Raw genomic sequence first — 71246 nt, 5'->3', positions numbered from 1 at the left:
ACAACCACCACCACACCACCACCACTAACCACCACCACCCACCTTCCAGAATCTTCTCCTGCCTCTACTGCCCCCGCAAGTTCCTCACTTCCCAGGCCCTCGGCGGCCACCAAAACGCCCACAAGCGTGAAAGATCCGCCGCTCGCCGTGCTTACGTCATCAACCATTCTGATAACACCTACGTTGGCTCCCCACCACCCTCCACCTCCGCCGGTTACACCTGGTTCGACCACCAGTTCCAACCCGACGCCGCCACCGCTAATGCTAACGCCGCCGCAATTGTGCTTCATGTTGCGTCTCCGCCGGAAAACCACAGTGAGCTTGACCTTACGCTCCGGTTGTGATCGTGTAATCTCTGTTGTGGTTTTTTTATTAACAAAAGTAATATCTAGTGTTCATGTTTTAGTGTTTTTAATGTTGGGTTATTGTTTAGATTAATGTAGAAGTTTTATTGCATTACTTTGAGTTATGGAGTTATATATTATTATTGTTATTATTATTATTATTATTGTGTTAACATGCATATGGATTGATTTACAACTTTACATGTTGGTTTTTAAGTGATGGTTTGATTGATTTGTGGGTGTTGTTGTTGACGGTGGTTCAATGGTGGTGGGGCGGTGAGGGTGGTTCAGGTGGCCGGAGATGGTAGCAGCGGTGTCAGGTGTTTGATTTGGGATGATAACTTCAAACAATATTGTTAGAGAAAAAGGAATATTCTAAAAAGTCTATTTTTTAACCAATCATTTGTCCACGTCATCGATTTTATACACGTTGGATGTGGGATAAACAAAAGATACCTTTCTATTTGTAGGCAAGTAATAGTTTAGAAATTGATTTCACGAATACAATAATATTATAAATGAAAAATATTAAAATGAAAACAAAAAAAAAGGCTACTGAAGTGATTTTGAACCAATTATTCGTCCATGTCATCGATTTTTACACGTTGGATGTGAGCTAAACAAAAGATGTATACCTTTTATAGTTATGGGCAACTAATAATAGTTTAGAAATTGATTTTACGAATACGTACAATCTTTATGTTTTTTGGGGGCAAATTGCATGAAAAGCGTTAGTGCAATTGTAACAACTTTTGTAAATCGTCATGAACAAATGTGAAGTTGGGTTAAATAGAGTGTAACTGTACCACGTTATTAGACGTGACGGATTTTGGGTGTATTAGTAATTATAACATTGTTAAAAGTTAAAGTTTTGTAAATTTTGAAAAATATTGCTCTAATGGCTAATGCGTTAAAATTTGTAAGGAATGGAAATAAAATAAGGTTAAGAAAAAGGGGAGATAAATATGTAAAATTAAATTACAAAAATTAACAATAAAATTAGGCTCAAACTATTCAGACACCCTATCTGCCTATTTAAACACCTTGTGCCTCGTATATGTCTCGTATAGGCCTATACGAGGCGTATAGGGTTACATCAAAATCAGTGTCTGACTCATGTCAGTTCTGGTTTGACTGCTTCAATATGCCTCGTATAAGCCTATACTGGGCGTATAAGGCCCCTCGTATAGGTCTCATATATGACTCTTTGCCCCTTATATGCCTCGTATAGGGCTATACTGGGTGTATATAAGGGGGTTTTTTTTTAACAAACATTTTATACAATATTAATCGTTTTAGCAAACTTTTATACAAAAACAAGTTTTTTATTTTAAATAATTAATATTAGGACCTCTTGTTGGTGTTTTTTTGAGTTGAAAAATGGATGTTTTGGTAGGGTAATTTGATTGTTTTTTGAGGGTGATGTTTTTTTGAGTAAAAAAATGGGTGTTTTGGTGGGGTAATTTGAGTTGTTTTTAAGAAAAGTTTTATTTTTTTATAAAAATATTTTACCGTTTTCAAGATCGGCCTTTAAAAATATTTGATCGTAGAAATATTACATTGTTTTTAACATATAGTGTAGTATAGGTCTCGTATAGGTCCCTTATAGGTCTTGTATAGGCCTATCGACGTATACGGGCGTTGTATCATATGCTATAGTATCGTATCGTATTGTATTGTATCGTATAGTGTAATATAAGTCTCGTATAGGTCTCGTATAGACCTATATGGGACCTATACGAGACTTACACTATATACTATACGATACAATACGATGCCATACTATACTATACGATACAATACAATACGATACTATCGTATCATATAGTGTAGTATAAATCTCGTATAGGTCTCGTATAGGCATTATATGGGCCTATGGATGTAGTATCGTATCCTATAGTATCGTGTTGTATCGCATCGTATCGTATAGTATAGTGTAGTATAAGTCTCGTATAGGTCTTGTATAAACCTATCGTGTTGTATCGTATCGTATAGTGTAGTATAAGTCTCGTATAGGCATCGTATAACTAATATTAGTGTTATTATAATTAATATGAGTTTTTTATAATTAATATTAGTGTTATTGATATTAATATGAGTTTTTTATAGTTAATATTAGTGTTATTGATATTTAAAAAGAGAAAACAAAAAAATTAATAATAGACGCCCAGTATAGCGCTATACTGGGCGTCTATGTGGACCAAAAGACCATTATACCCCCTGAATTAGGCCTATACTAGGGGCAAAACAGGGTTATAATGGTCTTTTGGACCCCTCGTATAGGTCCAGTATAGGGCTATACTGGGCGTATACTGGTGTCCAAAAGACCATTATAGCCCTGTTTTGCCCCCAGTATAGGCCTAACTTAGGGGTAAAATGGTAATTTGAATTATATACATACGCCTCATATAGGCCTATACTAGGCATATATGAGAGGCAAAAAAGACCAATTTACCTCCAGTATAGGCCTAAATCAGGGGTTAAATGGTCTTTTTACGCCTAGACACCCAGTATAGGCCTATACGAGGCAAATAAGACAAAATATGACATAATCAGAGATTCTCTTGGAAATTGAAAAAGGTAATACGCTTCGTATAGGTCTATACGAGGCGTCTTGAAGGGTGTGGAAATAGGGAGTTGGGTGTGTGAATATGTAGACCCTAAAATTAAGACAAAGTAGTTATATTTTGTTGATGCATTTAAGTTTGGTGTATTTTATTTAATTTACACACTGATTTTTTAAGTGATTTGTTCGATTAATTTACACACTGATTTTTTAAGTGATTTGTTCGATTAATTTGTGGTGATAGTGATTGTGTGCCTATGGTGTTACGTAAATTTGGTTTAACGTTAACAATAATATTGGAATAAAAAAAAACATAAAAAGTGTTTTTAACCAATTTTTCATCCATGTCATTGATTTTATACACGTTGGATATAATATATTGGTACTAGAAATAAAATCTATATCTATACTATAAAATAAAAGAAACATGTTTTAGGACACTTGTCATTCTCTCATTTAATTGAATAAAATTATTAATAATACTAATAATAATAATATTTAATCTAAATTAATACAATTTTTTTATTATTAATTTATTTTATCAAAATTTTAAATATAATAGATTAGTTACCTAATTATATAAATAATAGTTTCGATTACACTCAAAAACCCAATCGACTTCACAATAAAATTTAGTTGTCCACTTTCTGAAGCTCAAATAATGTTTTATTATTTGGTATATAAAATTCATTTATTCAACCTGTGTAATACACGGGGTTATAACCTAGTATATTATAAACAGTACAGTTAAGCGATTTTTAAACCAATCATTCATTCATGTCATCAATTTTATACACGCGTTGGATGTGAGCTAAATAAAACATATCTTTCTATTTATATGCAAGTATTAGATCATGCGTAGTAGTCCCAAGTTTGGGCGTTTTTTTATTAAACCACGCCCCACAATGCAGATTCCACCGCCCCCGGGGCGTTTTTGAACAAAATTTTTGAAACGCGTTGTTTTCAAAACGCTCGAGCCTTGCACGAATTTCAAAACTTTACCGTCGAACAACGGTATAATTCATTAAAAATTATTTTTTTTTTTAATTTCAACTTTTACCCTATTTAAATCACTTTTCACCTTTATAAACTTTTCACCCCCATTCTCTATTTTTTTAAAAAATTCTCCACTTTTCACTCACAATCATGAATCCCTTCCGACCCTCATTCGGTGTGTCATCGAGACCCGGTAACCCCAATACATATCGGCCAAACACCACGCGTTGATCCTAGCCCAAATGCGTCGACAACAAATCCGTCAAAATTACGGACTGTAGTTTTTAGTTATTTTTTTTGCACCTAGGAATGATATAAGGTAATACCTGTCTAAAATCACCCAACCTCATTTACCTGAATCGATCGAAATCGTTCGAAATCGTATAGTATATTATATAATCTTGAAAAATATAATGAATAATATGTTGAGTTTTTGTTACATATACAATTACCAGAAGTATCGTTGGCTTTTTTTTCAAGTAGGTTTTTTATATCAATTTAAGATTGAGTTTTACATAATAAGTATCTCAACAGCTGAAATTTAACCAAATAAGACCATAAATGTTATACCCAACGATTTATTGAGTAACAAGTACTTGACAAACATGAGCTAGATTCGAGACACACTTTATTATATAACAGTTTGTTAAAACTTTGTGAACTCTGATAAATAATGTTTTTAACTAGTGGGATCTTCCGCGCGTTACGACGGAAATTCAATCGGTATCGGTTTATTTCGTTACGTTATTGATAGAATATCGTCAGGGGCGGACATAAGGCTTACCGGGGGGCAACCTCCGCTACGGCTTGGCGCGGAAAAATTTGGAAAAATTAGTGTAAATTTTGAAAAAATTTGACGTTTTTTCGATTTCGTTACGGCTTATTTATACAACGTTACGGCTTAGTTTCGTTTCTAAATCCGCCACTGAATATCGTTACTTGATATAGCAACCAATAAAGATATGCCTAAGAGGATATCCATATTTGTTTTATATCGATAAAAAAACAATAAAACAGATACCGGTACCAGTGTTATTCAAAAGAATTGGTTTCGATTGTCATGGCAAAGAATAAAAAAAAATCAATTATATCTGACTCGTTCTATTTTAAATAAAATTTTGATAAAAACATGGTTAAAACTAAGCACGTTGCAACGATATATTCAAAATTTTATAAAACATCATATTATGTTATTAAAATAACTAAAATTGTATACGACGTTACTTTATATAATAAGCACTGACGACTCGGTTTTAAGTAAAACTTATATTAAGACGTAGATAAAAATTAGCAGTTCGTAGTGACTTACTTGAAATTTTATAAAACATCGTATTTTTATACTATAATAAATTAATAATTTATGTTTAAAATAATAAAATATATAAACATAATACGTAAAATTGAGTGCACTATTCATGCTCCATGGAAACTAGTTTAATCACTACTAAAAAAAACCTTCAATGACATGCGTTGCGCGTCATTAAAGAGTAGATATGACACACAAAAAAGTGTCAAGGAAACTCCTATCATCAATTGAATATGACATGTATTTGTGTGTCATCTATTTATGACATGCTTTAATGACACACATTTATGACACGCTTTAATGACACACCTTAATGACACGTTTTAATGACACACTTTTATGACACGCTTTAATGGAGTTTTTTCCTAAACTAGTGTTGGCGGGAAAAGTATTTACCAAAATGGTGTTCCTTAAAAAGTATTTACCAAATTGGTATTTTTTACTTATTTTGCATTTATCTTTTATTCTCTAAGACTGCCTCCAACGCTTCTTGTTGGAGGGTTGCATTTACACATGTAGCATGTGCATTTGTAAGGGAAGCATTGGGGTGGGGTGCACTTAATGGGTCTTGCATGTAGTGAAGTGCACTTAAGTGCAGAGAGAGAAAGTGGATCCAAATAGAGGAGAGAGAGGATGTATGTGGAAAAGATGGGTTGGAGTTAAATAGAGGAGAGAGAGTGCATGTGGGGAAGATGAGTAAAAAGCTGATGTGGCAGTGATGACTAGGATGCATGTAGTAAATGCAGGCCGTTGCATTGGAGACAGTCTAACCAACATATTAGATTCTTTTATATTTTTTTGTTATTCTTTCATCTAATTTTTATTTTTTATTTTAGTTTTTGTGTTTTTATTCAAATCAATATATTTTTCTTCCAAAATAGCTTTTTACCGACTCATATAATTCTTTTCCTTTTGTTTTCTTCAATCAAACCATCTCAAACATGAACTATAAGGATCATCCCAAAGAACTATAAACAATGAAATAAGAGGAGTTTAACCTTCGTTTGGTAATGACAAAGGAATCTGTTTAAAATTCAAAATGATACAAAAACAACTTCATATACATACTTTCGTTTAAAGACTTTTACATGAAAAAAAGAAAAAAAAAACTCCACAAAAGAATTCAATTTTACAACGACAAAGCAATTCAAGATGAAACATCCGTGTTTAAACTTATATGTGGAAAAAAGATGTTTAAAGATGTGAAATCACAAAGCAAACTTCGTAAATAATTTTGATAGAAATTATTTCACAGACAAAATAATTCAAAATGCAAGCATAAAGAAAACTTCATTTTTTTTGTTGGAAGTCTTCTGTATAAAAAACCAAAAGCATAATTATGTTGTGCCCAAAGACAAGACGATGCCCATAAAACAATCTAAAATTGAAGATTCTTTTAATCCAAATATGACGATCGATGATTTCTGAGTTTCAATGGCCGTATCAAATTTGAGAGACAGAGAGGGTTAACGGATTAACTGAACGATAGGGAGAGATGTTAATCTAAAAGCCTTTTCTTATATAAAATAAAAGACAAATACAAAAAAATAACCAACATCATTTTATCAATACTATTTTAGAACAAACCTCCTAGAAAAAAAAACTGAATTGAATAAAAACACAAAAATGAAATGAATAAAAACACAAAACGTATAATAAAAAGGGAAAAACAAGTAATAGAATAACCGAATAAAACATATAAAACGATCTAATACGTTTGTTAGAGAATAAAAGATAAATGCAAAATAAATAAAAAAACACCAATTTGGTAAATACTTTTTAGGGAACACCATTTTGATAAATACTTTTCCCAATAACACTAGTTTGAGAAAAAAAACTTCGCTTTAATGACACACCTTAATGACACACGTTGATGACACATTTTAATGACACACGTTTATGACACTTTAATGACAACATTTATGACACGCATTGCATGTGACACCTGTGCCACTTCAACCATCAAACAAATACCAAATATTGTATTTCATACTTGGGAATTGTAAAAAAAAAATATGTGTATCGTTTGTACATATCAATTCTTGTTCGATTTCGGGCTTTGAATCGCTTTCTGGAAGGTTATACGCAAATATAACCAGTTTAACGCAACAAACACTCCGGAACAGTGACATAGGCTTAACATACCTTAAATAACCCTTACATAACTTAGAAATAAGTTTTGGATGGTTTGGTATGCCGAAATCAAGTTTATTCGCTTACAGGGACTAAATTCGACAAACTGCGAAAGTATGTCGATTTGTACTGTAACGAATATTCCAGAACTTGATCATAAGTTAAATATGCCCGAAATATCCTTTACATAGCTTAGAAATAGGCTTTGAGGTGTTTGGTGCGCAAAAATAAACTTTATGCTCATTTAGGGACTAAAAGCGTAAAAAAGTGCATAAGTTTGCATTTTCGCGCATATTTTACGTTCTGAATACTTCTGGACATCCAAAAATTTATGTAATCATTAAAATATTATGTTTTAATGATTGGATTACCAAAAATCCATTCGTCGCGCAACTTGGACCGTTTTTGCGTCCGTTACGACTTCCGTCGTAATTAACCGAACAACGCAATCATACGGCCAAACGAATCGACATCCGGCATATTTTTGAGCATATTTCAAGTTCCCTACACTTTAACTTCATTTTAGAGCCTTAAAATGGGGTTATGGGGCTTAAACGTGCCAAAATGCATCAAAAACCAAGTTTAGGAACTCAGGGGCCTGTTCTGCCAATTGCTGAAACTTACTGCCAGCACATAAGGTCCTTACGGACCGTATGGAGTTGCTTACGGTCCGTAAGCCCCTCCCAGATCAGCAGAAAGTGTGTAACAGCTTGATACAGTTGTTTCCAAGTGTTGCAAATGGTTTTGGGCAATTCTAGGGGCTATTTTGGGTGCCAATGGTTTTGTAAATCAGTGGGTACGAGGTGTAAGGCTCAGATCGAAGCTCGGTTTTCAAGAAACGATCCTAACGGTTCTACGAAAACTATAAATACCCCTCACCCATTTCATTCATTCCTCACATTTGAATCTGATTCAAGCTCTCTAAGTGGAAGTGTATGCTTCCTACCTGAGAGAGAATCGGATCAAATCTTGCGGGGACCTTTTGTAAGTATTCTTTCGTGTTTTTCGTTCGTTTTAGCGTTAAAGTCAAAATGCGTTTGACTTTCTGCTTTGACCAGTTTATGGTCAACACGAAGTTCGTTTGAACTTCATAACGTGAGCGTAATCACGATAGTTATAGTACCTAATGACTATACCTACTGATTACCACGTTATCTAGGCTCAGTGACGAGTCGTAGTTTCGGCCAAAATGCGTTTTCTCACATATTTTGTAACCAAACTACTCTAGGATATCAAAACCGTTTGTTTTGACACCAAACCTGTTTTCTAACTTAACTAAACATGTTCTAGCATGTTTAGCTCGTCATTTTTAGAATTGTGCTTGTCTAGGGTCGTAAAGGTAAGCGATCTAAACCATCGCTTATACTTTCGAACCCGACCCGTTTGGTCGATCTTTAGGATCCGACCAAAGACATTAGATGACCATAGTTGTATAGGGAATAACCTTCCGAGGTTATACCTTATGGTCACGTCGTTTAAATAGTTGTATGATAAGTAATTCTTATACCTTAGGAAAATTACCAAAATACCTTTTTACGCATAAATTCATTTTAAGCATATGTAATTTAATTTCTGACATCTAAACTGATTTAGAAACAATATTAGACATGTTAAGGCATATAATACTTGTCATAGGACTAGTTAAGCGGTTCGAACGCGTTTTACGCCAACGACGCGTTAAAGTAGCATAAGCCACCTAAACGGGTCGTAATGGGTCGTAAGCACTTAGGTTAGGTTTCATTTTAGTATTTGGGCTTTGTTAAACCATATCATATGAGTTCCAATACTCATTTGGTTTACGAAACCTCATACTATCCAATCCCCCGATTTAGGTCCGGTTATTTATGTAGTTATCTATATAGGGTGCCGTTTGATTCCGTGATCCCTCTAGCTTTGCTTGGTTGTTCTTCAAGATTTCTAAGCACCCTCAAGTGAGTACATAGACCCCTCTTTTATTGTTTTCCAAACATTTTGGGGTGCAACACATGTGCCTACTTGTTACTTTAATGCTTTTCATGTTTTCATATCATATACTTGCTATGTTCACTAGTACACTATTAGTACATGATTTCATTATGTTTTTGCTATGTATGCCCATTGTGTGCATACTTAGTACATCGTTTTACATGACATTTTATGCCATGTATGTTCATTTAGCGCATACTTAGTATATTGTTTTACATTACCTTTTCATGCTATGTATGTTCATCATACTTAGTACATTTTACATCACATGCTATGTATGTCCATTTGTCGCATACTTAGTACATTGTTTGTGCATTTTTACCTATGGTTTAGTTGATACATATTTCACTTGCCATACATGACATTATGTTTACACATTACTTGATTGACATTTGACATAGACATTTTGATATTGATATACACATTTCATGCGCTACATTTTGACATAAACATTTTGACATAAAGACATTTGACAAATGGTTTAGACGTGGGCAATTTACATTGGTGGTTTGTTTGGGTAAGTGATTTAAGTAACGAGACGTGTGTAATGTGATACAAGCATGGTGGATACGCCGTTGGTACTTCCTATATATAAGTGCTTGTATTATATTACATGTCGTAGCGTTATTAAAATCATTCAATTTGGATTTATACATTTTTACACAAATAACATATTTTTCACAAGACATTGTTTTACAAAACAGTTTATTTTATACAAATTCATTTTACTTGGTTATTCATTTAACCTTACATCATTTTCTTTTTTTACTATACATATTTATCATCCCTTTTCAAACGATTTATAAAACAAAACATTTTACAAGGATCATGACTGACTTTTGTTAAACAACTTTTTCTCAACTTATAAGTCATGAATCCTAATTCAATAAAACCTATGTACTCGCCGACATTTTTATGCTGACATATTTTCACATGTGTTTCAGGTACAGTAGTTGGTGTTATATGATGATGATATTGGTGTATGCTCACATAGGAATGGACGAGGCCTTAGTGACATTAAAAGATGCAAGACTAGTTAATTATGTTATGTTTCTTTGTTGTTAAAACATTGTAACTCATTTAATTCAATAAAACGAAACTGTTTAAATCCATGGTTGTGAAACAATGATTCTGTTACAACACTCCCCGACGTTTCTGCCACGTTTTGTTGTTTTACGTGGTCGGGGTGTGACATTGCATGTCATGGTTTTGATTGTTTAATTTTTTTTAGAATTTTGAATTTTCTTTAGAGAACCAAAACAATATGTTTCTTTCAATAAGAAATAAGTGCTCACCTTAGCCTTAACCAAGTTGACACTTTGTATAGCATACAAGGCCATTACCCTAAAAAATTAAGAAGTATATCATATATAATTTTTCGATAATGTATATTACTTACGCATTAATAATTTGCCTCAACACCAGATTGATTGTGCTATTCCTTATAGAATCAAGATAACAACAAGTATATGTTTTCATGTCCAAAAATGCCAACACCCAATGTCTTCTACAAAAACCAAAAACCAAACTAAGTCATATAATCACATAATGGACTATTCGGTATTCAAAATCACGTAGTCATGTGTTCGGTATTCAAAATCATGTAATCACGTAATGGACTATTGAGTATTCAAAATCATGTAAAATTTTTAAGAAAAATATAGCAATAGACTGCTCGAATTAAAGAGATTGAAATGCTCCTTGATACGATGTAATTTTTTTAAAAATATTAACGTATGAAAAAGTTATAGCCGTTTGAAAATAAAATGAGGAAGTTGTTTACTTGGGAAAGTACAAGAATAGCCTCCCTGCAAATGACATTGTTGATTGTACAATATATAATATACAAATAAACAAATGCGTTTAAAAGCAAATTCATCATGAAATAAGAAACGCTCACATTCTTTATAGTCCTTGATGTCATGTATACGTGCATGTGTTTGGGGGGATTTACAAACAATGGTAATGCTTGATCTGCATATGTCATGTATCTTAATCTTATACTCTTCATACAAACTAATCAATCACAACATTTATTTCCTATCTACCCGTATCGCGTATAATAGCACAGCATAGCATCGCTAGCATTTCTTCTAACTAGAAACCGAATTCTACAGTTCAAACGTCGGTATTTCGGTTTCTAGGCCATTTCTAAGCTGGTAAGCCAAGCGAGATAATATACTCCGATAGGGGTCGTTTTCTCTTTTATCTTTTAAATAAGAAAGACAACCCTCTACCTCTGTCTTCACCTCTAAATACAACTCATGTGCCTTTTCCCTGTTCCTTAGCTCCTCTTGTCTCCCTGCAAACCAAACAAAATTCATCATTCATCCGCAAAAACACAAATGTCATTTGAAACAAGTTATAAACATGCCTTGTGTATCGATCGGCTTTCCAAAAAGGTAGTAAAACCGCCCCGGAAGTTTGGGACTCATCACTGGCAAGTGTACATCTTGGTTTGCTACCTCTCCTTCAATGTCACTCCTGTAAACTTTCAATCCATTAGTGATATCAATGACGGTAAAATTTATACCAAAAGGGAAACTTTCTTGAATACCTTAGCTGTGTCGCCTCCTCGGTTATTTCCTGTATGAATCTTCTTAAATAGGGGATCTTCATTTGATCATCATAGTCAAAAACTAACTGAACAAACAATATTCATCAGTTATGTATAACTAAAGACAAGCTGCATAAAAAGGGACAGAACTGGGGGTGTCAATTTCTGACACGACACGAACCTAACACGAAATTCGCGGGTTTGGGTTTAGTCTAAATGGGTTCGGGTCAGTTTTAGGGACTAAATTCGACAAACTGCGAAAGTATGTCGATTTGTACTGTAACGAATATTCCAGAACTTGATCATAAGTTAAATATGCCCTAAATATCCTTTACATAGCTTAGAAATAGGCTTTGAGGTGTTTGGTGCGCAAAAATAAACTTTATGCTCATTCAGGGACTAAAAGCGTAAAAAAGTGCATAAGTTTGCATTTTCGCGCATATTTTACGTTCTGGATAGTTCTGGACATCCAAAAATTTATGTAATCATTAAAATATTATGTTTTAATGATTGGATTACCAAAAATCCATTCGTCGCACAATTTGGACCGTTTTTGCGTCCGTTACGACTTCCGTCGTAATTAACCGAACAACGCAATCATTGTTGGTGCACTTGTGTCTGTACTTTGTCTGTATTTTGTAATGTATAAAACGATGTCTTTTGTCTGTTGTGTTTACGTCTTTTGTTATGTTGTTTATGTGTTGGAATGTGTGTTTGACCAAGTCAACCATCCTCCTGGTTTGACTTGGCCAAACAGTCAACACTTAGTATGTAAAACTTGTATGCTTCGAAGGATGTCATCGAAGGATGGATTGTATCCTTCGATGACCTCGAAAGATGATCTTTCGATGGATACTTATGGACCTCGAAGGATATACCATCCTTCGAGGTATGTTTGGATCCTTCGATATCTTTCGATGGTAATTCTGGTCGATAGATGATCCTTCGACCAGAATACCTGATCCTTCGTGCATGGTTGTCTGATATGGGTATATATATCCCATGTGGGTTTCATCTTCACAGTTAGTCATTCGGATAGTTTGGAGAGCTTTTGTGAGTGAACCCAAGGTCTTGTAAGAGAGCATTTCAGTTTGGTCAAGGTCTGTAACCGTGTCCACTGAAATACAAGAGAAAACTTTGATACTTTGCTTGTCTACTCTTTCTCTTTGTAATCTTTGCTTTCATCTAAACTACGGTTTGCACTCTAGCTTGGATTCCGCACTTGCTAGAGTGTTGAACATAACAAGGAATAGGTTTATCCTCAACCTCCGAGGGACCTAAAAGTGGTATCAGAGCCGTGGCTCTTTTCCTTGTTAAAACCGGGTTTGTGCAAGACTTTGGTTGTGTTTGGACAAAAACTTTCTTGGTTTAGCACCCGTTTTTAGTGTGTTTCTTGCCTTTCTAACCATAAAAACGTGTTCTAAACTAACCGGGTGTGTTACGGGAAGGTTTGGGTAACTTAAAATCTTGTTTGAAAGGGTTGCTATTTTTCCGGCCAAAATTCCGGTTGAATTCCGGTACTGGTTGTGGATAAGAAGCTTCCTTTTTGGGCAACTTTTTCAAAGTTGGTGAAAAGTTGGTGCAGAAACATCCCTTCTGCCGAAAGTTGGCTCACCAACCACATCAACCTGTCACCAACTTGTCAACGTCTGTGTCAGTGTGTCAGACCAGTCGAAAGATACCTTTCGAGCTCGAAAGATCATCCTTCGATCAAGGAGATTCGACAGATAACCATCCTTCGAACATCTTTCGAAGTCAGTGTGTTGTCTTTCGAGTCAAGGAATCTTTTCGAAAGATACATCCTTCGAGTTACTGTTTCCCTTCGAAAGATAAGGATCCTTCGTGTAGGAGAATCTTTCGAAGTGATTGTTCGAAACTCAACAGTGATCCTTCGAACACTGTTGATCCTTCGAACAAGTGTCATCTTTCGAGCATCTTTCGAGTCTTATCTGTTTAGACTTAACAGTTTGTGATTTTCAGGTCCTTCGATCCTAGATCCTTCGACAGTTTGTTTTCCTTCAATTTTTAACATAGTTTGTGAAAATCATTTTTTTTTAAATTAATTTTCACCTAATATATTAAATATAAAATGGGAACAAACGGTCAATGGGATCCATCTGCGTGGACTACAACAACTTTGACTCCACAGTCATCATCTACGCAATCATCAACCACGCAATCTGCGCCAGAGTTCAACAAAACTGCATGGATGCAGGCTATTGCCCCAACTCAAGCTGCAATGATAACTGCAAATCAATGGGCTTTGGTCACAAATCAAAGCAGCAGCATTCAAGCAATGATGCAGAACGATAGTGAAACTGGTACAAGCACGAAACCGCCAAAGCTTAATCACATTAATGATTGGGGATGGTGGAAAGAAAGGCTGAGAACTTATGTTCAGGGGCAGGGTCAAGATCTATGGATGTGTTTCTTCACTTCATTTGAAAATGAGTTGGAAGTTGCAGGATCAAATCCAGAAACTTACAGCACAATGTCTGACGAAGATAAGAAGAAGTTTGAATTGGAAAAGAAAGCATTTATGATTCTCACGCAGGCTCTTCACAGAGATATATACCACCAATTCGTCTACTGTACGACTACCAAAAGTTTGTGGGATATGCTCACGTTAAGGTGTGAAGGAAATGCTCAATCAAGGAAGATCAAGCAGGAGCTGCTAAAGAAAGAGTTTGAAGGTTTTACCTGCATGGAGAATGAAGGTCTAGCAGAGTTGTCTACAAGATTTCACCATTTGTTGAGTGAAATGTTTGCCTTCAAAGTTTCTGCCACTCCACAAGAAATGGTGAAGAGATTTGCTGATGGCTTACCATCAAAGTGGAGCAGTTATCTTGAGATTCTCAAGGAAAACGGTGTTCTGGATACAATTACCGTTTATGAGCTAATACAGAAATTGGAAAACAAAGATGTTGAAGAAAAGCTCAAGGCGAAAAGAACAATCACTCCTCAGAATCCAGAGATGTATTTTGGGATTGCAGGTGGTATTACTGGAGAAAAGCCAGCTTCTCAGCACGCTAAGCTTCAAACAGCGTTCATCTCCAACACCGGACCTTCAACAACTAATCAGTTTGATCCTTCAGCATACACAATGATGTATTCAAGACCAGATTCTTCTTCTCAACAACAACAAAAACAGACAGCTCAACAATTCACGCCACCGCCTTTCTTGGATCCTAACAGAGCTCAACAGCAACAACCACAACAGCAAGGATTTTATGGAAGTTCTTCAAGCTTTCAAGCTACTTCCAATCCGAACACTGTCAGATTGGACACTTCAAACTTTTCAAAAGTCAGTGTCGAGATAGCCAAGGAGCATATGGAGATGTTGAATACCTTGGTTAGTGCTTACTGTGGGTTGGTTGCAGGTCAGATTGGAAATATCAATCTAACCAACGAAGATTACCAGCAAGTTGATAAAGAAGAGTTTGAGATGATGGATATAAAGTGGGCTCTTGCTAGTGCTATTCGTAGAGCTAAAGAGTTTATGGAGAGAACGGGGAGAACCAACTTGGAAAGCAACAACAACACCAAGTATGGTTTTGATAAGAATGCTGTCACCTGTTTCAACTGTGGTGAAAAGGGTCATTTCAAGCGGGAATGTCAGAAACCACCCAAGCAAGGCAATCAGAATCCTTTCAGGAATCAAAGACAGCCTCAGCAACAACAGAACAATTCTGACAGACAAATAGTTCCCGTGGGAGGAAATACATCTGGAACCACAAACTCTAATCCCCACAGAGGATTAGTTGTTCAAGCTGATGAGATTTGCAACTGGAATCTTCAGCTTGGCAAAGGAGGAAATGGTGGAACAGCATGTTATGCTAAGGTGGTTGAAAAGGTTGAAGAACCCGTGTCTGCTGGTGAATCTTCAGAAGATGAAGATAGCTCGGGTTACCGTGGAAGCATGGATGGACTTGATGCTGGTGATTTATCAAGTGAGGCTTTAGATCTGGAGGTTGATGAGCTATTGGCTGATGCTGAAGCTTTATGCAAGAGGAGATCTATTCTTTGCCAGAAAGCTGCTGGAACTTCTGAGAAGCTTTCTCAATTTTTCTCTGAAGATGGATCTTTTTCTTTTCATACAGCCTTCATGGCTCATGTTGAAGGACAAACCTCTCAGGTATGTGATTCTAAACCTGACTCTATTTCTGCTGCTGTTGAATGTGCTAAATGTCTTGAATATGCAGAAAAGGAAAGTCTTTTTGAAATCACACACAAACACAATCAAGAATTGATTGTTGATCTTTCTAAAGCAACTGAGGCTAACTTGTTTTTAACAAGAAATGAAAAAGAGTTTAAAGCAACAATTGCGTCATTAAAACATGATGTTTCTGAACTTCAAAAGGTTGTTTTGAGAAAACAACATGCTAATAATAATTTGATTGACACAATTGAAAAACAAATGGTAGAGTTAGCTACAGCTAGATGTGAATGTGAAACAATCAAGCAGAAATTGGAAAGCTATTCCAATTCCCGCTATGTTTTGGATCACATTATTGATGTCCAAAGGAAAAAGGGGGATGCAAAATGTATTGGTTACAAATCATGCCCTCCCCCGATGAATCACAATTATTCCAAATTGCCTAATGACGAGGATATGCCCCGTTTTGAACCTACTGTGCCACTCGGTCTAGATGACTTTGCAGCAGGCCTCGGGTTCACAACTGGTACATCATCCTCGGGGCAATCTGAATCTGAAAATGTGAAAAATTCATCGTCTGTTAAGGAACAGAGTTCTCCGATTATTGAGGATGCTGATTCTTCGGACGATGAATCTGAAGAAAATGAGAAACCACAGTCTAACTCGGTTACACCAGACATTCCAATTGAGAATCACATCCTGTGTGATCCACCAGTGAAACCGAGTAAGGCTGAAACACCAAAGGCAATGAAGCCCAGTGTACCTACCAGTGAAAAGAATAACTTGTTATATACGCTCAAGGGAGACAGCAAAATTTATTCTGACAGAGATTTTCCAATCAAAAATGTAAATCAAGATTTAATTGAGAAAATTTTTGAAGGACGAACTGATAAGTTTTTGGGAAACAAAGGTAACAAAGTGACGGTCACTCAATGTGAACCAATTCCGTGTGAGCTAATTAGAAAACAATACGGAAACCAAAAACTGCCAGTTGAGCGAAAACAACAAGTGAATTCTGGAAAGGGTAAGGGCCAGGTACAAGAAAAGAGGGCTCAAAACAAGAATGCTCAAGCACCAAAGGCTCAGCAGCCTAAGACTGAACAACCAAGGGTTCAACAACCTAAAGTTGAGCAGTCTAAGGCTCCTCAACCTAAGGCTGCACAACCTAAAATTCAACAATCTAAGGTTGAGCAACCTAAGGTTCAAAGGGTGCAAAACAAAAGGGCTCCAGCTAAGAAAAGAGAACAGAAAGTGAACTTTGTTGGATCAGAGGGTACGGACAAACTTGAAACATTTCAAAATAAATCTAACATTGATTTTGTAAAACAAGTTAGAATTTTAAAGAGAAATGATGAGAACAATTATACCCAACACACCAATGGATGTGACTTAGGTCCAAGCACATCTAGATCACAAAGTTCAGTATCTGGTTCTTCGTCTGGTCATCAACACGTTTCTCCGAGGTTTGTAGAGCGGAGAATGTGTTTTGAATGTGGAACAGTTGGGCACATTGTAAGATATTGCCCATACTTGCAAAAATTGAAAGGAAAAACAAGTGCTCCCCAAGAAACCAATTACCAAAAACAACCGGTTTCCCCGAAACAAGACCCACGTGTCTTGAAAGAAAGGGAAAAGAAGGTAAAACAAAAGAACTAAAGGGTAATTGAGAAGGCCTTAAAATCAGAGGTCAAGGATGAAAAACCTGTTCAAGCTAAATCTACAAATGTAAAACCAGTAAATACAAAAACAATTAAAACAAATACTGGTACAGGACAACAAGCTTGGAAACAAAAACAGATCACTAAATCAGGGGGAGCACCAGAGGTTTTATTTCCTAATCATCAAGTGATTGAGATCACTTTCCTTGATGATCAAGGACGACCCAAGTCAACAAAGGCTTGGGTCCCCCTCTCAAACTGATGTGTTAATTGCATGTGCAGGCGGCTCCAGGAGGAACTATTAATAGTCTTTGGATTGTTGATAGTGGGGCTTCCAGGCACATGACTGGCGACTATCGTCTTCTTTTCGATGTGCGAAGTATAAGAGGAGGATATGTTGCGTTTGCTGGAGACAAAGGAGGGTATATCACCGGCGAGGGAATGATCTCAAATGGAATTGTGAGTTTCGACAAAATCAATTATGTGCAACAGTTGGATCACAATCTCCTGAGTGTTTCTCAAATCTGCGACAAGAAGTTCACCGTGCATTTTGATGATGCCGGTTGTTATGTGCTGAAGCCAGGTTTCAAGATTCCCGCTGAATGGATTCTCTTATCAGCACCAAGAGTTAATGATTTGTATGTCCTTGATATGAGCCAAGCTATAACTCAGTCAAAACAAGTTACTTGCTTTATTTCAAAAGCCACTGAAAAGGAGACGATCTCTTGGCACAGACGAATGGGTCATATTCACCTCAGAAAAATGAATCACCTAGTCAAAAACAACTTGGTGAGAGGTGTCAATGTGAAGAACTTTCAACTTCAAGATGTCTGTGTGCCGTGTCAAAAGGGAAAGCAGACCAAGAAATCTCATCCATTGAAGAAGGTTAACACTGTCAACATGCCACTCGAGCGTTTGCATATGGATCTTTTCGGCCCAGTCAAACACAAGAGTGTGCACGGGGAAGTTTTCTGCTTGGTAGTTACTGATGACTATTCAAGATTTGCATGGGTTGACTTCATGGTCCACAAGAGCGAGACTCCAGAAATTCTGAAGAATTTGATCACCTTGTTGGAAAATCTGTATAATCTAAAGGTGAGGCGAATTCGAAGCGACAACGGTACCGAGTTCAAAAACAGGGTTATGGATGAGTTTTGCACTGCAAAAGGAATCCTTCATGAATACAGCTCTCGGTACACGCCACAACAAAATGGAGTCGCTGAAAGAAAGAACAGAACCTTAATTGAGACTGCAAGAACCATGTTGGTTGAGTCTCAGCTTCCAGTTCGATTCTGGACTGAAGCTGTTGCCTCGGCTTGCTACACGTTAAACAGGGTTCTAACAGTGAAAAGACATGGAAAAACGTGCTTCGAACTCCTACACAAGAAGACTCCTGACTTGGAATATCTAGAACCTTTTGGTGCACCATGTACCATGATTGAACCTGACGGGAAGTTTGGTGCCAAAGCTATCGAAGGTTACTTCCTTGGGTATGCTACTCCTAATCTGCGAGTATGGAACCTGACTACCAAAAGGATTGAAGAATGGGGTGAAGTAAGAGTTCAAAGATATTCTAATCCTCCGAAGCCTTCTGGAGATCCATGGATGTTCGATTATGATGGTCTTTTCGACTCATTTAATCTGCCGACATTTGATGATGACAATGCAATTGCTCAAATGTTGTCTGAAAGCGAGAATGCGACTGGCTCTCAGTTAGCTCGTCCAATCATTGTTGACTCACAAGCTTCTTCTTCTGTCAACAATCTCGTTTCAAATGAGGTGTTTAATGATGCTGTCGATTACAATTTGTCATCGGAAGATGAGGAGTATGTTGATGCAAATGATGGTGAAGCACTGCGTCCGGTTCAAGGTACTTCAGAAGCAACGGATCCAGTGTCTGCGCCAATTATCCAAGAAGAAAATGCATCATCTTCTACAACTCACCAGCTTCAGAATGATATCGGGAATTTAAATATCACTAACTTGAGGTCAAATGTTGACGTTCCTCCAGTTTCTGAAACCCGAATTCATAACATTCATCCTCAGCAGAATATTATAGGTGATGTTCTCAGTGGTGTAAGGACAAGGAATCAAATCAGAAACAACGAAAATGCTGGCTTGTATGCTGAGATACGAGAATCGGGACAACAAAATGATTGGTCTTTCGCCTGCTATGTTAGCCAAGAAGAGCCTAAATCTTGGAAGGAGGCATTGAAAGATGATTCCTGGGTGGAAGCAATGCAAGAAGAACTTCAGCAGTTCGAGAAGTTGGGCGTATGGAAATTGGTTGATAGGCCCGACAACTACAAAAAGATCGGAACTCGCTGGGTGTTTAAGTGCAAAAAGGACGACCGTGGGATTGTTGTCCGAAACAAAGCAAGGTTAGTGGTACAAGGCTTCAGTCAGATCGAAGGTATTGACTACAATGAAGTGTATGCACCTGTTGCTCGTCTGGAGGCTATTAGAATCTTTCTAGCCTACGCATCTTTCAAGAAATTTAAGGTGTACCAGATGTATGTTAAAAGTGCTTTTCTACACGGAGTAGTCGAAGAGGAAGTATATGTCGAGCAACCACCGGGGTTTGAAGATCCATTACATCCTGACAGGGTTTTACTACTTAACAAGGCATTATATGGTCTTCATCAAGCACCTCGGGCTTGGTATGAAACGTTGTCTACCTATCTGCTCAGCAATGGTTTTCGACGAGGTTTGATCGACTGTACCCTCTTCATCAAAGAAAAAGGTGAAGATCTTCTGTTGGTACAAGTGTATGTCGATGATATTATCTTTGGTTCTACCGATGATAAGTTATGCAAGGAATTTGAAAAGATGATGCAAGATCGATTCGAGATGAGTGCGATGGGTGAAATGACGTTCTTCTTGGGTTTGCAAGTTAATCAGTCCGAATCTGGAATTTTTATTCATCAAACCAAGTACGTCGGAGACATCTTGAGCCGGTTCCAGATGTCCGATACGAAGCCAATTTCTACTCCTCTTCCGCAGAATCACGGGATTACTCCGGATGAAGAAGGGGATGCGGTGGATTCTTCACTTTATCGTGCTATGATTGGATCCTTAATGTATCTCACCGCATCAAGACCCGACATTATGTATCCAACTTGTCTTCTCGCTAGGTATCAAGCGAATCCGAAGGTCTCTCACTATGCTGCTGTCAAAAGGATTTTTCGTTATCTGAAGAGTTACCCTGACACCGGGTTATGGTACCCTAAGGATGATAACTTCGATCTCAAAGCTTTCAGTGATTCTGATTTCGGCGGTTGCAAGAAAGATGGAAAATCAACTACAGCAGGATGTCAGTTCTTAGGCAATCGCCTAGTCACTTGGCAATGCAAGAAGCAGACATGTGTGGCTACGTCTACATGTGAAGCAGAATACATTGCTGCGTCTAGTTGTTGCTCCCAGGTTCTATGGATCCAACAACAGATGCGGGACTACGGTTTTGAATTCCTAACTACTCCTATTTATGTTGATAATGAGGCTGCCTTACAGATCACTAGAAATCCTGTACAGCACTCGAAAACGAAGCACATCGATATTAAATATCACTTCATACGTGATTGCTTTGAAAAGAGACTTATCGATGTGGTTCATATTCATACCGACCACCAACGTGCCGACCTTTTTACCAAAGCATTTGATAAATCAAGATTTGATTATTTACTTTTGGTAAACGGCATTAAGGTGAAGCAAGAGTAACCGACATCAGGAAATCGATTTTGTAAATATTTTTCTAAAAACCAAAAATCCAAAAATATTTTTACTTCACTTTATTTTTGAATTTTAGGGGGAGAAAGTTTCAAGAAAAATACAAAAACATTGAAAAACCACAAAAATACAAAAATATGTCTTTAATTTATTTACTTTCTGCAATTAAGGGGGAGTAAAATTCAGAAAAACACAAAAACAATAGAAAAACAAAAATGAGTTTCTTGGTAATATAAGGGAAAGTGATATTACATCAGAGGTCGGTTGAAACATGTTTCTAAAAATCAAAAGAAAAAGAAAATGATAAGTAGCTCTACTAATGATGTACCGGTAGACTCACGATCATTTTAAAGTATGCAGGAGATATAAACATAACAGACTGAAAACCGCGTGGGAACCGTTCATTGGCATATGGTCTTGGTACCGAAATTTCGTTTGATAGATTGCTGAGGTTCTGAGATATTCGGGGTTTATGCTGTTTATCATCTGGGTATCATGGTTGTTTCTATAAAAGACAAAGTCTAAGTTCTTCCATGATACCATACATACGTGTACATATCTCATACTGCATTCGACCTCAATAAGTGATAAACAATCACATGTCCATACAAAATAAGTGATAAAATATCACATTTATCCGGGAGTCAAGTTCGTCTCTCTGCTGTACGGAAGTACTGACCTGTTCACGGACTTGCTCCTGTGCCCTCATGCATCGAAAATCAAGTTCCTCATCAATAAGTGATTCTATCACATAGGGCTTGTTTTCAAACTCAAATAAGTGACTTGTTCACATTGTAAATATATACGTTAAAAACGGATGATAAATGGTATACTCCCCAGTAAGATGAACTCTCGTGCATACCTTGATACGGGAATGTGTCGTGAGTGGATGAACACCGGTCGGTAAGTATAAATCATACCTTAAACGTATCTCATTGTATTATGATTACACTTGATCGCTGAGTTTAAGTGGACAACAATATCGGTAATTGTGGTAGAATACTTATCCACCTCTGTAAAAGAATTTTAAAAGGAAATGTGTTTTGACAAAAGACCGCAAGCTGATATGATTCTCTTCGCCAGAAACTTACAAAAATATTGTTGTGTTTGTACATATTTACTTACTGCTTTATTTACTGCCTTATTTTTTAAACGGTTTTTGTCGTTTGGTGCATATCAGCACGACATTAGCGGTGATGTCGTTTGATAACATTCAAAGGATTTTAAAATTGTTGCCTTTTATTTTATCAAACCACAAAATCCAAAAAGATTTTCAATTTAACTTTATTTTTGATTGAATGATGTTGGTGCTCGATCCGATACCTGACAAGCCAAAATACTTCATAAAATTAACCTTGCAGAACTTCATAACGGACAACTTTTCAAAATGGTCATTTCTGAAAAACCTCCAAAATTTAAAGGGTGTAAATTGGAATTTCCCAAAAATCCAAAGTGTTGGTGGGAAATCTGATCCTTCGAGGAAGCAATGGCCCTCGAAAGATCAGATGGTCAAGAAAGTCAATGAAAGTCAACTGTTTAGGTCGAAAGATACTTTGGTCAACGAAGGATTTGACCAGTTGATCCTTCGAGTTGACCAGACCCTTTGAAAGATGATTTAGATCGAAGGATAGCTTTCGAAGAATTCCAAAATATCTGGTATCCTTCGATCCAGAACCTTCAAATATCTGGATCCTTCGAGCCACATATGGATCTTTCGAGATAAAGATCATCCTTCGAGACAACTATTCATCTTTCGAATGGTCTTGAGTCCTTCGAGGCGGTTGGACTTTCGAGGTCAGGGTATAAAAGGCATCTTCTTCTTCATTTGTTCATTATCAGTTTCAAAAAGTTCATCAAAAACCTCTCATCCTTCCGAAACTCTGCCGAAATTTCTAACAAACTTAAAGTATCAGAATTTGTAGAAATTACTCGGTAGGATTGATGATCATGCTTATCAGAACAAACCTTAATACAATCTAGAACTTTATAAAATCTTCATTTGATCATGTTTTTGTTCATATTTTCAGTTTGTGAAATCATGTATGAAATGAGATTTTGTATACAAGTGCATTGAAAATGAGTAGTTTTAGGTTGTTGATCATTGTTTGTTAAAATGAAACAGGTTTTTGTTTGGAATCTTGTTGTTAAGTGTTGGGTTTGGGTAAAACAGGGGTTTGATTAGGGTTTATGGTCAAAAATTTGATGCATGTGTTCTTGTTTGAGTCCGGGTTGGGTCAAAATCATGATGTGTTTGAAATAATGAATGATGTTGTTTTTGACATAAAACTCACTTGAACAAAATGTAAAACAAACCACCGGAAAAACAAATCACCGGAAAACACTTAAAATCATACCGGAAAAATATGCCGTTGAACAGTAGCCGGAGCGAAGGGTGATGATGACTCATCACCTCGATAGATGTGATGAACAACATCCTTCGAGGTGATTCTCGAAAGATGTTAGATTTCACGAAGGATCATCCTTCGATTTGATCAACCTTCGAAGGATCAAGACATCTTTCAAATTTCTTGATTCTTCGAAAGATGATCTTTCGATATGGTTGTTATTCTTCGGGGAAAGTGACATCCTTCGAACCATCTGTCATCTTTCAAACAGATTGCCATCTTTCGTGCTTTGATTCAATCCTTCGATGGATAATTGGATCCTTCGAAGAGTTCAACACTTAGAATATTTTCAAGAAATTGAAAATTTTCTAAGTGTGGAATTCCATTGTTGACTGTTTGACTTTTCCTTATTACGTGTCAATGTAATGTGCAGAAATGGCACCAAAGGCAGCGAAAAAGGAACGGGCCAAACCAACCAAGAAGGTGAAATCGGAGCTTGAAGCTATGTCTGAATCTAGACATAATATGGCGGCATATTTACAACCGGAAGGAAGTATCAGTCCGGAGTTTACTGGCATCATGGAATATCTTCACAGGGCGCGCATTAACTACGCTATCACGACACAGCATGTCGCATATCAGTCACACATCAAGGCATTTTGGAATACAGCTGTAGTTGAAACTGTGGAGAATAAGGAAGTACTCAGGGCAACAGTTGCTGAAAAGCCCGTGGTTATTACTGAAAACACTATCAGGGAACGTCTACATCTTGGAGATCAACCTGAAGATCCAACATCTATAGATCTACAGTGTCAGCGGGGGCTACTGTTGAGGATTAAGTACAGTCAGAACGTTCTTACCAATCAAATCAACAAGAAGTTCATGCCGCTTCGATATAAGTTCCTCTTGCATATTCTCATTCATTGCCTAAGCAACAAGCGTTCTGGGTATGACCTGTCTCCAATCGATTTGACTGGATTGTTTACGGCGCTGATTCTGAACAAGCCGTTCAACATTTCTCGGTATATCTTCGATAATCTGAAGGAGAACGCTAGAAGGCCACTTCCGTCTGCAACACAGCGAACGTCCACCAAGTTCTGGTTATATCCCAGGTTTCTGCAAATGATGATAGATGATCAGATTCCTGATCTTGCTAAAGCAGAGGCAGATGTGTTACCTGTGAATCCGATGAACGAACGCACACTGCTAATCTTCAAGTCTATGGCGAATTACTCGGAATCGGACCCAGTTAGGAAACTGATTGGCCATCTTGATATTCCTGACTATGAAGCACCACAGAACCACAGATGGCGTCGTGAAGGGAGTGTTTCTGATAATGAAGAGCAACAGTTAATCGCTATGGCTGATGTGCAGCTCACAGCTAAACATGGAATCAAGGCTACAAGAAGGTCTGCTGGCAGTTCTGGAGCAGCAGCACGTACTGAGGTTGATATAAATGTGGCTGCTGAAGAGGTTCAGGATATGTCTGTAGATCCTGATGTTCGTGTTGTTACTGGTAGTGCTGGTGGTGCTGGTGGTGTTGCTGGTCAGTCTGGTACTGTTGCGACTGACAAGGGTAAAGGCAAGATAGATGAGGCGAGGAAGATAGTTGATGAAAGCAGTTCATCTTCTGAAGAGGAAGGAGGTTCTGATGATGGTGATTCTTCGTCTGAGGATGATAATCCTCCTCCTCCAGGGATGATGAAAGTCTTTGATAAACGCGGGAACCCCCGATTTGTGCGTATCAAGAAGACGGGTGATACTAGAGACTCTGACACGGATGAAGATTATACGCTTACTTCTCCGGGTTTTCTTAAGAAGAGGAAGGCAAAACGACAGGGTGTTCGTTCATCGAAGAAAACTGCTGATGACACCTCTGTTCCTGTCTCTGTCCAGCCTTCATCTGCTCCTGAGCAGCAGTTTCCTTCCTCTGGTGATCAATTTACTGAAAAAGAGACGCTGGAGCTAATGGCTTCTCCTCAGAGGTCTTCTGGGACACGCACGACGACTGTTGATCAACAGCCGTCTGCAACTCCCACCTCAGGTACACATGCTCGACCCCCTCTCACTATTACTGGTCCTACAGGTGCTTCGGGTCAGGCTGGTTAGTCTGGTTCTTCAAGACCTGAGCCTTCAAGGCCAACTCTGGCAGAAACCTTGTCTGGATTTTCTGAAGCTGACAAGATACAATTCCTGATTGAACAAGTCAGTGAATTGGGATCTATAGTTGGTCGACACACAAGAACTATTGAAGAACATCGTGTCCAGCGTAAACAGGATGCAATGGCACACAATCATCTGTGTAAAATTGTTGAAGCTCAGAATATTAAGATCAAGGAACAAGCTGAGGAAATCGAAAGGTTAAAAGAGGCAAACAGGGCACGAAATAGGGAGGTGGAAATTATGAAGAGGCATAGTACTAACTTGGAGACTCAGGCGAAGGCGTTAAGGGAAAAGGTTAGTAGTCGTGATGATAGACTGATGGAAGCCTTCAAACCCATGTATACAAACTTCAATAAGGTTCATTCGATGGTTGGTACATTGTGAAATGAAAGGTGCAAAACCTTAGGGATAGTTCCCTCAAGGCGTGAGGATGATCAAGATGATGATGCAGCTAATCCAAATCAAACAACTGCCTCAGGCTCCGGTGCAACTGCATCCGGTGCTGCAGGTGGATCTGGTACAGCTCAGGATACTCCTTCTGCTCCTCCGACAGCTACCACTGGCCCATCAGAACAGACAGAAACACTGGAAACGTCTGCAGGCCCTGAACAGATTAGCCTGGAACCGGAAACATTTACTACAGATCTCCCTGAATCTTCAAGTGCCCAGAAACATCATCCTGTGACGGGTGAACTGCTGGAAGAGGGAGAGTTTATTTCTGAGATGACTGATGAACAGATTTCGATTTTGACTGATTTGGATGAAGTTGCTGTGTGTATGATAGATGCTACTCCGCTGGTACAGGATCAAACTGATTTCTCCACAATTGAAGAAATCTTCATCAGTTCTGATCCTGAACGTCCTGTATATGTTGGAAAGGACAATGCGGAGGTGAATGCCCTTGATGATGACTTTGTTGCTAAAAAGACTGCAGAGTTCGCCAATCTTTCTTCTGATTCGCCATCAGCTCAGGAAAGCCGTGAGAAAACAGTTAATGAATGGCGAGCGGATTTCCTTGCTAGGAATCCTCCTCCGCTCGCTCCGTTGGAACAGGCTAACTATATGATGCTGGAGAAAAATCAGGCTCGGGGTCGCATCATTAGCTGGATGTTTGTCAAAGATCTTCACTGCATGGTCGTGAAAAGAGAAACGGGTCTTCAGTATTTTAGAACTCTCCTCAGTATTCTCACACTTCCATATTATGATGTTGCAGTGTTAGCCCAGCTAGATGTAATCAATCGAGCTAAAGAACAGATGGTGGATCTATTCGCTAAGAAAATCAGGTTAGAAAGGAGATTGGGTTGGAAGGATCCTCTGTACAAGCCTCAGTTTCCAAGATACGAGCAGATCAGGTTCACACTTGATCCAGAGACAAACACAGCTCGTTATCGTTTGGTATACGATCCTCCCAAGGTGATGAAGAAGATTCCGTTACTGAAGATGAAGACCGACTTTCTTGAAAACTTCCATTGCTGGGTTTACGATGCTGATACTGGAGAAGTGGTGATCCTCTTCAGGGATAATCAAGAGAACTTCAGGATAATAGATCCGATGTGGATTACAAATATGTCCAGATCGGATATTATTGTTTTGAAAGATCATGAGATAAACTACTTAGTTCAGGATCGAGATCAAGCTATGAAGTTTCAAAGGATGGCCCGATATTGCTTCAATCTGCTGGTCAACGCAGGAAGTGCATGGTCATCACATCATTTGACCGTGGAAAGGACGTCCGAGACTTAAGACACGAAGACCAAGACAAAGCTACAGCCAAGGGGGAGTTTGTTGGTGCACTTGTGTCTGTACTTTGTCTGTATTTTGTAATGTATAAAACGATGTCTTTTGTCTGTTGTGTTTACGTCTTTTGTTATGTTGTTTATGTGTTGGAATGTGTGTTTGACCAAGTCAACCATCCTCCTGGTTTGACTTGGCCAAACAGTCAACACTTAGTATGTAAAACTTGTATGCTTCGAAGGATGTCATCGATGGATGGATTGTATCCTTCGATGACCTCGAAAGATGATCTTTCGATGGATACTTATGGACCTCGAAGGATATACCATCCTTCGAGGTATGTTTGGATCCTTCGATATCTTTCGATGGTAATTCTGGTCGATAGATGATCCTTCGACCAAAATACCTGATCCTTCGTGCATGGTTGTCTGATATGGGTATATATAGCCCATGTGGGTTTCATCTTCACAGTTAGTCATTCGGATAGTTTGGAGAGCTTTTGTGAGTGAACCCAAGGTCTTGTAAGAGAGCATTTCAGTTTGGTCAAGGTCTGTAACCGTGTCCACTGAAATACAAGAGAAAACTTTGATACTTTGCTTGTCTACTCTTTCTCTTTGTAATCTTTGCTTTCATCTAAACTACGGTTTGCACTCTAGCTTGGATTCCGCACTTGCTAGAGTGTTGAACATAACAAGGAATAGGTTTATCCTCAACCTCCGAGGGACCTACAATCATACGGCCAAACGAACCGACATCCGGCATATTTTTGAGCATATTTCAAGTTCCCTACACTTTAACTTCATTTTAGAGCCTTAAAATGGGGTTATGGGGCTTAAACGTGCCAAAATGCATCAAAAACCAAGTTTAGGAACTCAGGGGCCTGTTCTGCCAATTGCTGAAACTTACTGCCAGCACATAAGGTCCTTACGGACCGTATGGAGTTGCTTACGGTCCGTAAGCCCCTCCCAGATCAGCAGAAAGTGTGTAACAGCTTGATACAGCTGTTTCCAAGTGTTGCAAATGGTTTTGGGCAATTCTAGGGGCTATTTTGGGTGCCAATGGTTTTGTAAATCAGTGGGTACGAGGTGTAAGGCTCAGATCGAAGCTCGGTTTTCAAGAAACGATCCTAACGGTTCTACGAAAACTATAAATACCCCTCACCCATTTCATTCATTCCTCACATTTGAATCTGATTCAAGCTCTCTAAGTGGAAGTGTATGCTTCCTACCTGAGAGAGAATCGGATCAAATCTTGCGGGGACCTTTTGTAAGTATTCTTTCGTGTTTTTCGTTCGTTTTAGCGTTAAAGTCAAAATGCGTTTGACTTTCTGCTTTGACCAGTTTATGGTCAACACGAAGTTCGTTTGAACTTCATAACGTGAGCGTAATCACGATAGTTATAGTACCTAATGACTATACCTACTGATTACCACGTTATCTAGGCTCAGTGACGAGTCGTAGTTTCGGCCAAAATGCGTTTTCTCACATATTTTGTAACCAAACTACTCTAGGATATCAAAACCGTTTGTTTTGACACCAAACCTGTTTTCTAACTTAACTAAACATGTTCTAGCATGTTTAGCTCGTCATTTTTAGAATTGTGCTTGTCTAGGGTCGTAAAGGTAAGCGATCTAAACCATCGCTTATACTTTCGAACCCGACCCGTTTGGTCGATCTTTAGGATCCGACCAAAGACATTAGATGACCATAGTTGTATAGGGAATAACCTTCCGAGGTTATACCTTATGGTCACGTCGTTTAAATAGTTGTATGATAAGTAATTCTTATACCTTAGGAAAATTACCAAAATACCTTTTTACGCATAAATTCATTTTAAGCATATGTAATTTAATTTCTGACATCTAAACTGATTTAGAAACAATATTAGACATGTTAAGGCATATAATACTTGTCATAGGACTAGTTAAGCGGTTCGAACGCGTTTTACGCCAACGACGCGTTAAAGTAGCATAAGCCACCTAAACGGGTCGTAATGGGTCGTAAGCACTTAGGTTAGGTTTCATTTTAGTATTTGGGCTTTGTTAAACCATATCATATGAGTTCCAATACTCATTTGGTTTACGAAACCTCATACTATCCAATCCCCCGATTTAGGTCCGGTTATTTATGTAGTTATCTATATAGGGTGCCGTTTGATTCCGTGATCCCTCTAGCTTTGCTTGGTTGTTCTTCAAGATTTCTAAGCACCCTCAAGTGAGTACATAGACCCCTCTTTTATTGTTTTCCAAACATTTTGGGGTGCAACACATGTGCCTACTTGTTACTTTAATGCTTTTCATGTTTTCATATCATATACTTGCTATGTTCACTAGTACACTATTAGTACATGATTTCATTATGTTTTTGCTATGTATGCCCATTGTGTGCATACTTAGTACATCGTTTTACATGACATTTTATGCCATGTATGTTCATTTAGCGCATACTTAGTATATTGTTTTACATTACCTTTTCATGCTATGTATGTTCATCATACTTAGTACATTTTACATCACATGCTATGTATGTCCATTTGTCGCATACTTAGTACATTGTTTGTGCATTTTTACCTATGGTTTAGTTGATACATATTTCACTTGCCATACATGACATTATGTTTACACATTACTTGATTGACATTTGACATAGACATTTTGATATTGATATACACATTTCATGCGCTACATTTTGACATAAACATTTTGACATAAAGACATTTGACAAATGGTTTAGACGTGGGCAATTTACATTGGTGGTTTGTTTGGGTAAGTGATTTAAGTAACGAGACGTGTGTAATGTGATACAAGCATGGTGGATACGCGGTTGGTACTTCCTATATATAAGTGCTTGTATTATATTACATGTCGTAGCGTTATTAAAATCATTCAATTTGGATTTATACATTTTTACACAAATAACATATTTTTCACAAGACATTGTTTTACAAAACAGTTTATTTTATACAAATTCATTTTACTTGGTTATTCATTTAACCTTACATCATTTTCTTTTTTTACTATACATATTTATCATCCCTTTTCAAACGATTTATAAAACAAAACATTTTACAAGGATCATGACTGACTTTTGTTAAACAACTTTTTCTCAACTTATAAGTCATGAATCCTAATTCAATAAAACCTATGTACTCGCCGACATTTTTATGCTGACATATTTTCACATGTGTTTCAGGTACAGTAGTTGGTGTTATATGATGATGATATTGGTGTATGCTCACATAGGAATGGACGAGGCCTTAGTGACATTAAAAGATGCAAGACTAGTTAATTATGTTATGTTTCTTTGTTGTTAAAACATTGTAACTCATTTAATTCAATAAAACGAAACTGTTTAAATCCATGGTTGTGAAACAATGATTCTGTTACAATACTCCCCGACGTTTCCGCCATGTTTTGTTGTTTTACGTGGTTGGGGTGTGACATTGCATGTCATGGTTTTGATTGTTTAATTTTTTTTAGAATTTTGAATTTTCTTTAGAGAACCAAAACAATATGTTTCTTTCAATAAGAAATAAGTGCTCACCTTAGCCTTAACCCAGTTGACACTTTGTATAGCATACAAGGCCATTACCCTAAAAAATTAAGAAGTATATCATATATAATTTTTCGATAATGTATATTACTTACGCATTAATAATTTGCCTCAACACCAGATTGATTGTGCTATTCCTTATAGAATCAAGATAATAACAAGTATATGTTTTCATGTCCAAAACTGCCAACACCCAATGTCTTCTACAAAAACCAAAAACCAAACTAAGTCATATAATCACATAATGGACTATTGGATATTCAAAATCACGTAGTCATGTGTTCGGTATTCAAAATCATGTAATCACGTAATGGACTATTGAGTATTCAAAATCATGTAAAAATTTTAAGAAAAATATGGCAATAGACTGCTCGAATTAAAGAGATTGAAATGCTCCTTGATACGATGTAATTTTTTTAAAAATATTAACGTATGAAAAAGTTATAGCCGTTTGAAAATAAAATGAGGAAGTTGTTTACTTGGGAAAGGACAAGAATATACAAATAAACAAATGCGTTTACAAGCAAATTCATCATGAAATAAGAAACGCTCACATTCTTTATAGTCCTTGATGTCATGTATACGTGCATGTGTTTGGGGGGATTTACAAACAATGGTAATGCTTGATCTGCATATGTCATGTATCTTAATCTTATACTCTTCATACAAACTAATCAATCACAACATTTATTTCCTATCTACCCGTATCGCGTATAATAGCACAGCATAGCATCGCTAGCATTTCTTCTAACTAGAAACCGAATTCTACAGTTCAAACGTCGGTATTTCGGTTTCTAGGCCGTGTCTAAGCTGGTAAGCCAAGCGAGATAATATACTCCGATAGGGATCGTTTTCTCGTTTATCTTTTAAATAAGAAAGACAACTCTCTACCTCTGACTTCACCTCTAAATACAACTCATGTGCCTTTTCCCTGTTCCTTAGCTCCTCTTGTCTCCCTGCAAACCAAACAAAATTCATCATTCATCCGCAAAAACACAAATGTCATTTGAAACAAGTTATAAACATGCCTTGTGTATCGATCGGCTTTCCAAAAAGGTAGTAAAACCGCCCCGGAAGTTTGGGACTCATCACTGGCAAGTGTACATCTTGGTTTGCTACCTCTCCTTCAATGTCACTCCTGTAAAATTCCAATCCATTAGCAATATCAATGACCGTAAAATTTCTACCAAAAGGGAAACTTTCTTGAATACCTTAGCTGTGTCGCTTCCTCGGTTATTTCCTGTATGAATCTTCTTAAATAGGGGATCTTCATTTGATCATCATAGTCGAAAACTAACTGAACAAACAATATTCATCAGTTATGTATAAAAAGGGACAGAACGGGGGTTGTCAATTTCTGACACGACACGAACCTAACACGAAATTCGCGGGTTTGGGTTTAGTCTAAATGGGTTCGAGTCAGTTTTAGGTTGAACCTGAGAACCCATTTAGCAAAACGGGTCGGGTTCATGTCAACCCAATCGGGTTGGCGGGTTGACCCGTTTAACCCATTTATGTTATATGTTTTTACAATATGTTTATGTCATAAATGAAATTGGGTGGGTGTTTTATGCCATAATTATAACTTAAAAAGAAAATTTGACATTATCTTTTAAAATTAAAATTTAATTGTATTATAAACATTTGTATTTTTTTAGTAAAATACTAAAATTTTAATTTTAATCTATATTTTGCAAAAAAAAAATAAATAATAATAATAATAATAATAATAATAATAAATAAATTCCGTTGAATGGGTGTTGTTAAGGTCAACCCACAAATATTCGGGTCGTGTTCGGGTTCATATGTGTGACACGATTTTCGGGTTCGGGTTGTGTTCGGGTTCATACTTTTGCACCTTTCCATTTGAGCCACTAACAAAATAGAAGACTTACTTCACCAATATCATCTTCGCCAACAACACCGAAAGGTACGATTTTCGCACCAAACCTAGCAGCCATCCGGACAAACTCAGACTGCTCTGGCCAGAACAATTTGTACTCTTCACCCTGAAATATTCAATCATCCATTTGCATGACTTACAGTAACTGACAGTTATACATATAACTTTAAAAAGTAAAAAAAAATAAAAAATAAAAAAAAAAAAAACCATAAAGTTACTATGTTACCTTTCTATGTAGCGCTTCACGCATGCCACCCGGATACAAAAGGATATGTGACTTCGATTTCAACAGTTTAAACAGGTTAGTTGCTGACACAGGAACCGCTCCCATAAGCCTGTGTGTATCATAGTTTGAATTATCAGGCATTCGTCCTTGTTTCAACTTGTTAAACATCAATGGATGCGCTATCCCGCGCACTAAAATCCCTCTATCAGCATAAATACGCGCGATCAGAGGAGCCAACTCAAGCCCCAACATCATGTGATACCCAACAAATATTACCGGACCCTCTGACGGAATCCCCAAGAGCCCCTTAACAATCTCTCCATCTTCCAAAGTTGACAGCATCACAGGAGCGAAAGCCGCTTCCACAAATCTTCGTATTTTGATTGATTTGCAGCGAAATATCGGTTAAAATACGTTATAAACGATCTGCAAATGTATTTCAGCTGAGATAATGTGTTATATATGATCTGCAATACCTGTGTGATTCTCTTGCTTTTCTAAATTCATAATCAGTCGGTGGCAAGTAATCTGATACATAATCAAGTTTCCTTGTTCGGCGATAGAAACTGGCGCCTTTTAAAACAGTAACCAAGTCAAAATCTTGATCCTGGTACATTTAGATAAGTATATAACACTTAGGCAAAGTTCCTATATCATAACACTCAAAGGACTAACGGTCACATGAATGTTTATACACGGTAACTACCCTACCATGAAGAGCATGTGACCACTGTCGTCAAACGTACGGATATCAGATTTTGGTATTAGACGGCGAAGTCTTTCACCTTCTTGTTTACTTGGTAATAACTGATCCTTGCCACTACAGAGATTCGCAATATGTTTACATATACTAACCATGAGCCAGACAAGAATGAAAAACGTTAAAAGACGGTGAACCTGGAAAGAATTAGTGTCTGAGCTTTGACGGCATGTAGGCGTGAATTGGTGTATGAACAAGCAGAATCAAGCAACCTCAGTTTCCATACAAGTGTCTTCACAGAAAATACTTCGCTTAGGCCCTGTGACCGCAACCATCAATCTGTTATCATTATCTGATAATAATTAACTGGAATACTGGATAAAATTTAAGTTTAGAGTAATGCAACCGAGTGTTCAACATCGTAAACTTACAGGAAGGTCAGAGGACATTGCTGTAAGAAACTTTGAGATTTCTGGTGCCACTGTCGAGTCCATGCCTATGCCTATAAATGCATTTCGAGTAGTTTAACCCTATATATATATATATATATATATATATATATCTAGATTCCAACAGAAGTTGAAAATAACAATGTATATATAAGAAGTTATAATTTAAAAATTAAAAGCACCTGGCACCATATTGAGAATATAACCTAAGCGAGCATCGAGTTCCTTTGACATGGCTTCTAACACGGGTATCAAAGGGCGCAACTGTGAGCCATCGAAAGATGTAGCTGCAAAGAAGATACGTTTAACGGATAGTGGAGACCTAAAAGAAATTTTCTTGAAAGACGGGTGTATGACGGTATATGTCACCTGAATTGGCCAAAACTAAGATAAGATCAATCTGAGGATTGCGTGCTGCAACAGCCAGTGCGAGACAAGCGCCAAAAGACTGCCCCACAAGATATATTGGCCTCTCAGGTGATTGGTAATTCTCAGACTTAACAGTGCTTTCAACCATCTTTATTAGCTCTGAAAAAAGTCATTCCACACTGTCTAAGTTTACGTTTTGACCTTGAAATTTATATGACGCATATTGAATTTATTTCTCATTGTGTTTTTCAAATTTAAAGAATGGTGAGAACCATGAACAGAACAGAACAGCACAACACCCATAACACACATTTGGAAGCCAATACCATAAAGTAGCCAGAAGTTGTAAATACCATATGACATGAAAAATGATCATATGGGTTATATGACGAGTGAAAAATGGTCATACCCGGAAATGGTGTTCTATCCGAAGCAGGTATATGCAAGCACCATATATCAAACATCCTACATTTATTAGCAAAACAAACAACAAACCACTAATTAGTCACCATCATCAACCAAACCACCAAACAAACTCTCTCATAATTCCCTTCAGTAAAACCATACAACCACCAATAAAAACAACACAATCAAAGCATCATACAACCTACATCTTATGTTAAATAACTGTACACTTACTCTCCAAGTCTCGGATGATGCAAAGATAGACCAAATCCAGATCCACCAATCCCTAATAACAACACACATACACTAATCAACTATTTCACATATAAATAAAATCAATATGTCAAGTCCAGCGGGTCGTACATAGTAATGTCATGATCCCAAGATCTAACCGTAAATTTCAAAACACTTGGTTTTACTTTCCAAAAGCAACTTACTTCGTTGCTTGTTGCCCGTTTCCCTTCTATTTATTAGACTACACACTAATTATCAAAAGAAATAAATAAATAATAAAAAAGGATACCAGGTAAATATAAAAGAAGAGGAGAGTTATGCAACCGGGATGAACCGGCATCCACCGGAGAAAACCAACGGGCCGGAGATGACGTCAGACGATCTAGGTGGTGAAAGTCAACTCTAAGATTGGTACTGGTGGTTGAAACAGAAACAGAAACAGGGGTGGGGGGGATGTTTAGAGTTTGAGGATGAGAGGTTAGTGAAGCTGAGAGTGGTGGTCTGGTGGTGGGTATGGACTGTGGTGGTGGTGGGTTTGTGGTGGAGATACGGTGGATGAAGGGAGAGTGGAAAGAGAGGTTGCCGACGGTTGCTGCCATAGATTGTGATGTTAAGAAGAAAGGAGGGGACTCACTGGTTGGTTGTGTTTGAACCAGTTAGATTGGTTTCATTTTTATGGCATAAATTATTTCCTATCTTTTGTTTTTTACTTTTTATGAAACATGATTAGTACACCACTTTTGTCTTGTTATTAAAAGTCATTACTAGACTTTATTTTCTAGTCTTGTCCAAACCTCTTCAAACTGGAAGGATTGAGCTGGTGGTGGAATGGTGTTTCAAGGGATCTAAGTTTGATTTCTGTCATCTCTATTATTTTATGTGGCACCTGGTGATGTTAGGAGACTAGGCGAATAAGTGTGCAGATCGCTAGTTTGATCCTTGAACTGAGCGGGTTTTACCTTACTGAACTGTCGTGCCTTCGGGCGAGTGTTCACGGGCTTCGGCCCTAGGTGGGGTTTTCCCTGGTTCAGAGGCGAGTGTATGGATGTGGTGAATTTCGCCAGTAGCCCATTTGAAAGATTCGTTGGTCGTTCAAAAAAAAATTGGGAGTAATTAACTTTTTGTCTGTAAGGTTTAATTAACTTTTGCGAGGTGCTATTTTTATTTATGAGTGTAAAATTTTGAGGGACGAAAGTCACAATAATTTGTCAAACTCAATGATGAAAATGATAATAAAATGCAAACATGAAGCATTTAAATGCACAAAAAAAGTCATTTTTGAATGGAACAAGCAAAAATGACTAAGCCTCAAAAAGAAGAAAGATTGTTGGGAGGCTAAAAGACAGGGTATCATTCTAAGTTTTTAACACGGGACTTGAATCGATGGTCTTGGTCGGGTGACTCTTTCAGGTGCTTTTCGGTTCGTTCGATGAAAAATGTAATTGAAAGCACCATGTTCTCTCACAACAACACGATTTTTGATTGAGTTAAATGGATTCCAAAAAAGTAAACTTATTTGCATGGCGTGTGAGATTCGGTAAAATTCCATTGAAGACGAAGTTTGCAAAAAGAAGTGTATTGTTGCCAACTACAGGCACTTGAATGGATAGACCATCTTTTAATCTCGTGTAAATTAGCTTTTAAAGTTTGGAATTTGGTGAAAGCATGGTGTAACATGAAGGTGAAAATAGTCGAGTTGTTCTCGAATGGGTTGCAATTCCAAAAAAAAAAAAAAAAAAAAAAAAAAAAAAAAAAACTCCCGATTCTAACGTTTATAAAAAAGTTGGGGCAAAGTATTATTTGTCGGTTGAACGGGTCTAATTCCCAACTCACCGAGCTCTCGGTGAGTTGGCATAACTAGGGAGAGTTATAACCCAGATATATTTCCTTAACTAGATTATTAGACCCGTGTATTACACGGTATAAAATTATAAATTATTTAATTTTATACTGTTTTCATAAATTTACATAAGTGTATTTTTTTACCATAGATAACGCAACAGTTGGTCTGAGTTGCAGTGCTTTGGGTTGAGCCATAGGTTTTACCACATTGGGTCTCCAAGCGGTATGTTTTGTATTTTCTCTAGAATGGTGACGGGTAGGGTCACCAGCGTTGTCTACGTTCGCATACATGGGTTGGTTTACCTGGATGATCATTGGGTTTACCCGAATAATCAGGCTTTTGTTGATCGTTTAAAAAAGATCTATTTGAATATAATATTTTTTTAAGACTTGCATCTTTTTCAAAACTTTGGTTAAAGGTACTATTTAGATTACAAATGTAATTATCTTAAAAATGTATATGAAATAACAAAAAGAAAAGAATTGTATATTGATAGATAACCATAATTAAAGTTTTGATTACTTATTTCACTTATATCATAATAAAAGTAAAAATAACAACACTAATAACAATAACTAAAAAAACTAGACTAAAGGGTCCACTTGACACCTTAGTATGCATCATTGCATCAATAATCTTGAATAAATATTATTGAAGAACCTTTCTTCTAACACTAGTGCAACAACAGCTATACATGATATCATCTCAACAATCACAAATATTTATCCAACCAAACCAGAATCCAAAATCCTTAATATGAATGCATGAATTCAATCCAGATCAAAGGTTGGGACCTCAGATTCCAAACCATGAGTAGCTTGGTACATCAACCGCGATAATATGTTCCTATACGGGTCGTTTTCTCTTTTCGCTTTACAATAATTAAGGCATTTTTCAACCTCCCCCTTCACTTCTACATACACTTGATTTGCTCTCTCTCTACTCCTCAGTTCCTCCATCCTCCCTGAAACCAAAACTAACTCCAAATTACATATAGATTTCAATACAGAACCTCAAGCTGTTTTTATTTACCTTCTGTTTTAATCGGCTTTCCGAATAAGTAATAGTAACGCCCGGGAACTTTTGGCAAGATCACTGGCATGTGGAGGTCTTGATTTGCAACCTCTCCATTCATGTCATTCCTATCAACCACCACAAACAAACATTTTAACCAACCAAACACACTTTTCATTAACCGATAAAACCAGTTTTCCTTACCTTAGTTTAATAGATTCGTCGGTTGTTTGCTTCACATAATCCTTCATAAAAGGAATCTTCATTTGATCATCATAATCTAGTACCAACTGGTGGAGTAATAATTATAAGTTCAACGTAAAGTAACTTTTAAAAATGGTCATGTTGAAGTAAACGGTAAACCAGCTAGCTTTAAGACTTACTTGAGCATAATCGTCTTCTCCAACAGCACCGAAAGGTATAATCGTCCCTCCAAATCTAGCAGCCATTCTCACAAACTCTGACTGCTCTGGCCAGAATAATTTGTATTCCTCGCCCTGAAATCATTATAAAGTAAATATGTATATATGTATATTGTATTAATGGCGATAAACACTCTAGTTTACAATGTGGGTCCCACCTTTCTATGAAGAGCTTCACGCACGCCTCCAGGATACAAGAGGACATGGGACTTTAAGGAAAATAGTTTGTAGAGGTTAGATGGTGACACAGGAACCGCACCCATAAGTCTTGTTACATCATATGTTGCTAGATTGGGCATTCCATTTTCTTTTAATTTCCTAAATAACATCGGGTGTGCAACTCCTCGAATAATAATATTTTTATCAATTATGAACCGGCGAATCATAGGAGCCACTTCAAATCCTAGCATATTGTGACATCCCACGAATAACACGGGCCCTTCAGAAGGAATTCCGTCTAGACCCCTCACGATTTTCCCATTTTCCAAAGTTGATAGCATCACCGGTGAAGTAGCAAGATCTATCCATCTGAAGTAAGTTAAGAGAAAAAGGGTATTATGGTCTTTTTGGCTTAATAGAAAATAGTGGCTGAGATGAAGTTTATGGGGGTAGTCGGGTAGAGTCAACTTACGTTGAAGAATCTAGAATATCTTTGATTTCATGGGAACTTGGTGGTACAAAATCCGAGGCGTAATCCGTGTGTTTAGCACGGCGATAGTAACCCGCACCCTTTATGACTGTTACCAGATCAAAAGTTTCTTCCTGTTACATGTGTATGGACTATAAATGTAATCTTGATCAAAAGATTTCAGTTCATATTTCACTTCATGGCTTGCTTCTTTAAAACTAGAATAAACTAAGTCAAGGGCTGCAAACGAACCGAACGAACATGAACAAGACCTTGTTCGTGTTCGTTTGTTAAAAATTATGTGTTCACGAACACTTACCGAACGAGATTGTATGTTCGTGTTTGTTGGTTAAGGAAATGAACTTGTTCATGTTCGTTTGATCATTTTAGGCAACGAATGTTCGTGAACACAAATGGAAACAAACGAACACAAACAAGCGTTCATGAACAGAATATATAATACACGGACGCTTATTAAAAATTTTATTTAGTATTAAAATAGAATATAAAAACCAAAAACACTAATGAATTATCGAACAATCAAACATAAACGAACACGTTACCGACGTTCACCAACATAAATGGACGAACGCGGCCTTTATTCATGTTCGTTCATTTAACTAACGAACTTCCCGCCGAACGGTTCACGAACTGTTCGCTGAACGTTTGGTTTGTTTGCAGCCCTGACTCACTCTTAACAAAGATTTGCCCTTATAAAGAGAGAAAGAGCACTCTACCAGAAACAATGCATGCCCGGAATCACTAAACGTACGGATCTGACATTTTGGTAAAGTTTTCTGAAGCCTTTCACCTTCCTGTAGACTTGGCAGTAGCTGATCATTCCCACTGTAAAAGTTAAAATCAGCAAAAACCCCATTGATATAAATAATATATAGATAGAATGAAAAAAAAACGACTGCCAACAGGTGGTTGAAGAGGCGGGACCTTGACAGTATCAATGTCTGAGCTGAAACGGCATGCAGGCATGAGTTCGAATATGCACAAGCTGATTCAAGCATCTTCAGCTTCCAAAGAACCATCTCAACAGTTAACACATCTCCAACATCCTAGGAACCTTAATTATCAAATCTTTTTGTACACAACAAAAAACGTATTTACGTTTGACAATGTTGACTTTGACTAATGATCTTACAGAAAGGTAGGAGAACAATGATGCAACAGCCTCTGATAGATCCGTGATCGTTTGTTGTGAAGGAAGCCCTTTCTTTGCAGTGGATGTCAGCATACTTGAAGGCACCCCTGTATATTACATATACATATATAGATATATCGATATTACATAGTACATGACTAGTGTATAAAATTAACAAAGTATGGTAGAAATATCAAATAAATAAAGTCAAAAATGAAAACCTGTCATTAAGCTCATAATATAAGGAAGGCCGGGGCGAATATGATCCGGAGCGATTTTCAATATAGGTATTAACGGCTGCAACGGGGACTTTCCAAAACTTGTAGCTTCAAAAACAAGACCAACAAATTTAGTTACAGAGGTCAACAAATAGCAAGTTTTACAATTAACTGCACTAACAAGCTCTTCACCTGGGTTAGCTAAAACTAACACGAGATCAATATGTGGGATACGGGCAGCAACAGCTAGTGCAAGACATCCACCAAACGATTCACCGACAAGATATATCGGTCTGCCTGGATGCTGGTCGTTTTCGGACCTAACTGTTCTTTCAATTAGCTTCACAAGATCTGATCCAAAAGAGGAAATATTAATCAAGCTAATTCGCATGTTAACTTGTTAAATAAAAAATTTAAAAAAAAAAAAAAAACGGGAAAGAGAGATGATAACCCGTGAATGGTGTTCTATCCGTGGTGGGAATATGTAAGCACCATACATCGAAAATCCTTCAGTCAATTAAATGAAAGTCTAGATTAGATACTTAGCAGTCACCTGTTAATACAAACTGAATTGTAATAAATCAATAAACTGAATAACAATTCTTCACATATGATGTAGTACTTACTCTCCAAGCCGTTGATGATGCAAAAGAAGCGAAAGCCCGGTACCATCAACCCCTGGAAAAACCATGATTATAAACATTATTCCAAAGCAAGGAATACGAAGACTGAAGTCTAAACAGAAAACCGGAATTATTGAACAGAGGTTAATCTGTAGTAAATTCAGTAGCTGTTACACAGATGATTCATTACATTTGGTCTCTTTCATCAACTACATAGTTAGATAACTTGTGCACATTTCCTTTGCAGTGTCATCTGCACATCTTTTCAGTCAACACTACCACTTCTAGTTCTTTGTATTTAGAACATTCTAGAATTATATGGCCCATATGGGTCTGTCAAGTTTTCAAGATTGTGTGCAATTCATTAAACTAGCAAGTTACATAGGTAAAAAGAAGGGGAAATTCGCCAAACTAGACAAGTTGACCCACAAAGTAGACATGTCCAAACCAGCCATCAGGATATGACAAACGGGATCCGCCGGCTAAGACGGCTAGAATTTAGCCGACACAAAACGTTGGGATTGTCAAGTCTTCACAAGGCATATATGATATATATTGATGATAGCCGGAACAAAATGTTAGATTTCTTTTTTCTCAAAGTTGTTTACCCTAATCTAAATGATATATATAGATGATAGGCCATTGTAATTCTCTTGAGCGCCTGAATAATATGAAAACTCTAGTTAGAGCAGTGGTGGACGTAGATCAGATTAGACCGAACCATGTTAAATCTTGTGTTCTTTACGTTTTTAGAGTTTGTGGTTGTGTGTGTCTCTGAATTCCAAACACAAATAACCTTAAAAAGTACAACGGGGTCCACAAAAACAATCAAAATGATACACGTGTAAAGCAAGGGCGAAATTATGTCGGCAGATGAAAGCAAGGGCTAAATTCAGCCGATGGATAAAAAGTGAAGGCTAAATTCTAACCGGACCGCTTAAATCCTACCCGCAGGCTAAATTTAGCCGACGCTTTACATGTGTTCCTACTTGAATGACCATTAAGTGAACCCTTTGTACTTCAGCCTAAGTTTTGTGACTGCTAAGCCCTAACCGCCTCAGCTGACGTTGACCAATCCTATTTTTACATCTGTTATTGGCCTTTTGTCTTTAGGCATATTCTTGCTACAGGTTAAAACTTGAGTATTTTAACCAATGTTTTAAAATCCGGTTTTTATACCGTACCGGATTGAGTTCAAAAACTGTTTAACCGGGTGTATCGGGGGTTCAACCAGATTTTTTTTTTTTTTTCCATACTCGTACATATATTCATTAGAAGGTTAGAGCAAATTACAAATCATGGGTTGGTAGACGGGCAACAAGCTGCGCCGCCGGACAGGTCAACTAGTACTACAGGATGGTTTGAACCAGTTTTTAAAACATTCATTTTAACTATGTCAGTCAACTTATCTAGTTAAAGTCAACTTTGAAAAAGATGAAAAAAGTCAACGAACCTGGTAAAGAGAGAAGCAAAGGGGAGTTATCCAATCGTGAACCGCACTCCAACGGCGAAAACCACCGAGGAGGACCACCGTCTGACGTCATCAACAACTCTCTCGACTGTTCCAAGTAGTCCTTCAAACTGAACCGTTCAACCTCCGTCTCTAAACGACCTCGTTTAACCGTCAAATCAACCTCAAAGTTCTCGACTGTCATCAACGGTTGCTCCGCCGATGCAACTGACAAAGGTTTGAATCTACGACTCACGGTCAAAATGGACGGCGTGAGTTTGACCATCGGCATGGAACACATACCCGTAAGGGTGGCGCCGGAGATCGTCATTGGGACGACGGTATGTCAGTTTGTCCGACAGAGTACAAATGAGGATGTGAAGGTTGTCGGTAACAAGAGGTAAATGTGTACTTGCATTTCTCCATCTTTCATGACTAGTAATAATTCACGATTTCAGTCACTTTCATAAGTTTTGTTTATTGTAGTATTATTTTGTAATCATGATTTTTGCCATATAAACACAGTCACACGTGCATTGGCGCAGGTTAGAAAGAGCCGGGGCGCACGACTTGTGGAAATTTTTGGGTATATACGTTTTCGACCTCTGGTTCTACAGAAATTTTTGGGTATATTTGTTTTCGAACCCCCCTCCCCTCCCATCGGAAATCTCAAGTTTCGCCACTGCACACGTGCACAACGCATAAGTATTTTACCCTTTTTTAAACCACTGACCGGGTAGTGGTGCTCGATCAAGTACACCGTCGCCACCAATTCGATAGTGAAAATATCGGCTAGTTACCAATCGAAGGAGGCCGAAATGTGACAGTTGGGAACGACATTATGGTCGTTGCATTTAAAAATAATAATAATTTCTTTTCAATTAACTATATATATATATAGGGCAGGGATAAATCGAAAACCCACTCCAGTTGAGAAAACCTAGGAAACCCCATCTCCACCATTGATTAATATGATCAATGGTTGTGATCATCTTGTATGTACAACTGATGTTGCTTTTAATATAATAATAAGTTAAAGTACATGCAAGGGTATTTTTGGTATGAATGTGAGATTTTGATGCCTTGGGATAATTGTAACTCCATGTGCATGTACTGGTGACATCCAAAGTCCATACGCCAGTACTACTTTCATCATTAATCTAGATACAAAATATGAAAACCACAAAAAGACTCTTCCCCATTTTTACATTGTTTATCAAAACCACACAAAACCCTTCTTTCTCTCAACTTCATCCCAGCATCGAGGAAGAGTTGAAGATCTATCTACTTATCCGTCTGGTTACATTAAAGGTAAGCATAGGTTTGTGCTTTCTCTCTCTTTATATACATTTCCATCTCTCTCTCTTTAAAAAACATTCATCTTCTAAAAGATCATCCAGATCCAAAAGTACTCTGATTTTTGGTGGGTGGGAAAGATGCTCCAGACCCAAAAAGATGCTCTGAATCCAAAAGATGATCCATATCCAAAAGATGATCCGGAAAGATGCTACCAGATCCAAAAAATGCTCCAGATCCGGTTGAAGATGTTCGATGTTGAAGATGATGTTTCAGATGGCGGTTCGATGTTGAAGATGATCCAAAAGATTTTCGAGGTTGAACATGATGTTCCAGATCTAAAAGATCCTCCATAATAAGTATGTTTGTTCAGTTTTTTTTTTCAGATTTGCAACTTTTTGTGTTTTGTAGATCTTCATTTTTTATGTTGTTTTTTATTACTGATTTTAACAATTTTTTTGTGTAAAATTTGTTTTTAGATCTGAATAAACGAAAATGATTTGATTTAAGTTCTTATATATTGGATTAAAATCTAAGTTACTTTTCTTGTTTATTGTTATGATGATTGAATTTAAAAAATCTGTTGTTGTTGGATTTTTGTTAATGAAGTTATATTTTTATATACATTACTTATGTTGGATTATTGTTAATGAAGTATATTTTTGATGTAATAATTTTCATAACAATTCTTTGCGTCTTAGTTACGAACCTCCAAGATCTAGGCATTTTTTATGTAACACAATGTAACCGGGTGTTAGAAATATAACAATCGAAGAAAAAAAATGCATGTTACATTTTTTTGTGTTAATAAAATAATTTCCGTTACAGAAAAAAGTGTCTTGTTACACTTTTTAGATTATTGTAAAAATAAAGTGCGTTGGTATCATTTTTTATTTGTTGTTGTTTTAAAGGTGGTACAAAGAAAGGGTTTTATGTGGTTTTGACAATGCTACAAGAAAGGTTTTAGGCTTTTAACATTTCTATAAGATATTCTGTTGAAAAAAAACTGATGTGGCTTTTGTTCATAAGGGTTTTGATTTGATAAAACAAAAAAAATAGAAATAAAACTTTTTAATTAAGGTGTGGATTTCTCAGTACACCAACCAATGTAAAAACAAATGGGCATTTAAAGGTTAAAAAATCTAAAAAAGAAAATTAGAAGTAGAATTTGAAATAAAACAACGGTTATTTTTTTTTTTTTTTGAATATTATATAAAAAAGCGTACGGTAACATGCTTTAGTTTTTTAGCACATAGCTTGGTACAAAAAATGAAGATATATTATGTTACAAGTAAACGAATGGAAAAACATAGCAACTCAGGAGGAGTAGTCGAATGTAGTGTGGATAAAATTCTTACTATTTTGAGTGATCATAATAATGTTATTTTTTCTTGTTTTGGTTTTTATTAAGATATTATGTAATGTAACATAATTTCATACTTTTCGATATATGTAACACTAACGCTGATAAACTGTTGTCTTGATAAATCTCTTACTTTTTGATAAATAGCTAGTGATATGGAAGTACATTGTAAACTATGAAAACTATATTTCAACCATTGATTACTTTCGATCTATGGCTCTCATTTTATCATGACCAAATATTTAGTACACCTTATGTATTGGTGAGTGACAAACCCCTTCCATCTCTTGGTTTGTCCCTTACGAATAGAAAACCTAGAATACACAACATACTCCTTGTACTACGGAACACATCCTTCCACGTTTCTTATACACAACCAACAACAGGCCTTAAAACAATAGGAACATTAGGACACCACATTCTAGTGTCATTGGGTGTGTGGTGATCATAAAATTCCTCATCCGCCTGAATACCTACAAAAAAAAAATAGTTATAACAATAGGAACACTAGGACACCACATTCTAGGCTTGCATATGTATATCATAAAAGTGAAACTTTAAAAAGGTCACAAGTCTTTTACAAAACATTGCATTGTTAATAAATTTTAACAAGTATGAGTTAAAAAAAATTACTTGTAACATGAAACCTAACAACTGATGCATTTTATTGTATTGTCAATACAAGTTTAACATGTTTTCCTACGATAGAAACAAACATGGTCGTACATTTTTTTGATGTCACCAAAAAGTGTAGATGCTGGTGCATTTTTTTTAGGTGATCCAAAAGTGTAACCTCGAATGTGTTTCCCTTCCAAAAAATTTAAAAACTTAATAAAAGTGTAACCACGTATGTTTTTACCTTCTAAAAAAATATAAAAGCTTGTTTGATAAAAATAAAAAATAAAAATGGTATTGTTAATACAAGTTTACCATATTTTCTACCAAAAAAACCACCACATCATCTGTTTTTTTTTTCTTGAGAACAAAAAGTTATCACACGATCACTCGAAAGAAAAATAGGTGTTTCCTCTACCACCAAAAAAAGGCATTCTAATAACAAACTACAAACATTATAACTAGGGGTGATACAATACCCCTCAAGAAAAAAATTCATGCTCTCAGATAAAAACTGACCTCTGGATAGCAACTCTGTAAAAGTACAATTCTGAACCCCATCCTCATCATCATTGATGCCGTTTTGATTCAGATCTGAGGCTAGACATAAAAAAACAAAAACAAAAAAAAAATCAAGAAGAATCCAATGGAAATCTAAACAAGAAAACCTTAATTTGCACAAGTACTCGTATGCATCTGGACTCACCAGAATCGTCCACGTTCTCATTTTCAGGCCGGAAAACTTGGACTGCTGAATAACACAAAAAATGTCGGAAAAAAAGGTATATGTGAAACACAAATGTCATAAATCAAATCTATATGATCTATAAATTTATGTAATCTAAGTGATAATGTTCTCACTGCAACTGAATATATGTACATTTAATAAAACTGAGAAAAAAAAGTATCACTCGCCTGGAAACTCTGAAGATATTGGTTTAGGATCTTCAACAACTCTACTCTCACCCAATGCATCTTCATCTTCATTAAAAGTAAAATCAGTTAAAAGATTATGTGGGACAACATTTAAGGGTGAACCCGGATGCTCATTGAATGTTGTCGTACCACCGGCAACACTCCGAGGTTGTTGGCTGTTCAACTTTGCCATATTAAATGCAAAAACTCTTCAATGTTGTGTCTGGAATTTTTCTTTCACTCTACTTCTGTTTTGGAGAATTGAGATGTGAGATATAAAACAAAAAAGAACTAAAGATGTGTGAACAAGTACAAAGGGCAGCCCAAGTACAAATTGTAATAAATGAAACAGATGAAAAAGGAAGGAAGGTCTGCGGTGCATCAAGTCTCTTACCTAACTTACACATTCATTCAGTCAAAAGGTTAATGTAAATGACGAAAATGCCCTTGTCTCCTCTAACACTAATATGTGACGTGGATCAATCCTAGCCACATGTAAGAGTTTCCTGGGTTTTCTTAACTGGGATGGGTTTTCTGGTTATAATTAGCCTATATATATATATATATAATATAACCTATTTACCATTTTACTTAACCTAGATACAAACACCATTCTATGCACACGCAAACAATTTTTTCTATGAAACGTTAGTGCAACAAAGAAATTCTCTAAATCTTGAGGAGGCGATTCAAGCACGAGACTAGGTGGTTCAAGCTCGAGTGGTCAAGGGTATAAACGCAACCAATTTTTACACAACAACAAGTGTTTCCATACCAACATCCGCCACAAATTTTTAGACAGCCACAAGCTCCTAGTCTATCACAAGGTCCTAGTCTATCCCAAGGTCCTACTCTAGTTGCACCCAGTCGATATGAATACGCTTTAGAAGATCAACAAGCATTCGAACCGTTAGCATTGAGGAGCCCAATTTTTTGGTCCCAAGGTAACTATGAGAAACGACCGCTCCCTGTTTTTTTTTAAGATCGTGATGATGACGATGTTGTGCCAAAAACGCAATTTCAGAAAAATGTATCAAGAACATAATTTGGATGAAGACATTGTAGAAATGCAAGTTGAACAAGACAAATATGAAGACGAAGATGACCAAGGTGATGGAAATCAAGGAAGATTCCAAGGATGTGCGAAGAGTCAACCATGGACCAACGAGCAAGAAATAGCTTTGGTTAAAGCATGAATATATTGCTTCTGAAACAAGAAAGTCGGAAACCAACAAAAAAATAGTTTTTGAAATGTAGTGCTTAAACATTACCACTCACTCGTGGACGGAAGCACTCGAACGGTTCATCAAATATATTCAAAATGGACCCTTTTGAATACACAAATGAATGAGCTCGACGAATATTGGATTCAATCGGTACATATTCAATTTATATTTATTCTTAGTTTATAATTGTATTAATTTATATTTTTATATAGGACCGTCTATGAACTAGTGGATGCACCGATCTTGAAGTGATGAAAAAGGTGTTAGGTGATTACCAAAGAAAAAATCCGGCCGGTTTACTCATGTTGATGTGTGGGAGGTTGTAAGAGCGCACGATAAATGATAACAAGTCTTGTTGATGGGTGAAGCGTCTGATAGTCATTCCAACAAGAGGAGAAAGTCATTGGATTCCGACAACTACTACTCGTCTACACCCGATGATCTTTCACTATTCATATGTCGGACCTCAAGGAAGGCAACACACCGACAACACCAAATTGAAACGAAAAGAAACACGGCGAGTCCTCAAGCAAAAGTTGTTTGGCTGACAAATTTAATGCGTACACATCAATGAAAGAAGAGATGGATAAGTAGTTGGTGGAAATAAAAAAGAAACAAGAAGAGGAAACTAAAACCATGTCACACCCCGGCCGCGTGTAACATGCAACCGCGGCGGAAACGCCGGGGAGTGTCGTGGACAGAATTAAATTGTTTCATAACCATGGCATACAAGTTGTATTTTATTTATAAACAAAGGTGTTACATTGTCTCAAAACAAGAAATACCAAGTTCATAACATATTTATACTAGCCTATCTTCATTGTTAGGCACTAAGGCACAGGTCCGCCCTAGTAATGTGATCAACGCCTTATGGAACAACTCCTGAAAACACATGTGAAAGTAGGTACGTCAGCATAAAAATGCCTGTGAGATACATAGGTTTTGTGAAAATGGGATTCATGACTTGAGTTTTAAAGAATGTTTAATAACAGTCAGTCATGAACCTTGTAATTTGTTTTGCTTTGTAAATCATTTGAAAAACGATAACATCAAACGATATGTATAGATAAGTGCAAGGTTAAACGAATAACCAAGTAAAATGAGTTGAATAAGATAAGTTGTTTGTGAAAATAATGTCTTGTGAAGAATATGTTACTTATGTAAAGTGTAATGTGTCTAAACTGAAATGACTTAGATAACGCCACGATATGTAATATTATACAAACATTTATATATAGGAAGTACCATCGGCGTATCCACCATGTTTGTATCATATTACATACGCCCCGTTACTTGAATCATTCACCCAAACCAATCCACCATGTAAATTGTTCATGTGTAAACCAAATGTCAAGTGTTATTGTAATCCATGTCAAGTGTTTATGCTCAAGTGTAAACCACCAAATGTATATGTATATGTCAATGTCGACGTGTTTATGTTCAATGTAAATCATGTAATGTGAAATCCCAAAATGTATGGTAAGCGAAAAGTATCAACTTAAACCATATGCACAAAACAAGTCGTTGAAGTAAAACGTGGTTTAAATCAGCGTTATGTTCTGCGGGAAATGCATGCTCAATTGATAATAACATTTATGCGGTATTGTAAACTATGCATACATCCAAGCCTTGAGACTGCGGCGATAAACCCTTAAACAAATTAAAGGTTTATCTAAGTTATGTATATCGAATTCGGTCATTCCTTCCAGTCCTATCAAACCCAGGACTTCAGGAATGGGAGTTGTCAATTCCTATGGTACCACTACCTACTAACGAACGGCGTAGCTAGTGTTAATGAATGTATTGTCCCATGTTAAACAACCCAAATGTCATAACAAAATGAAGACATGTGATGTAAACAATTGTACTAAGTATGCTAAGTAAACATACGAAGCAGAAATGTTCATGTAAATCAATGTGTCCATATGCTGAGTAAACATATGCAACAGAAATGTTTATGTAAATCAATGTGTCCATATGCTGAGTAAACATATGCAACAGAAATGTTTATGTAAATCAATGTGTCCATATGCTGAGTAAACATATGCAACAGAAATGTTCATGTAAATCGATGTGCCCATATGCTGAGTAAACATATGCAGCAAAAATGTTATGTAAATCAATGTACTAAGTACGCACACAATGGGCATACATAGCAAAAAAATGTAATGAAATCATGTACTATAATGTACTAATGAGCATAGCAGATATACGATGTGAAAACATGGAGAGCATGAAAGTAACAGATAGGCACATGTGTTTCACCCCAAAACAGTTTAGAAAACAGTAAAAGATGGGGTTCTATGTACTCACCTGAGGTTGCTTTGTTGTTCTTGTGAAATAACCAGGTAATGCGAGAGGTCACGGAATATCAACGGCACCTAATTGGTAGCTATGTTAATATACCGGACCAAATCGGAAGGATCGGACAGTACGCGGGTTCGTAAACCAAACGAGTATGGAGACTCGTGTAATATGGCTTAACAAAGCCCACATACTAAAATGAAACCTAATCTAAGTGCTTACGGTCCATCACGACCCGTTTAGGTAGCTTATGCTACCCTGACGCGTCGTTCGCGTAGAACGCGCTCGGAACGCCTAACATCGTGACCACAAGGTATAACCTCGGAAGGTTATAGCTATGGTCACCTAATATGTTTGGTCGGATCCTAATGACCGACCAAAAGGGTCGGGTTCGAAAGCATAAGCGATGGTTTAGATCGCTTACCTTACGACCCTATATAAGCACTAAACTAAAAGTGACGAGCTAAGCATGTTAGAACATGCTTAACTAAGTTTAGAAACAGGTTTGACATCAAAACAAACGGCTTTGATGCCCACGAGTAGTTTGGTTACAAAATATGCAAGAATGCACATTTTGGCCGAAACTACGACTCGTCACCGAGCCTAGATAGCGTGGTGATCAGTAGGTATGGTCACTACGGACCATGACCATCGTGATCACGCTCACGTTATGAAGTTCCATGAACTTCGCATCGACCATAAGCTGGTCAATGCAGAAAGTCAACAAAACGTTGACTTTCGGACTCGAAAAGCGAATAAAAGAGCGAAAGAAGACTTACGGAGGGTCCCCGAGTGCTAATCAAGATCCAATAGCTCAGGTATGAAGCATAAGCATCAACTTAGAGCATTTAGATCTGATTTGTGGGTTTTTACACAAAAAGGGGGGGGGGGTATTTATAGGAAAGGTGGAACCGTTAGGATCGTTTTATCGAATAACGTGCTTTGATCTCGTGCGTACACGTGTCCAGGGGTTAGATTCAGTGTATTTGACCCTTGGCCCTTCATTTGGGTGAAAAGGCATCGCCCTTTGATCGAACGAAAGGCCAGATTCTGCATTAAATGCAGAATCTGCTGTCAGACATGTTCACGCGGCCCGCGTGAAAGTGGGTGCAGGTCTTACGCGGGTCGCCTAGCCCCGTCTGATCTGCACCACTTGCAGAATTTACGTATTCAGCCCCTGTTGCGTTTTTAAGCTATTTCCAGCCCCTTTAAGACCTGTAAAGTCACCTTTAAGGCCCTAAAATGATGCCTAAACATTGTGGACATGAAACATGCCCAAAAATATGTCGGATGTCGGTTCGTTTGGCCGTACGATCGCGATGTTCGCTTAATTACGACGGAATGCGCATAAGCGTGAAAGACGATCCAAATGAAGCGACGAATGGATTTTTCTCATGCCAAGTACTAAGGCATAATATAAGGATGCTTACATAAATTTTTGGATGTCCGGATGTATTCAGAACGTAAGTTATGCGCAAAAGTGCAAACTTAGGCACTTTTTGACACTTTTAGTCCCTGAATGATCCAAAAGTTTGTTTTAGCATACCAGACTTCTCAAAGCCTATTTCTAAGCTATGTAAAGGATATTTATGGTATGTTTAACTTATGGACATGTTCCGGAATGTTCGTTACAGTTCAAATTGGCATACTTTCGCAGTTTGTCAAGTTTAGTCCCTGTAAGCAAATTAACTTGTTTTTGCTATACCAAAGCCTTCAAAACTTATTTCTAAGTTATGTAAAGGTTATTTAAGGTATGTTGAGTATATGTTGATGTTCCGGAGTATTTGTCGCATTAAACTGAGTACGTTTACGCACCAGTTTGCGTATAATGCTCCAGAAAGCGATGTAGAGTTTGGAATTGAATAAAAGTCAAAACATGAAAAATGTAAAACACAATGAAACAAACATTGGGATCAAATTACATTATTTTATTGATAACTGAACTGTTCATGATGATTACAGGCACAAATGTTACAGTCTCCCCTACTTGTGGAAATTTCGTCCCGAAATTTATTTAGAGGAAACTGATTGAAAAAGATGCGGATATTTTGCCTTCATTTGGTCTTCACGTTCCCAAGTAAACTCGGGTCCACGCTTAGATTCCCAACGAACCTTGACCAAAGGAATGCGCTTGCGTTTAAGCCACTTGACTTCACGTTCCATGATTTCTACCGGTTTCTCAACAAACTTCAGTGTTTTATCAACACGAATTTCGTCAAGCGGTATGTGGAGGTTTTCATCAGCTAAACACCTCTTGAGATTGGACACGTGAAAGGTTGGATGAACATTTCCAAGTTCAGGAGGTAACTCAAGTCTGTAGGCTACCTTACCGATTCTTTCGACGATCTTGAATGGTCCAACATATCTAGGTGCAAGTTTTCCTTTCTTTCCGAATCTGATCACACCTTTCCAAGGTGAGACCTTAAGTAATACACGATCACCGACTTGAAAATCCAAGGGCTTGCGTTTTAGGTCCGCGTAATTCTTCTGACGGCTTCTAGCTGTCTGAAGGTTATCACGTACTTTCTTTACCTTTTCTGTTGTCTCTAGAATGATGGCAGGTCCAGTAAGCTGAGCCTCACCGATCTCATTCCAGCAGACTGGTGAACGACATTTTCGACCATAGAGAGCCTCGAAAGGAGCCATGTTGATGCTGGAGTGATAACTGTTGTTGTAGGAGAATTCAATCAACGGAAGATGTGAATCCCAACTACCACCAAAGTCGATCACACAAGCTCTAAGCATATCCTCCAGTGTCTGGATTGTTCTTTCAGATTGACCATCCGTTTGCGGATGATAAGCTGTGCTCAGATTAAGTTGGGACCCCATAGCAGATTGCATGGTTCTCCAAAAATGAGAAGTGAAACGAGCATCTCTGTCAGAAATGATGTTCAAAGGAACACCATGTCGAGCTACAATTTCATCTACGTAGATTTGAGCAAGTTTGTCAGCCGAAAAATCCTCACGGATTGGTAAGAAATGCGCTGACTTTGTAAGACGATCAACGACTACCCAGATGGCATCGTGACCTTTCTTTGTGCGCGGGAGTTTGGTAATAAGATCCATAGTAATGTTTTCCCATTTCCAAACTGGGATCTCTGGTTGCTCCAATAAACCAGAAGGACGCTGGTGCTCAGCCTTAACTTTAAGACAAGTAAGGCATTTTGATACATATAAGGCAATGTCTTTCTTCATACCAGGCCACCAATACTGTATACGAAGATCCTTATACATCTTATCTGAGCCTGGATGAATAGAGTAACGAGACTTATGGGCTTCATCCATAAGCAAGGTACGAAGATCATCTTGGCTTGGGACCCACAAACGGTCCATGAAGTAATATGATCCATTGTCCTTCAGTTCTAGAGCAGGAGTTATGTGATAAGGAAATTCCTTATCCATTAAACCTTGTGAAACACAGGCTTGTTGAGCCTGAGAAATACGGGCTTGGATATCGGTTTGAACAACAGATTGGACACGTACACAATGAAGCTTAATACGTTCCTTGCGACTCAATGCATCGGCTACGACATTCGCCTTACCAGGATGGTAGCGAATCTCGCAGTCGTAGTCGTTTAGAAGTTCAACCCAACGTCTTTGCCTCATGTTGAGTTCCTTTTGATTGAAGATATGTTGAAGACTTTTGTGGTCAGTGAAAACCACACATTTTGTTCCGTACAAATAGTGTCTCCAGATCTTAAGAGCGAAGACAACTGCACCCAACTCAAGATCATGAGTGGTGTAGTTCTTTTCATGTATCTTCAACTGCCTTGATGCGTATGCTACGACTTTGTTTCTTTGCATCAGGACGCAGCCAAGTCCTAATTTAGATGCGTCGCAATAAACGACGAAATCATCGTTGCCCTCAGGCAATGTTAGGACAGGCGCGTCGCAAAGCTTTTGTTTCAAAGTCTGAAACGCTTCCTCTTGTTCGACTCCCCAATCAAATGGCTTGTTCTTCTGAGTTAGAGCAGTTAGAGGAACTGCAATCTTCGAGAAATTTTCTATGAAGTGGCGGTAATAACCCGCTAGACCAAGAAAAGAACGAACTTCAGTAGGGGTAGTAGGTGTATCCCAATCCTTAATCGCACTGATCTTGGAGGGATCTACATGAATACCTTGTTCGTTGACAATATGTCCTAAGAATTGAACCTCTTTAAGCCAAAATTCACACTTGGAGAATTTGGCGAAAAGTTGTTCTTTCTTTAGGAGTTCCAATGTAAGACGAAGATGTTGTTCATGATCAGCTCGCGTCTTAGAATATATCAAGATGTCATCAATAAAAACGATGATGAACTTATCCAAGTAAGGTTTGCAGACCCTATTCATTAAGTCCATGAAAACAGCAGGAGCATTAGTCAAACCGAATGGCATGACTGTGAACTCATAATGTCCATAACGAGTACGGAACGCTGTCTTGGGAATGTCTTCTTCATGTACACGAAGCTGATGATATCCAGATCGTAGATCAATCTTTGAAAAGTAAGATGCGCCTTGTAATTGATCGAAGAGATCATCAATGCGAGGTAGGGGATATCGATTTTTGATGGTAAGCTTGTTAAGCTCACGATAATCGATACACATCCTAAAAGATCCATCCTTCTTCTTTACAAAAAGAACGGGAGCACCCCAAGGTGAAAAGCTAGGACGGATAAAACTTTTGTCGGAGAGTTCCTGCAGCTGTTTAGATAATTCTTGCATCTCTGACGGTGCAAGACGGTATGGAGCTCTAGCAACGGGATTTGCACCAGGTACGAGATCAATACGGAACTCGACTTGGCGTGCTGGAGGTAGACCAGGTAAGTCTTCAGGGAATACTTCGGAATAATCCCGAACGACAGGAATATCTGAAATAGACTTACCCTTGCCCTTATCTGCTGTAACATGTGCTAAAAAGGCTACATAGTGCTTTCGCAGATACTTCCGTGCTTTAAAACAGGACATGAGTTTGAGACCACCGGCAGGCTTCTCACCACGAACCTGTAGGATCTCGCCTGTAGACAGCGGCACACGAACAATCTTCTCAGAACAAACTATCTCTGCGCGATGCTTGGATAACCAATCCATTCCCACTATAACGTCGAAGCTTCCAAGTTGCATTGGCGTGAGGTCAATAGGAAAAATATGGTCGTTAAGGTTCAACTGGCAGTTGCGTAGAACAGAATTAAGAACGATGGGTTCACCACTGGCAACCTCTACTGTCAAAGGTTTACCTAGTTTCGTTCTAGACACGCGAAGCATTGTCTCAAAAGACAATGACACAAAGCTCTTGTCGGCACCCGAATCAAAAAGAACAGATGCTGGCTGATTATTAATAAAGAACGTACCGTTCACCACCTCGTTGTCTGCTTGTGCTTCTTGTGCATTCATGTTAAAGACTCGACCTCGAGCCGGTGCCGGATTCTGGTTTGCATTCTGGTTCTGGTTGACTAGTCTTGGACACCGATTTCTGTAGTGGGTCAGATCCCCACAATTATAACATGCACCTGGTGGGTAGTTTGGTCGTGCAGCCTGACCCTGTTGTTGAGCAACCTGTTGAGCAGGGTTCTGGACTGCGTTATTCTGAGCAAACCGACAAACATCGGCAAGATGACCCGACTTCCCACAGTTAGTACAGAAACGGCACTGATATTGTGGCTGGTGGTGACTGTTGCATCGATTGCACAAAGGTGCACTTCCTGAATAGGGTTTCTTCGCTGGAGGCTGGTTGGGAGCTGCCTGGTTTGCTTGGGCAGTGACAGCAAAATTTTGGGAAGCCTTACGCTTCCTTGACCTCTTTGATGAGCCAAAATCTTTTCCATTCTTGTTCTGGCCTTTCTTACTATCCTCCTTGTCAGCCGACTGCTTCTTGCCCTTATCACCCTTCCTGTGCAATTTATTCTTTCGAATTTGCGACTCAGTCAACGTCGCTGATAACTCGATCGCCTGACGAAGTGTGGTAGGGTTGCTACCAGTAAGGATGTCTTGTACTGAGTCAGGTAGGCCGTCGATGTATCTTTCGATGGCCTTATCGAGTGGGGTAACCATATTCGGGCAAAGAAGACTCAGCTCCTCAAACCTATCTGTATAAGCCCTGTGCTCGCCACTATCTTGCTTCAACACATCAAATTCTTTCTCCAACGCTCGTTGCTCATGACGAGGACAAAACTCCCTCATCATAAGAGCTCTCAGTTCAGCCCATGTTTGAGCTAGAGCAACTTCTGCACCTTGATCTCTCATAACCCCATTCCACCATGTAAGAGCCCTCTTCTGAAACACGCTTGAAGAAAACTCGACTTTGCGATTATCCGGACACTGCACATGGCGAAAAGTGTTCTCGATGCTCTCGAACCACTGAAGAAGCCCAGTTGCTCCCTCAGAACCACTAAACTTGAGTGGCTTAGCCGAGTTAAAATCCTTGTATTTGCATGTACCATTGTTGTTGTTGGCCTGGTTCCATTGAGCAAAGAGATTCGGAAATTGAGCAGCCATCTGCTGCGCAATAATCTCCGCCAGCTCGGCAGTAGCTATCTGGTTGTCGCGTCGAGGAGGCATTCTAGAAGAGAAAAACATGAAATGAAACGAGTGAGATGTTTGGATGAAGAGAATGAGATGAAGCAAAAGCAACAAAAGCAAAGATGGTGGTTATGCATTGCAAAGCAAATATGCGACATGAAATGTCTAGTCAAAGTAAATGGGTCATGATTAGTGTATCGCGAAGACATGCTCGCCTATAAGTGAACACTCACCCCAAGAGTTCCCAGGTAAGAGTGACTGGTCCGATTATGTGGATTTGTACGAACACTCTAGCCTTAGACAGAAAACCCAGGGTACAGGCATTCACCCTTCCAGTTCGCACGTGTTCACACTATTAACCCAACACTTTGACGGGATTTTTGAAAATCCAAAGGGGTTCAAAACCTTATAACAGAGGGTTCAAAACCTAGTAATCAATCATCCTAGAACAGATGATTAATTTTTTTAAAGCGGATGCGGAACCGAAGTTCCCGTTGTGGTTATCACCTAAGGATAAGTGATGTGCATGTTTTAAATTCTAAACACAAGATAACTTGTGTTAGGGTCCTAAAGTTATAGTCTAGGTCAAAGCATTACTAATAACCTAGTTCCCTATAACCATTGGCTCTGATACCAACTCTTCTGTCACACCCCGGCCGCGTGTAACATGCAACCGCGGCGGAAACGCCGGGGAGTGTCGTGGACAGAATTAAATTGTTTCATAACCATGGCATACAAGTTGTATTTTATTTATAAACAAAGGTGTTACATTGTCTCAAAACAAGAAATACCAAGTTCATAACATATTTATACTAGCCTATCTTCATTGTTAGGCACTAAGGCACAGGTCCGCCCTAGTAATGTGATCAACGCCTTATGGAACAACTCCTGAAAACACATGTGAAAGTAGGTACGTCAGCATAAAAATGCCTGTGAGATACATAGGTTTTGTGAAAATGGGATTCATGACTTGAGTTTTAAAGAATGTTTAATAACAGTCAGTCATGAACCTTGTAATTTGTTTTGCTTTGTAAATCATTTGAAAAACGATAACATCAAACGATATGTATAGATAAGTGCAAGGTTAAACGAATAACCAAGTAAAATGAGTTGAATAAGATAAGTTGTTTGTGAAAATAATGTCTTGTGAAGAATATGTTACTTATGTAAAGTGTAATGTGTCTAAACTGAAATGACTTAGATAACGCCACGATATGTAATATTATACAAACATTTATATATAGGAAGTACCAGCGGCGTATCCACCATGTTTGTATCATATTACATACGCCCCGTTACTTGAATCATTCACCCAAACCAATCCACCATGTAAATTGTTCATGTGTAAACCAAATGTCAAGTGTTATTGTAATCCATGTCAAGTGTTTATGCTCAAGTGTAAACCACCAAATGTATATGTATATGTCAATGTCGACGTGTTTATGTTCAATGTAAATCATGTAATGTGAAATCCCAAAATGTATGGTAAGCGAAAAGTATCAACTTAAACCATATGCACAAAACAAGTCGTTGAAGTAAAACGTGGTTTAAATCAGCGTTATGTTCTGCGGGAAATGCATGCTCAATTGATAATAACATTTATGCGGTATTGTAAACTATGCATACATCCAAGCCTTGAGACTGCGGCGATAAACCCTTAAACAAATTAAAGGTTTATCTAAGTTATGTATATCGAATTCGGTCATTCCTTCCAGTCCTATCAAACCCAGGACTTCAGGAATGGGAGTTGTCAATTCCTATGGTACCACTACCTACTAACGAACGGCGTAGCTAGTGTTAATGAATGTATTGTCCCATGTTAAACAACCCAAATGTCATAACAAAATGAAGACATGTGATGTAAACAATTGTACTAAGTATGCTAAGTAAACATACGAAGCAGAAATGTTCATGTAAATCAATGTGTCCATATGCTGAGTAAACATATGCAACAGAAATGTTTATGTAAATCAATGTGTCCATATGCTGAGTAAACATATGCAACAGAAATGTTTATGTAAATCAATGTGTCCATATGCTGAGTAAACATATGCAACAGAAATGTTCATGTAAATCGATGTGCCCATATGCTGAGTAAACATATGCAGCAAAAATGTTATGTAAATCAATGTACTAAGTACGCACACAATGGGCATACATAGCAAAAAAATGTAATGAAATCATGTACTATAATGTACTAATGAGCATAGCAGATATACGATGTGAAAACATGGAGAGCATGAAAGTAACAGATAGGCACATGTGTTTCACCCCAAAACAGTTTAGAAAACAGTAAAAGATGGGGTTCTATGTACTCACCTGAGGTTGCTTTGTTGTTCTTGTGAAATAACCAGGTAATGCGAGAGGTCACGGAATATCAACGGCACCTAATTGGTAGCTATGTTAATATACCGGACCAAATCGGAAGGATCGGACAGTACGCGGGTTCGTAAACCAAACGAGTATGGAGACTCGTGTAATATGGCTTAACAAAGCCCACATACTAAAATGAAACCTAATCTAAGTGCTTACGGTCCATCACGACCCGTTTAGGTAGCTTATGCTACCCTGACGCGTCGTTCGCGTAGAACGCGCTCGGAACGCCTAACATCGTGACCACAAGGTATAACCTCGGAAGGTTATAGCTATGGTCACCTAATATGTTTGGTCGGATCCTAATGACCGACCAAAAGGGTCGGGTTCGAAAGCATAAGCGATGGTTTAGATCGCTTACCTTACGACCCTATATAAGCACTAAACTAAAAGTGACGAGCTAAGCATGTTAGAACATGCTTAACTAAGTTTAGAAACAGGTTTGACATCAAAACAAACGGCTTTGATGCCCACGAGTAGTTTGGTTACAAAATATGCAAGAATGCACATTTTGGCCGAAACTACGACTCGTCACCGAGCCTAGATAGCGTGGTGATCAGTAGGTATGGTCACTACGGACCATGACCATCGTGATCACGCTCACGTTATGAAGTTCCATGAACTTCGCATCGACCATAAGCTGGTCAATGCAGAAAGTCAACAAAACGTTGACTTTCGGACTCGAAAAGTGAATAAAAGAGCGAAAGAAGACTTACGGAGGGTCCCCGAGTGCTAATCAAGATCCAATAGCTCAGGTATGAAGCATAAGCATCAACTTAGAGCATTTAGATCTGATTTGTGGGTTTTTACACAAAAAGGGGGGGGGTATTTATAGGAAAGGTGGAACCGTTAGGATCGTTTTATCGAATAACGTGCTTTGATCTCGTGCGTACACGTGTCCAGGGGTTAGATTCAGTGTATTTGACCCTTGGCCCTTCATTTGGGTGAAAAGGCATCGCCCTTTGATCGAACGAAAGGCCAGATTCTGCATTAAATGCAGAATCTGCTGTCAGACATGTTCACGCGGCCCGCGTGAAAGTGGGTGCAGGTCTTACGCGGGTCGCCTAGCCCCGTCTGATCTGCACCACTTGCAGAATTTACGTATTCAGCCCCTGTTGCGTTTTTAAGCTATTTCCAGCCCCTTTAAGACCTGTAAAGTCACCTTTAAGGCCCTAAAATGATGCCTAAACATTGTGGACATGAAACATGCCCAAAAATATGTCGGATGTCGGTTCGTTTGGCCGTACGATCGCGATGTTCGCTTAATTACGACGGAATGCGCATAAGCGTGAAAGACGATCCAAATGAAGCGACGAATGGATTTTTCTCATGCCAAGTACTAAGGCATAATATAAGGATGCTTACATAAATTTTTGGATGTCCGGATGTATTCAGAACGTAAGTTATGCGCAAAAGTGCAAACTTAGGCACTTTTTGACACTTTTAGTCCCTGAATGATCCAAAAGTTTGTTTTAGCATACCAGACTTCTCAAAGCCTATTTCTAAGCTATGTAAAGGATATTTATGGTATGTTTAACTTATGGACATGTTCCGGAATGTTCGTTACAGTTCAAATTGGCATACTTTCGCAGTTTGTCAAGTTTAGTCCCTGTAAGCAAATTAACTTGTTTTTGCTATACCAAAGCCTTCAAAACTTATTTCTAAGTTATGTAAAGGTTATTTAAGGTATGTTGAGTATATGTTGATGTTCCGGAGTATTTGTCGCATTAAACTGAGTACGTTTACGCACCAGTTTGCGTATAATGCTCCAGAAAGCGATGTAGAGTTTGGAATTGAATAAAAGTCAAAACATGAAAAATGTAAAACACAATGAAACAAACATTGGGATCAAATTACATTATTTTATTGATAACTGAACTGTTCATGATGATTACAGGCACAAATGTTACAAACCAACATATATATTTTTATGTATATATTTTATGGGTGTATGTAAGTGAAAGAAATAGAAAGACTAACAAAAAGAATAATAAATAAGTATTATTAATTGAATGGAAATAAATATGTGGAACTTTAGGAGGTTTTTAAAAAGTGAGAAACAAATTTAGGATAATGTGATTTTAGTTAAACTATTTGTAAATTTGAGGGATACTCTTCACCATCTATAATTTTTTAATATATTTTGAAAGTGATTATGAGTGAATGAAAAAGAAAAGGTAATGATAAAAGTATAAAAAAAATATTATTTAATTGAAAGGAGAGAGAAAATATAATTGTTTTTTTATGAAATTATATAGTAAAAAAGATGGAAGGAATATGAATGATGTTAATTTGTAAAAGGGGAATTGGCCTGTAACAATCTCACCTAGACCTTATTGGCTATTAATAATCCACCTCAGAATATTCCCTCCACTAGTCCCACCTTTCACCTATTTTTCCTACAATGGTCCCCCGTTAAAAAAACTTAACGGAGTTAAGTTTTTTTCTAAATTGCAAACAGATTTTTTAGGGCTTTTGATCAGAACGATGATACGAGTCCATTGAAGTAAAACTTACTTCGAAATGGTGCTCCAAGTAACTTGATTTTGGTTAATTGGAAATTTAAACACCCGAATTGAAGCGCCGTTTTCATCGTTTGGAGCACCGTTTCGAGGCAAGTTTTACATCAATGGACTCGTATCGTCGTTCTAATCAAAAGCCCTAAAAAATCTGTTTGTAATTTGGAAAAAAGCTTAACTCCGTTAAGTTTTTTTAACGGGGGACCATTGTAGGAAAAATAGGTGAAAGGTGGGACTGGTGGGGGGAATATTCTGAGGTGGGATTATTAATGGCCTATAAGGTCTATGTGGGAACAGTCCAATTTCCCTTTGTAAAATGGAGTAGTATCCTAGGGGAAAAATGTCATTTGTATAAGTTTAGAAGTAAGTAAAATAAAGTAGTAACCTACGGAGTAAAAATGAAATTTGAAAAAGTTTGGTAGGTAAAAAAAGGAACATCCACAGCATTCGTCTTTAAGATTATATAAATATAGCGTGGAATCTCACTTTTTCAATGAACGTCAAAAGTGAAACCATTCAATATGGTCTAATTACACATATACACATGTATATATTATTAAAAAATTATTTATCATTATAAAATTTCAACAGGAGTGAAAAGTGAAACCACTCCTCTAATATCGTTTTCGTTTTTATGATAGTGATATGTCGGTATATAATTCCTTTCCATATCTTCTTCACTTGTAGAGCCTACGTGGAATTTGGTCCCGATCTTATCCCATGTGCATCATGTTGTTATGGTATCAGTGTGACACCAAACATTGAGGTTTTTATGTCACCACCTTCTAGATATGTGATATGAATTACTTAGTTAAGACCACACTAAATTAAAGTAGGTATGTGAATTGGTTTTAGAATAATAGTGGATCAATTAGTGTGAATGTCAACACCTCATCACATGACACATACACTTGCTACATAGACTTGCAACCTATGTACACTTTTTATGGCTCTTATGTCTTTTTACGGTTCTGGGTGTTCGTGCTCTTATGTCTTTTTACGGTTCTGGGTGTTTGTGTATGAAACGACTTGTTTATTGGTAATATATTTAACTATAAATTGTTATCATCCTATTTCTATTGAATAAATATAAGATGGTAGTTGGGAGGTATTAGCAAAAGTAACCTCTCTATCTTCTGGGACAGAGGAAAGTTCATTCACCATTTCACCATATTTAGACTCTACATGCATAAATATTTTACTACCTACGTTTCTTGTTAGTTATATTTGAAACTATACATTTTCTGATCTCCAATTCACAAGTTTCATTTTGGGAAAAAGAAAAACAGTACCATTTATTCAAAATTCAAATCAGACTCCAACATCACCTTTAAAACCATCTATCACAAATGCAAATGCAAATGCAAATACAATTACAATTCTTTCATATTCCTCATCATCCAATTATCTTTAATTCTTTGCATTTTGTGAGGCTCTTCAAAGATCATACAAGAATATTTCAATACATGGCATACTTTTGTGTCCAACTACGAGCCATGGCTTCGTACTTGACCTTGTCTATCTTGCACATATGCGCGATTTCTGGGACCAACGGGTCATCCGGGTTCGGGTCTGTCAGCAAGGAACATATTGACAACAAAACCTAGATCCCCCACAAAGCAAAGTATTGTTAGCCTTTTGTATTAAATAACTAGTATGCAACACATATTAAAAAAAAAAAAAAAAAACACACCTTGGATATGGTTAGTGCAGGACTCCATTGATCCTTGAGAATATCCAGACAAATGTTACCATTGTTGTTTATATTTGGATGAAATACTTTGGTCCTGAAGGCAACCTAAGAGAATTATAAAAAAACACATTAGTAAAAACTAAAAATAACATATTTGAAGTGGTGGAGATAAGAGTGTGTACCTTTGGAGGCTTGAAAGGGTAGTCTGGAGGGAAATGGATTGTCACTTGGAACACACCACCAGCGTATGGGCTATCGTTTGGACCGATGATGGTCGCTTGCCAATGGAACATGTCTTGAGCCACAGGACCAGCACTGCATGAGGCTGGAGGGTCTCTTTGCAAGTCTTTGAGCTCTTTTAGAATCCTCCTAGAAGCCATTGAAACTATGGGTTGGGTGGGTGTATGATTAAAGAACACAAATGGTTTGGTGCATCTACTAATGGGTTCGGAGACGGATATATATATATAGTTAGAGAGAGAGAGAGAGAGAGAGACTGTGGAGAAGGTATATATTCTAAGGAGATTTGAGAGAATAAGAACAATGGTTTTTTTAAAGACCATGGTTGGTTTGTGAATGTAGGTCAAGAGCAACAAGATTCTTTCTCATCACCTCCATACATTAATTTCGCATCAAACTGGAAATCGAATATTGCTTTCCAAACAATCCCTTGTTTTATAAATCCTACGTCATCTTATATGATAAAAAGACCATAAATTTTGACCCGTTTAATACGAAACAAGTAACGTTTTTATCAAAAGACATGTTTATGTTTAATAAGTTCATGTATTTTAATATACCAAAACTGGGTTGAAGATCCTGTTAAAAACGCCAATCAAAGTCGAAAACTAAAATTCCAATCGAACAAAATTTCGGTTTCCGAAGAGAGTCATGAATATATGCCTTTTAAGTTCTAAGCCAAACCACAAAATTGAATTTGATATACTTTATATTTTATACCTACAATTATATATATTCCTATAAATATTTTAATTATTTATCGAATTTGCATATTATTTTTCTATAAATATTTTAATTATTTATCGAATTTGCATCTTGTTTGTCTATAAATATTTTAATTATTTATCGACTTTGCATTTTATTTTTCTGTTTTTCGAATGCAAATTCGAATTGAGTTTCAAAAATATCAAGGCTGTGGCATCTTCTTTTTATCAAACAACATCAAGTCAATATGCTGGAGAATTCTAAAAGGACTAGTCTAGCATAAAGAGATACGAACACGTGAATTGACTAAACTAACCCTGCTACATTGCATCATATGCTAAAAGCCAAATACTAGTTTATGAAAAGAAAAGGATGAAAGCTTGAGCCACTACAAGTGCATCAAAATCTTTCTCCATTGATAAGCCAAGACAATCCTAAAGTAAATAATATACTTACTTCTACCACTTCCATACAAATTATAATCTTGTATCTTGCAAGTCATTAGACATGAAACCGGTATCCAATAGACCATCAACATGCTAGCCATCACTTAACTTCAAAAGTTGAAAATGATAAGAAGGTTGTGGAATAATTTTCCGTATCCCACTTGAGCGCATTTGATATGGAACTAATTTCAAGCAAAAAACTGTAAGAACCGCATAAATACTTGTACGTAGTGCGTGCTTGTCTGATAAAGCTAGGGAGAGAAAGTGGGCCAGTTATGCACCAGCCTCAGCCTCTATATCATAGTTAAAGCGATAAGTACAAATATTCATATTTAAGGCGATAAGCAATGGCGGATCTAAGAACTTTTTTAACTGGGTTCCTTTTGGTAGATTCTCACTAATTCTCACTATTTTTTCCCATTTTTTCTAAACCGAATGGGTTCCAAAAGTGGCCTAGATCCGCCCCTGGCGATAAGTACATATATTTATGCGATTCTCCATTTAAAAGTGGTTGTGTATTGAAATTACTCTACGATTACAAGAAATGAACCAAACAATAAAGGAAAATGCATAACATGAAAAGCATCATTTGGCCAACTATAGGATAAGTATATGTAAAAGATAAAATAAAAATAAACGAATAAAGAGAAAATGAATCCGACAACACAATTTCCTTAATCTAACTGGATCTCTCAGGAAAAAAAAAAAGTAAAACATAGAAGAAAAAAAATTTCAAAACCTGACACGGATGATGGAGATACATGATAAGCCAACGGATGCTTCACACAGATGATCATTGTTAGTGTCGATGATGATCTTACTTCTGATCATAATATAGAGCATGACTTTTGGCCCGCTTTCTTCTTTTTCTTTGACTTGGGAGGAGCAAGGACAACTTTAATTGCAGCATCAAAAACTCCCTTAACATTCTGAGATAAATGATGACGACATGTGTCAACGTAAAGAATTCTTAAATTATATTTAGAGAAAATCTATGCGAAATTATACATGCCTCTTGTGTTTTGGAGCTACATTCGACATATTCGGGTGCTCCAATCGTCCTCCTTAGCTCCTCTCCCTACAATAAGTTCAAAGATGTATACGTTTAGTATAAGAAAAAATTACTACTGGTTTGAAGTGGCAATTTTGACCCATTTAATGGTCCGGTTCAGTTATGTTTAATGACGGGTGAAATTAAAAATAATAATAATAATAATAATAAGAGTTAATTGCCCGGATGGTCCCTGTGGTATCACGTTTAGTCCCCACCTTTCGGAAATAGTAGGTATGCTCCCTATGGTTTGTCATTTTGTTACTCGGATAGTCCCTAGACATTTACTCAGGGGACTATCCGAGTACGAAAATGCAAACCATAGGGAGCATACCTGCTATTTCCAAACTAAATGATATTTACTCAGGGGACTATCCGAGTAACAAAATATAAACCATAGGGAGCATACCTGCTATTTTCAAATGGTGGGGACTAAACGTGAAAAAACGTGAAACCACAGGGACCATCCGGGCAATTAACTCTAATAATAATAAAGAGTTAAATGTCATTTTAGTCCCTGTGGTTTGGGTCATTTTGCCAGTTTAGTCCAAAGGTTTCATTTTTCGCCTGTGGGTCCAAAAAAGTTTCACCGTTGCCATTTTAGTCCATTGGGTTAACTTCATCCATTTTTTCTGTTAACGAGAAGGGTAATTCGGTCATTTTATATGGCCGAATTGCCCTTCTAGTTAACAGAATTACATATAAAATGACCAAATTGCCCTTTTCGTTGGCAGAAAAAAATGGATGAAGTTGACCCAGTGGACTAAAATGGCAACGATGAAACAAAAGGCGAAAAATGAAACCTTTGGACTAAACTGGCAAAATGGCCCAAACCACAGGGACTAAAATGACATTTAACTCAATAATAAATATAGTAATAATAATAATAGCTAAATAGAAGACAGATCGAAAGCAGCCCAAATTGCATTTCGAAACACTGAAAACCCATGGGCGAAAATCGTTTCTGGTCAACCCAATCCATACCAAAATTGTCGTTTTGACGCATAATGTTATCGGTGATGATCTTTACCTGAGCACTGTTTATGGGAGTTGCACCAGGATGGTCTGCAAAGAACTGCTTATCGTCCCGAAGATCTATAATCCACCACGGTCCAAATATGTGATAAATTAGACAATATACCCGTAATCTTAATAACGTTTAGTGTTATAATGATTATGCTATTTCAGGGAAATTTCTTTCCGATAGATTGATGGGACTTGAATTACAAAATTTCTGTGTTTTAAAACAGAATATTTTTCTTAACAACTCACCAAGTTTGGTCCCAACGAGTACTATCGGGACACCAGGAGCATAATGCGTCAATTCTGGAATCCACTGTACAAATAGAAAGAAATTTTCAATTACAGTGATAAAAAAAAAATTAAGAATAAGACTAAAGAGGCAAGCAAAATGACACAATATCACAAGATATTTACTTTCTTAGAAACGTTTTCATAGCTGGCTTTGCTAATAAGTGAAAACGCCAAAATGAAAACATCGGCCCCGCGGTAACTCAACGGTCTTAATCTGTTATAATCCTCCTGTCCTGTTCCCAACATTTCAATTTTGACACCATAAATAATTTCATAACAAAAATAAATAAACACCATTACAAGTTTTTTTTTTTTTTTTTTTAAATTACCAGCAGTATCCCACAAGCCAAGATTTACAGTGGCACCATTGACAACAACATTGGCACTGAAATTATCAAATACGGTTGGCACGTAATCCTGTTTAGAATACAACAAAGAAACAAAACAAGAAATTTAGTTCCAATTTGTAGAGATATTATACATCATAATCAAATATTCAAATAATCCATTTAGCATCAAATGTTCATATAAATCAATTGGCAATACTCTACATTGCAATCATGTGATCATTATCAAACAGGAATCCATAAATGTAGAGCAAAGATGATTACTTGGTTAAAGAACTGATAAATGAACACACAAAATAATACATTTAACATCTAATATTCATGTAAATCAAATGACAATATTCTACATTTCAATTATGTGATCATTATATTTATCAAACAAGAATCCATAATTATTATAGGTGCAAATATAATTACTTGGTTAAAGGTTTGATCTGGGAAAATTAAAATGAACCCAGAAAATGTAACTAATTGCACAAATTATATAATATTCTTCATCAGAAAAAAAAAAAAAATTACCGTTGGAAAAGTGTTGCTGGTGTAGGAAATCAAAAGACAAGTTTTTCCAACAGCTCCATCACCAACAGTGACACATTTTATGAACTTTGAAGCACTCATATTTCTTCAAATGAGGAGCCTCAGATCTTCTATTATCTCAGAAGACCTGATTGATCACAGACCCACAAAGCAATTTAACAAATTTGGTTGTTTCCTGTTGTAATTTTATCCTCTGTTTCTGCCCCTTTTGACAAATTGACGCTTGTTTGGTTAAAGTTTGCAACTTTATGTTGATAAAGAAACACTAAAGAAAAGGAAACGCAAAGAGGGAATTGAATAATTGGAGTAAAAAAGAGATTGGTGAGACGAAAACCCTAAAGAAATGAATGAATTGGGGGTGGATCAAAATGTAGAGAGAGAGAGAGAGAGAGAGATTACCTTATTATGGAGCCGGTAAACAATGCCGTTGAAGCGCTTGCTGGGTGGTGGAGATGAACTCTCTCTCTCTAAATTCTAATTTCTGCAAGTTTGTCTTGTTTAGTTGTTGTGACCAAGAAGATTGATTTGAATTTACATTTGTGGTCCCAAAATTGGATTATCTAACGTAGCGTTTGGTATGCAGAAATGAGAGATGGAATGAAATGGATTATTGAGAGAGAATGAAGAAAAGAGTGTTTGGTTGGTAGATAGATTGGAATCGTCCATTCCAAAATGCATTCCATTCCTTCAAAATCATTCCACTAATCCCCTGTTTTTTTTCCATTCCATTCCCTCTTCACCCTTCATTAACAACACCACAACTCATTACCGTTGTCACCACCCACCACCATTATCATCCGTCACCGTCACCCACCTTCGTGCCACCGCCGCCACCCGCCACCCGCCACCGTCGTTGCCGCCACCTACTTCCATCCCCGCCACCGCTGTCGCCGCCATCCACCATCGCCGTTGCCACCTCCGATCACCGCCAACACCCACCTTCGATCATCGCCGCTGCCACCTCCGATCACAGCCGTCATCGCCACCCACCTCCGCCATCGCTATCACCCACCACCACCCACCGCCACCACCGCTACCACCTGCCACCACCGCTACCACCTCTGACCACCGTCGCCACCCACCTTCGCCGTCACCCACCACCGCTGTCACCACCCGTCGCCGTCTCCACTCGCCGCCGTCTCCACCCACCACCACCGCCACTGCTAAAACTTCCACCTATCACCACCCACCATCGCCGCCCATCATTGACCACCACCATCCGGTTTTATTCCTTCGTCTTTTCTCACATACCAAACAACAAAAAGTAATGGTTCATTCAATTCTCACATGGTAACCAAACAAGACATGGAATGGTAATGATCAATTCCATTACCTCATCCATTCTATTACCTCATACCAAACATACCCTAAGTAAAACCAACATGCTATTTAATATATTGTTCCGTCACTAATTCAAGTTTGTCGTTTAGACTGGAGGGTGTGGTTGGAGCCCTCTAGGGGCTTTATCAAGCCACGTCAGCGCCACCTAGGATTCACCTCAGCCATAGAGCCCCCTTTAATTTGCATGGTGTGGATGGAGCCCCCTATTAAACAAAAAAAAAAAAGATTTCATTGGATTAAATCAAGTGGGCCCCACCTGATAAAGCCCTTCTCCCTCGTTACCATGATGGAGCCCCTCCTATAGCGCCCCCCTTTAAATCCGGGGGTGTGGAGGTATAGCGCCCGGGGCGCTATAGATGATGAGTTGGCGGGGGTGGCGCCCCCACACCCTCCGGCCTTAAAAAAACAAAACAAAAGAAAAAAAACCATTAAATAAAGTCGTTATATGTGCAAAATAATATCGATTATAAGGCTGGAAGTTGTGGTATAAAGCCCCTAGGGGCTTTATCACGCCACCTCAGCGTCACGTCATGTCCACGTCACACAGGGAATGGCTTTGGCTGAAGATGGTCCCCCCCACCTTTAACGGCAGCGGTATGGAGGTTGGCGCCCCTGGGGCGCTATGGATGCAGATGTGGCGAGGTGGCGCCTCCCATACTCTCCGGCTTAAAAAACACTATATCAAGCCGTAGATTAAAATATGCATGTCGGAACGACAAACTCGATATTTTATATAACATCGTATCTTAAAAGTTAAAAAACAATAAATAATGTGTATTTAATATGACCTGACTTATTTCCGGAAAAATTTACGTTGACACATAAATCAACTTGAATTTATACCCATACACGTAAATAAAAATAAAAACATAAAAATCGATTACAAATTCTTTAGAAAGTTAAGAGGTTATATGTGTTAATACTGAAATTTGAGGATTAAAGTATAAAAAAGACCAAAAGAAAAAAAGGACTCATCATCATCATCATCATCATCATCATCATCATCATCATCATCATCATCATCATCATCATCATCATCATCATCATCATCATCATCATACTCATAAAATCTCACCAATAGCAAAGCTAAGGTAGGGTCTGAGGAGTGTAAGATATAGACAGCCTTACCTCTACCCCTAGGAATAGAGAAGCTGCTTCCAGTGAGACCCCCAGCTCGATAGTAGTTTTGCATCAAGCCTTGGACATAAGGCACATAACACTTAGCAATTGGGACAAAAGCCGATTAGCACATGTACACTTGTCTTTCGGCTATCAACGCCACCACATGATGCATGAAAAAAAGAACTAAAAGAAAAAAAAAGTAAAAACACAAACACTATTTACAAACTTTGTTCATTATAATATATAACTAGGGTATCTATCCGCGCGTTGCTGCGGTACGTGACCGCGAGCATTCGATGGGTATTGGTTCGATTTGTTACAGTAGTGGTACGATATATGCCTTGTTTCAGAAATCAACGTGTACTTTACATCATCCGAAAATAATAAAACAACACCGATACCGGCACCGATGTTCGAACAATATCAATCAGTTTAAATCGTTATGGTACTATTACCGATATTCATTTATCGCCACAGACATAGTTATATATATAAATGAAATATTAC

The 71246-nt window shown here is 37.6% G+C and overlaps 5 protein-coding genes and 1 long non-coding RNA gene across 12 annotated transcripts in view; 1 reads left to right on the top strand and 5 right to left on the bottom strand.

Moving 5' to 3' along the window:
* Positions 1–11177: 11177 nt before the first annotated feature.
* On the bottom strand, positions 11178–36167 carry LOC110912205 (acyltransferase-like protein At3g26840, chloroplastic). 2 transcript variants are annotated; one of them, XM_035984800.1, is made up of 14 exons: positions 35776–36167; positions 35487–35538; positions 35257–35312; positions 34848–35006; positions 34661–34765; positions 34461–34531; positions 34227–34348; positions 34041–34149; positions 33806–33936; positions 33330–33699; positions 33096–33209; positions 11868–11953; positions 11685–11794; positions 11178–11612 (listed from the first exon to the last, which is right to left on the bottom strand). In XM_035984800.1, exons 1-14 carry the CDS (start codon positions 36083–36085, stop codon positions 11422–11424), a joined length of 1986 nt encoding a protein of 661 aa, XP_035840693.1. In that variant the 5' UTR covers positions 36086–36167; the 3' UTR covers positions 11178–11421. The 2 variants fall into 2 exon arrangements, with proteins under 2 accessions (XP_035840693.1, XP_022012572.1); XM_022156880.2 differs by lacking the exons at positions 11178–11612; positions 11685–11794; positions 11868–11953 and adding exons at positions 31717–32156; positions 32229–32338; positions 32412–32497 and having other exon boundaries at positions 35776–36164.
* A 1785-nt stretch (positions 36168–37952) lies between these two features.
* Positions 37953–43317, bottom strand: LOC110912204 (acyltransferase-like protein At1g54570, chloroplastic). Of its 2 annotated transcripts, none has more exons than XM_022156878.2 (14): positions 42841–43317; positions 41391–41442; positions 41216–41271; positions 40957–41115; positions 40768–40872; positions 40547–40653; positions 40339–40460; positions 40131–40239; positions 39397–39527; positions 38924–39293; positions 38727–38840; positions 38548–38633; positions 38362–38471; positions 37953–38305 (listed from the first exon to the last, which is right to left on the bottom strand). In XM_022156878.2, exons 1-14 carry the CDS (start codon positions 43166–43168, stop codon positions 38100–38102), a joined length of 2055 nt encoding a protein of 684 aa, XP_022012570.1. In that variant the 5' UTR covers positions 43169–43317; the 3' UTR covers positions 37953–38099. The 2 variants fall into 2 exon arrangements, with proteins under 2 accessions (XP_022012570.1, XP_022012571.1); XM_022156879.2 differs by having other exon boundaries at positions 37953–38293.
* LOC110910084 lies at positions 43152–44544 on the top strand. The gene is made up of 3 exons (XR_004882560.1): positions 43152–43237; positions 43383–44148; positions 44229–44544. It is a non-coding gene; the product is annotated as an uncharacterized LOC110910084 (long non-coding RNA).
* A 1085-nt stretch (positions 44545–45629) lies between these two features.
* LOC110910083 lies at positions 45630–47400 on the bottom strand. 3 transcript variants are annotated; one of them, XM_022154800.2, is made up of 5 exons: positions 47177–47397; positions 47027–47092; positions 46818–46862; positions 46631–46711; positions 45630–45969 (listed from the first exon to the last, which is right to left on the bottom strand). In XM_022154800.2, exons 1-5 carry the CDS (start codon positions 47217–47219, stop codon positions 45863–45865), a joined length of 342 nt encoding a protein of 113 aa, XP_022010492.1. In that variant the 5' UTR covers positions 47220–47397; the 3' UTR covers positions 45630–45862. The 3 variants fall into 3 exon arrangements, with proteins under 3 accessions (XP_022010492.1, XP_022010491.1, XP_022010490.1); XM_022154799.2 differs by having other exon boundaries at positions 46631–46705; positions 47027–47400; XM_022154798.2 differs by having other exon boundaries at positions 47027–47395.
* Positions 47401–63211: 15811 nt separating this feature from the next.
* LOC110912203 (ubiquitin-conjugating enzyme E2 28) lies at positions 63212–64086 on the bottom strand. The gene is made up of 3 exons (XM_022156877.2): positions 63819–64086; positions 63637–63741; positions 63212–63546 (listed from the first exon to the last, which is right to left on the bottom strand). The coding sequence occupies exons 1-3, from the start codon at positions 64014–64016 to the stop codon at positions 63403–63405; spliced, it is 447 nt and encodes a 148-aa protein (XP_022012569.1). The 5' UTR covers positions 64017–64086; the 3' UTR covers positions 63212–63402.
* Positions 64087–65572: 1486 nt separating this feature from the next.
* Positions 65573–71246, bottom strand: part of LOC118487669 (rac-like GTP-binding protein ARAC1) — a 12988-nt gene continuing 7314 nt past the window's right edge. The window contains exons 1-8 of one of the 3 annotated variants that reach the window (XM_035984798.1): positions 68676–68825; positions 68259–68481; positions 67722–67809; positions 67516–67625; positions 67351–67414; positions 67109–67173; positions 66040–66105; positions 65573–65956 (exon numbers count right to left, since the gene is read on the bottom strand). In XM_035984798.1, the coding sequence (XP_035840691.1) occupies positions 65855–65956; positions 66040–66105; positions 67109–67173; positions 67351–67414; positions 67516–67625; positions 67722–67809; positions 68259–68357 (594 nt within the window). In that variant the 5' untranslated portion in view covers positions 68358–68481; positions 68676–68825 and the 3' untranslated portion in view covers positions 65573–65854. Of the gene's footprint in view, positions 65957–66039; positions 66106–67108; positions 67174–67350; positions 67415–67515; positions 67626–67721; positions 67810–68258; positions 68482–68675; positions 68826–71246 lie in introns of those variants that run through there. The other 2 variants (XM_035984797.1, XM_035984799.1) reach the window with 2 other exon arrangements.

Source organism: Helianthus annuus, chromosome 15 (genome assembly GCF_002127325.2).
Source record: "Helianthus annuus cultivar XRQ/B chromosome 15, HanXRQr2.0-SUNRISE, whole genome shotgun sequence".
NCBI classification, from domain to species: Eukaryota; Viridiplantae; Streptophyta; class Magnoliopsida; order Asterales; family Asteraceae; genus Helianthus; species Helianthus annuus.
The sequence above is the reverse complement of the archived record's forward strand: the minus strand, read 5'-3'. Positions and strand labels throughout refer to the sequence as shown.

What these genes read in the sequence shown, in the direction of transcription:
- LOC110912204 (XM_022156878.2), bottom strand. Translation starts at nt 43,168, where the DNA reads ATGACGATCTCCGGCGCCACCCTTACGGGTATGTGTTCCATGCCGATG. An exon ending in TTTGCTTCTCTCTTTACCAG is followed by an intron (nt 41,443 to 42,840) that starts GTTCGTTGACTT and finishes TGGTTTTTCCAG; the next exon opens with GGGTTGATGGTACCGGGCTT. An exon ending in TATTATGAGCTTAATGACAG is followed by an intron (nt 40,654 to 40,767) that starts GTTTTCATTTTT and finishes TGTAATATACAG; the next exon opens with GGGTGCCTTCAAGTATGCTG.
- LOC110912205 (XM_035984800.1), bottom strand. Translation starts at nt 36,085, where the DNA reads ATGGCAGCAACCGTCGGCAACCTCTCTTTCCACTCTCCCTTCATCCAC. An exon ending in CATCATCCGAGACTTGGAGA is followed by an intron (nt 35,313 to 35,486) that starts GTAAGTGTACAG and finishes TAATAAATGTAG; the next exon opens with GATGTTTGATATATGGTGCT. An exon ending in CTTAGTTTTGGCCAATTCAG is followed by an intron (nt 34,766 to 34,847) that starts GTGACATATACC and finishes TCTTCTTTGCAG; the next exon opens with CTACATCTTTCGATGGCTCA.
- LOC110912203 (XM_022156877.2), bottom strand. Translation starts at nt 64,016, where the DNA reads ATGGCTTCTAGGAGGATTCTAAAAGAGCTCAAAGACTTGCAAAGAGAC. An exon ending in ACCCTTTCAAGCCTCCAAAG is followed by an intron (nt 63,742 to 63,818) that starts GTACACACTCTT and finishes TAATTCTCTTAG; the next exon opens with GTTGCCTTCAGGACCAAAGT. An exon ending in CTGCACTAACCATATCCAAG is followed by an intron (nt 63,547 to 63,636) that starts GTGTGTTTTTTT and finishes TGGGGGATCTAG; the next exon opens with GTTTTGTTGTCAATATGTTC.
- LOC110910083 (XM_022154798.2), bottom strand. Translation starts at nt 47,219, where the DNA reads ATGGCAAAGTTGAACAGCCAACAACCTCGGAGTGTTGCCGGTGGTACG. An exon ending in AATATCTTCAGAGTTTCCAG is followed by an intron (nt 46,863 to 47,026) that starts GCGAGTGATACT and finishes TGTGTTATTCAG; the next exon opens with CAGTCCAAGTTTTCCGGCCT. An exon ending in TGAGAACGTGGACGATTCTG is followed by an intron (nt 46,712 to 46,817) that starts GTGAGTCCAGAT and finishes TTTTATGTCTAG; the next exon opens with CCTCAGATCTGAATCAAAAC.